The sequence below is a fragment of the Mesoplodon densirostris genome, chromosome 7 (genome assembly GCF_025265405.1).
Source record: "Mesoplodon densirostris isolate mMesDen1 chromosome 7, mMesDen1 primary haplotype, whole genome shotgun sequence".
Lineage (NCBI taxonomy): Eukaryota > Metazoa > Chordata > Mammalia > Artiodactyla > Ziphiidae > Mesoplodon > Mesoplodon densirostris.
In genome coordinates, this window is record NC_082667.1 from 87502168 (window position 1) to 87557694 (window position 55527).

Here is a 55527-nt window from a genome sequence, read left to right on the forward strand (position 1 = left end):
TAGAGAACATCATCCTTCTAGGGAAAAGCCAGGCCAGAGAGGGGTTAGAGTGGGCATGAGGATTTCTAGCCTAAGATCGTAGACCAGGAGTTCAGGTATGGTAGAGGGCTCCAGGGCAAGTCCCCAATGCAGTGACTAATGGTTAAGGACTGGATTACTAAGAGTTCAATCTCTGCAGGAAGGCTGACCCCTGAGCCCTGGTTCACCAGCCACCTTCCCACAGCGGGTGTCTCAAGTGAGACCTTCCTCTGTGTTGGGGCTGATCTAAGGGCAATGCTGAGCCCCTGAGAGCCTGAGAGAAGAGGCTGGAGTGGAGGTCTGGCCTTGGGAAGCAGAATCCTATCTGACAAAGCTCACGTGGGCATTTGGGTCTGAGAATGTGTGTGTTTCTTGATCAGAGGAACAGTGACAGAAGAAATCTATGGTGATTAAAACTTAAAAAATCCTTCTTGGGCTTCCCTGGTGGTGCAGTGGTTGAGAGTCCGCCTGCCAATGCAGGGGACGCGGGTTCGTGCCCCGGTCCGGGAGGATCCCACATGCCGCGGCGCGGCTGGGCCCATGAGCCATGGCCGCTGGGCCTGCGCGTCCGGAGCCTGTGCTCCGCAACGGGAGAGGCCACAACAGTGAGAGGCCCGCTTACCGCAAAAAAAAAAAAAAAAAAAAAAAATCCTTCTTTGCACTCTTCAAAGAAGAAAAACTGAAAATATTTTTATCCACTTTAAAAATAAGTAAAAGGGGAAAAAACCCCACAGAGTTTTAGTTAAATGTAGAAAGTCATGTTGTTCATGAACACAGCTTGCCTAGATAGATGACAGTGAGAGTTGGGTGTTAGCCCCTCATTTCTTTTTCTCTCTCAGCATCAAGTAGAGCTGAAGGGGAGGAGCAGGAGTAGGAAGAAAAGTGGATCTTTGAAAGGTAAGCCTTTGCCTTTCAGCCCTGCGTGCCCCCGAGAGTTAGCTTCCATCTCTCCTAATCCTGAGGGCCCAGCTTCACGGTCTCTGAGGATGCCAGTGGCAGAGCTTATTCTTCAGGAAACAGAGCCTTGGGAAGGCTCGTTGGAAGGAGATCAGAGCCCAGATACTTCCCAGAAATTTGTGCTTAGAATGAAGCCATGAGGACCTAGAAATGGGGTGTGTGGACTGTGGTGGACCATTGGTGCCTGGGTTGGGAAGTGGGACCTCCAAGTCCAACTGTGGACAAGTTGTTTAACTTTGCTCAGATTCCTCTGTGTGATGACCACTGACCTTTCTCCCCTACACGGCAGTTGTAAGGGCTACAGGGGTTAATTAACGTGGAGGCACTTTGCAAAGGACAAACCCTTTTCAAGTGAGACTTACCATCACTGTCAGGGACATGTGGCCTTGGACACTGATACTTGGGCTCCAGAGTCTAATCCTCCAAAGATTTCCCTTAAAGGGCCATTGCACTCAGCCTCCTGAAAGACTCTTAGGCCTCTGCCTTCACCACCATGACCCAGTCTCCTGATTTCCAGCTTGCAGAGATTGCCTGGAAGAACTGGAGGGGACTCACAACCTGGTTTCACTTCTGCAAAGGTAAAGAATCTTTCCCCTTCTCTCCTGGGTCGTCCTTCCTCCCAGAGCCTATAATGTGACCCCAGCCCTGGGAGGGGGAGCCATGGGAGGGCGTGGCTAAAGCCCTAGGGTGAGGGAGAGCAGGAGCATTATGAAGTCAGTGTGGGGACAGAGGAGGGTTCTTGGGCTACAGGTGCCCACCCCTGCCTGTCCTGTCCAGCCATCCTGGCCCCATCTGCTCTCCTACAGCTGCCTGGGGAGGCTTCCTGGCAAGGGCAACTTTCATCAGCTCTCATGTCAAGACCCTCCTGGTGAGATGTGCAAAGCAGTGCCTGCTGGAGCCTGTGGAAGATACTGCTTGAAGGGTTGGGAACCCTGCATGAACACCTCCTGTAGGGTTTCCTTCCTTGATCCAGACACTCGAGAGGTGCTGGAAGCACATATTAGAAGGTTTTGGGTAAAGCACAGGTGGACCCTCCCCCTCAAGGTCCTCAAGCCCATAAATCTCTTGAAGTTGAAAAAGCTCCAACCCTCCACCGTTCTGCAGTTTGCCTCTTCCCCTTCAGCCACCTGTGTGTCTGGGTCCCACTCAACAGTCACGTGTGCTGAGTTCCTGGAGAAACCTCCTCAGGCTCATTCAGGAGAGAAGGTGATAACAGAAGAGTCAGTTCCTACCCTGAAGAGGCCTCTCCTTGTCCCCTCCACTGTGTGTAAGGAAATCCAGAGTGCCCTGGGAGCGATTCCATCTGCTGACGACCATGGGCCCTCAAAGGCTTCTCTGACTGGACAGGAGGGCAGGCCACCTTCTCAGTCCCTCACACTCAGCCTTGTGGGCAGAACCTGGAAGAGTGAGACTGTGGAATGGGTCAAGAGGGACAGCCTAGAGCCAGGTCCAAGTTCAGCAATGGTCAGGAATGAGCCAACAGAGGAGAGTGGTGGTCAGGCCTCAGGAGACCCCTGCCATAGGGTAACAGTGATGGAGGTGAACTTAGGATCCCAATCTTTGAGAGGTGAAGAGGCCAGGGAGGCTGTGGAGGCCAAGGACTCTCCTGCTCTTCAACCACAGTCTAGTGTTATCTTGGAAACCAAAGTGTTGACAAAATCCCAAACCACAAATGTACATATGAGGAGTTTAGAGGTGCCAGGGGCCAGTAAAAGTCTCCTACTACCTAGAATGTCTGTTGTCCAACATCCAGGTGAGCCATGCCTTAACATGGGGGTTGCTAGTGAGTTTAACTCCAAAGTAAAGGTACAGTCAGACAACCAGCTTCAGGACTTTCCCAAACACATGTTCCTTGCTGCAGACAACTTGGCTTCTCAGGTGCCTCAGTGCCACCCCCAGAGAGTCCCCACCAGAGACAGGTTAGCTTCCCAGGAGACAAGTGGCCTTATGGAAGCCCAAAGGAGCAACCCAGGGCAGCAGGAGCCCAAAACGTCAAAACTCCAAGACTCATGGAAGAGCCAGAGCAAGATGATTGCCCCTACTTACAAAAGAGAGGACTGTAGGAGGCATAAACCAAGAGAGCATGAAGAAAGGTTTAAAGAATTAGGGACCTCTCAAGCTGGAAGTATGAGCCACCCTGCCCAGGTCAGGGGAATAACAGACTCTATTGGGAGCAGATGTCTCCAGCTCATGCCAGAGAAGAAACAGAGCCCTCCAGAAAGCCTCTTCAGAAAAAGGATGAGGCTATTTTTAAAGTGGATTTTCCCCAATAAAAAAGTCAATGGTCGAGATGCTCTGCAAAAATTCAAGCCCACATCAGCCACTGCCCGGAGTCACGGATCCGTCAAAAGCAGATCAACCTTGAAGAGTGAGACTGCTGAGGGTCGGGCAGGCATGACAGCTGTTGGACAGATCCCAGAAGAAGAAAGAGCGATTCACCATGGACTTCACGCCACAAAGTTAAATGGACACAGACTGGAGTTCCAAGTCCCAGTATGTGGGCGTTTCTGCTGCCACAGGCTTACCTCCTACCCAGAGCAACGGAGAATGATGGGTTCTACAGCCTGCAGTCATAAAGCCACCTCCAAGGGCCAGAGTTGTTCTATCGGGGAAAGGGAAGTCAGACACCAACATAGTTTGAAAAGTGTAAGGTTCGACGATGAGCAGCTGGGCCTAAGGTGCCTCCCATCCTTGCCCCCCAAGAAGAGTTTGTTTCCAGTTAGTACCTGCCAGTATGGGCCAAGGATTCCAGGTGCCCCAGCCCGCCATCAACACTGTCCAAGGCATTGTCATCTTTGGGGAGGTGTCTTGCCTGGTCGACAGTAAAATCCTTCTTTAGTCTTCCCTTTAGTAGGAAGACATGTCTCCAAGTAAAAATTCAGTCCATGTAGAGAAAATGATTTTCTCATTAGCACATCCAAGATATTTAATGTTCCCCAATACATATATATATATATATATATTTTTTTTTTTCTAATAAAAGCATAGTGTAATGGCTGCTGTCTGTGCTGTGCACTTTGTCTTCTAGAAGGGAGGGGCATGGAGGGAGGTTGACAGTAGCAACACAAGCTTGCTCCTTGTCTCGTGTCCCTTCATTGCACCTTATAATACTGTCATTACACAAACCAAAATTACTCTAACAATGAGATGGGAAAAACCTATGAAACCCACACCCAAGGATCTGGTTCAACCAGTCTTTCTCCTCCTTCTATGCTACTTTGAACTTTATGCAACTGTAGTGGATAGGTTTACACGATAGGGCCGGACATTCCAATTCAGGCTCCAGGAAGTGTCAGAGCCAAGTGGATGGAAGTTTGGGGGGAATAGAGTATGGGCTCTGAGTTCAGAAACAGGAGAAATCTTGCCCCTGGATCTCTTGGTAGGGAATATACAACATCTGCTCTTAAGAGTTCCTTCTCTCTCTGATGAAGGTTGGGATTGAGGTATGCCCTATGAACCCCTTTTAGCTTAGCCATAATAAAATGTACAGCATCACCCTCCCCCACCTCTGTTTTTCCTACACTTTAGAGCAGCAGCAAGGATGGCATTTCCAGCTCTGTGTGTGTAGGTGGGGGGAGTATCAGGGAGGCTGCTGAGGGCCGTGTTGAGTCCAGTCCCATATAAATGAATGGCTGTGTTCATGGGTCACCTACCTTCCACTCTATGTTAACCCCAGAGAAGGAGTTTTGGATGAATGGAATAGGGGTGTGACTGTGGGTAGTAACTATCTGATGGTCAAACACTGTGAATTTAGGGTGGGATGTAGGTGTAGAAAAATCATTGGATCCAAGGAAGGAGGCAAAGTGGTACCAGATTCCCATAAATTGCAGTTCTGAAAGAGCAGCCCCCTGACATACAACCACCATCTAAAGGCCTAAAGGGGAGGAAAAGTTAAGGGTCCAGTAGCTCACCATGGCCCCACGCCAGGGTCTCTACCCTATTCCAACTCTAAGATCACAGACCTAGAGAAACCACCTTTAGGTCAAAACAGAAGGTCAAACTTATAGAAGTAAAGCAAATCAGGGAAGGTTAATCTCTTAATACTATATTTAATAAGCTTACACATCATCACCTCTTTTTTTTTTTTTTTTTTTTTTTTGCGGTACGCGGGCCTCTCACTGTTGTGGCCTCTCCCGTTGCGGAGCGCAGGCTCCGGATGCGCAGGCTCAGTGGCCATGGCTCACGGGCCCAGCCGCTCCGTGGCATGTGGGATCTTCCCAGACCGGGGCACGAACCCGTGTCCCCTGCATCGGCAGGCGGACTCTCAACCACTGCGCCACCAGGGAAGCCCCATCATCACCTCTTGACTTTTAGAAAGGATAACTTAACAATAGGTGTAAAAGCCAGGACTAGGGATCTTGGGATGTGGCTCCTAGTCTGGTGACCTTCACATAAACACATGGCCCAAGGACTGCTCCAGGGGAGAGGTGGGGACTGGCTTGTGATTGTGTAGTAAGCCTTGCCTGTCTCCCAGTCCTTGATCACCCCAGAGCCTGGCAGGTGAAGAAGCAATCAGACAGGATTTGTGGTGGTATGGAGGTGACCTGTGCAAAGTGGATGGGGCAGGGTGCAATCCAGGAGTGTTCCACTGATCTGCTTCTGGCACAGCTTTTCTTGTCTCCTGACCCCCATCCATATGGAAAAGCAGGGAGATGAGGAAGAATTTCTCTAGAGTGATTTGGTGCTTTCTGCCATGTGCAGGGCGCATGGTGGACACAGCTCCAGGTGGTGTCTTTCTCATTGTGGAGATTTCTGTTCCAGCTGATGCCCCTGATCCAGATGACAACAGAAATGGACCCCATCCCCCATACCTGTCAGGCCCCGCAACACGTGGAAATGCTGTGACCTGGGGTGGAGGGGGCAGAGTGAGCACAGGACTGCTCACGCCCCTGGTTTCTCCCTGGAGCCAGGCCCTACCTCTGGGCCCCGATTCCCAAGGCAGCCTCCAGAATGGGCAGAGCAGTGAGAGTGGAGCCAGGACTTGTGGGAGGGGTCGGTACCCAGAGGAAAGAGTTGACAGGGTTGGGACCTGAGCCTGGCTACTGCTGGGTCCTCTCAGAGGCACCCAGAAGTGAGTTCTGGGAATATGGGGAAGCTGGACTTGGACCCCCCTGGCTCCTGTTGGGAGAGTGCCACAGACAGGTGATGCTGATGGAACAGCAAGAAAACAGAAAGAAGCAAGTCCCTTTGCCCTTCTCTTGCTGCTCCGTCTTCCATAAGGTACAGTAAGACAAGAAATTGAGAGACCAAAAGAAAAAAAGAAATGGAGAGACCCAGAGACAATACACAAAGACTTCACGGACACACCTCTCAAGAGAGACTTCTCACGCAAACACCTTTCTCAGAGATCACATACTGAGACCTCACACAGGGACCTCATGTTGCTTCACAGACCCTCAGACAGAAACCTAGCACAGATTTAACAGATTTCCCAGAGATACCTTCCAAAGGGACCTCATACAGAGACTTCACACAGAGATCTCACCCAGAGACAACACACAGAGACCTCACATCTATTCTTCAGTATCCATTGACAAGTCTTTCTTAGTGAATATGAAACCACTTAGCAAACTGGCAGCATGATAAATATATTATCAGTTGTGCCCCTCTGAGATCCACCAGACACTCACCGTCAGCATTACTCTAAATGGGGAAATGTTGGAGAAGTTTTGTTCTTTTGGAATGTCACTGCCTCTGAACAAAAGAATTATACATTACAAATGTAGATTTTCAAATTTCATTCTTAGGTGTTCATTAGCTTGAAAACCACATATTACATTATTTTATTTTTATTTATTTTAGAAGAATGAAGAAAATAATGTTTATTTCTTAGAAATGCATGTAGTACTCTATTTTTTTATTTTAAAAGATTTTTATTGGAGTATAGTTGAGTTACAAATTTGTGTTAGTTTCAGGTGTACAGCAAAGGGAGCCAGTTATACATATACATATGTCCACTTTTTTAAAAGATTCTTTTCCCATAGAGGCCATTACAGAGTATTGAGTAGAGTTCCCCGTGCTATACAGTAGGTTATTATTACCTATTTTGTATATAGTAGTGTGTATATGTCAATCCCAATCTCCCAATTTATCCTTCCCCCCTTATCTCCTGGTAACCATACGTTTTCATTTGTACTCTTTTTTTAGGAGAATCACAAATTTTAAGCACAACTAAAACACTGTCAGTCTCCAGTGAGAGAAAATATTTGTCCAGTTTAGTTATCATCCAGTCAAATGGTATCTGGCACATTTTTTACTTTATTGAGGACAGAACTTAAACTTGAGATGGCTTACTTGTTTCCTTTGGAAACATAAGAAAAACCTGCAACAAAGGTACTCTAGGAATGAAATAAACCAAGAAAGAAGCATCCGGACTCACATTCACTTCCCAGAGGGCTGTGTAACTAGCACATTATTTTGCACATAATAGCTTGCATCAGGTTTGTGGGGTTTGCTTTAGTTTTTAACAGGCCAATAATCATGTGAGGATTTTTCACAAGTCAAATTTCTGGTTTTAAATTTTACATTCTGGCAAAATTATGCTTCTGAATATTATTTTATTTCTTAAAATGTGGTAATGCCCTAAAATGATATTACACAATCATAACATTCAGCTAACATACTTAAAAAGATGGGCTATTAAGGATTCATTCTTCAATAATTCTATGAAATGCACATTTTCTAAGACATGCAGTTAGGATCCATTTTATATTCATTATAGGGTTAACACATTGCTTTAAAAATTTTTGAAAGATTATAAAATATATGACTTAGCCTATGCTTGACATTATACATGTTACCTCATAAAATTACTGAGGGAAGGATATCTTAATATCTGAATTGAAGGTAGTGTACATTTAATCTACATTTGGCTTATAACAATGAATAATGAAAGGCTTTCATTTATTATATATCTCACACTTTCCAAAGGGTACACTTCTAAAAGACTACTGATTTCTCACTGCTAATAAGCAACCTATTGTCCTTGCCTTGGTAAAATCTATTTTAATGACAGCTGGTTCTCTCCCAGATTATCCATTGGTATTACAGCGTCACTGTCTTTTAAGAGGAGCAGGGCTGACACGAGGACTCTTTGGGCTTATTTCTACAAGAAATTTAGTTTTTCTATTCTCCTAATTAAAAAATGTATAATTATTAATTTTTCACTTTACTCCCTTATGTCGTTGAATCAGAAAACAATGGACTATGGTCATGTATGTCATCTAATACTCTATCAGATCACTTTTTTTTAAATAGTGCAGCTTACTCAGGTAAGTTTACTGATCAGAACAAAATGGAATCAATTAGGAAAAAGTTCATACAGGAAAATACCTTTTTCAAAGTTGACTATTTTAACACAGTTAAATAAGCGATTATTTTTTAATCCTTTGAGTTAAAATTGTTCAGGGTGGCCAAGAAAGTCTGGAAACATGAAAAATGTCCATAAAAGCACTTTATTACTATAATACGTTGAATGTGTTGCTCCTCATTATTAATTCACAGTTCATTAAGCTGGGCAAAATTACAATGAACAATGTGCATTAAAGCAAAATTCCCATCAATCATGTTCCATCTGTCATACATTCTGTCAGATGATTGTGTGTCTAATTTTCATGGAAAAACTTGTACCTTTACTCCAGAATAAGAAATCAAGGGGGATCAATCTATTAAAAAGATATTAATATTCCCAGACTCTGTGGCCTTCAGTATTTTCTTTTTAAGAAGATTCACCTAGTGCAAATCTTATAAATATTTTTACCATTTAATATGCCCAGACAAAATGGATACAAAAATTAGATAAAAGAGAAAACAACAAAAACAGATCCCCTTTGTTTTCAAAACATTTGATGTTTACATCAAAATATTTTGTTGAAAATGAAGTGATTTTTAATCTATAGTTAAAAGACATTATAATGATATTTAGAACATATTACAGATCTGGATTTTTACAAATAGATTTTTATTTAAAACAGGTCTCACACTGATATCAATAAACCAGGCACTCTAGAACAAAATGTGGAGAGATGGCAATTATGCGATGACTTCTTAATACTCCAAGGGAAAAAGATTTTTTCCAAAGTAGTCCATCTACAATATTAACCCTTAAGATCTACTCCCCTTGATAGGTTTCAATATTATTTTCTCTTTTATACACATTTACTTTATAATTAACTCCTACAGGAGGACATTTCTGGAAATGTTCCCAGATATCTACAGCCACACTTTCGGTCATGATCACACCATGGAAAAAGTAGGGAACATCCAGATCCTGATGATCCAGGGGTTTCATAATTACCCCTTTGAGGTCAGTCAGAATCATAATCATTCCCAGAACAGGGTCGGTCTTTACATTTGTGCCCCTAGACATGCAGATTGTAACACTACCCACCCAAAGGCAAGTTGTCTTCCTTACTCAGGTTTGCAGGGGCACCACTCACTGTGGTAGCTAGAAGAGTCCGTTGCCCCCAGCCCGGACCTGCATTCTGTACTCTCCACAGACACATTGTACTACAGATATACCAGTGGTGCTGATGAAACTTCCAGAAAGCTATAAAATAATGCATGCCAGGCACGGTAGATGAGGATTTAGAAAATGCTAACATCTTCTCTAGGAAATAAAGGTGACATACCTATGTGGCTTTAAGCATTTTTGTGCATTAGCTGGCCCCCTGGATCTGGGAAAAAGCATCTGATTTTAAAGTTTCTCAGCCTCATTCTCTGCAATGAAATCTGAAGCTCTTCCTTCCTTCTCTGAGTCCAGAAGCTGGAATTGATACAGTCTGCTCTCTGTGATTTGTCTCTACCATTTGTTTCCAGTGACCACTTCAACTCAGATATCTCTCAATTCAGGGATCACTCCTAAACTTCAGGAGGAAGGTCACTGCCCTTTTTATTCCCACCACAATTTTATGCTAGTAACCCTTTACAGTGTCAATAAACTTATTTTGTAGAATGTGCCCCCTGGACTCCACCTGCTAAATCTGTTTTTTGGGCAAATCATTTGTTACTTAGCTAAACAAATTTTATAAAATCATATTTCATAAAATTGTATTTTATAAAATGTTACTTTCTTATTTTATAAAATTGGTAAATCCAGGGATTTAGGCTTAATTATTATTTTTAAAAATGTTAGTACTCATTTTGCCAATTTTTCTCTTTTTACATATATCAGAAAATATGTTAAGAACTCAACTGTGAAGATACCACTATTTTTATTTTTTCTCACTTTTTGTACACAGGAAACAAGAAAGTTTGTTCCTTGGAAAACATCAGTCCTAAGAACGTACTAAGTTAAAGCTTAGCATGTTAGATCTGCGAGTAGCCTTGTCTTTTTTTTTTTTTTTTTTTTTTTCGGTACGCAGGCCTCTCACTGTTGTGGCCTCTCCCGTTGCAGAGCACAGGCTCCGGACACGCAGGCTCAGCGGCCATGGCTCACGGCTCCAGCCGCTCCGCGGCATGTGGGATCTTCCCGGACTGGGGCACGAACCCGTGTCCCCTGCATCGGCAGGCGGACTCTCAACCACTGCGCCACCAGGGAAGCCCAACCTTGTCTTTTTTTTAATGATGCTTTTTTCTGAATTGGTAAAAAAAAAAAAAAAAAAGCCTTAAGGCTTAGGAACAGAAGCAAATTGAGAATTAAAATCCAAATCATTCAAATGAAGTTTGTCAGAACAGTTTGTGTGTGGAGAGGACAGCTTCTAGGCACTTCAGAGAAACCAGCAGGACAGAATTGAGAATAGCCAGCACCTTACAGGGCTTCTCACAGAAATGCTTTAATGCAAAGAGGTGACTGGATTTCACAGGGAGACCAGGGAGAGGATGCAGAGATAATTAAATCACATTCAAGCACCTGTTTACCTGGGAGGTAAGTTCCTTCATATTGTGGTCAGATGCTGTTTAGGGGGACACTGGTGCAGGGGAGGTGTTGGGAGGATGAACTCTTTTCTGAGTGATTTTGCAAGTGTGAAAATTCATCCAACAGAGATGCTAGAAAAATTTGCTCCTAGTAGCGAGCGTCCAACATGATATTTTGGGACAAAAATGTGTATTTGGAAGAATTTTTCACAAAAGAGCAGTGATGGGAGGAAAAGATTCATATGGGCCTGGCTAGTAATATTCTTCCTTCACAATTTTCTTGTGGGTTCCTGAGGCCTGTTGTGACTGCTTGGAGACCTGGTCCCCAAGCAATGGCCCTCTTTGTCATACTCAGGGTAACCCAGGAAGTTGCTTGTCTGAAGCAGAAAAGGTTCTCCCTTCCACTCGTGTCCTCTTGCTGATCAGATGAACACATGGCATCATCTACAGCTGAGAGGTGTTTGTTAACTACCTTTGTTTCATAGGACACAACTCATATATACTCTACAGTAATGTTTACCACTGTCTTTTATAATCTCAAGGTAAGAAGTAATCAGTGTTAAAATCATTCTACTGGAAAACCAAAGCACATGATTTTTTTTCCCTAATAGTGATTGTATTTGTTTGCTAGGGCTGCCATAACAAAAGACCACACTGGCTACTAGGTGGCTTAAACGACAAAAATATATTTTCTCATAGTTCTAGAGGCTAGAAGTCCAAGATCAAAGTATCAAGTTTAGTTTCTTTGAGGTCTCTCTCCTTTGATGGCTACCTTCTCACTGTGTCCTCACATGGTTGCCCCTCAGTCTGTGCATGTCTCTGTTCTAATATTCCCCCCTTATAAAGAGACAAGTCATATTGGATTAGAGTCCATCCATATGATCATTTTACCTTAATTTTCTCTTCCAAAGCAGTATTTCCAAGTAGAAGTTAAGCTTACTGTACAATCAGGTATTTAATAAGAGGCATTGCTATGGAGACAAAAAACAATGGTTAATAATTGAGGCAAATTTCATATCAGTTTTTGAGTTCTGAGGGTAGACAGTTGAGAAGATCTCTAAATGTCAGGGTTAAAGCATCTTTTGTAGTTTGAATGTCCATCAGATGTTCAGGTAAACTTTCTGAGTGGTCCATATAGCAACAGGAACGAAGAAGACTGTCTAAACATGAGCTGCTGTGGAGATTTCTGTGAAGTTTATATTAAGATATCTACCTTCAGTATGCAGGACTTCAGAAAAAAAGGCAGTTTTAGTTACAATTATTCCAAGTCAAAAGGGTGGGAGAAAATTTGGAAACACTAGTTTGGAGAGTTGTAGTCAGGTAGTGGAGGAAACTAGAAAAATTCAGGATACAGTCCAGTTTTCAGGTAATTAACAAAACTTTAAGGAAAATTAATAGCACTAGAATCTAATATCCACAATATGTATTTTGGTTTCTATTGAAAGATAATTTTTCTCTCTAAAATCACCCTCATTTCTATCAAAGATAGCCAAATTAAGACAAATTTGTTTGCAAAATAAGTCTAGATTCAATAAACTTGGTCTTATTTATATAAGTATAGCAAGGATTGTGACTGACCATATAGGCTTATTTTTTATTTTTATTTTTTGCTTTTATTAAGAGAATTTATTGCCTCTCTCTCCTCCCAATAGCTCAAACATGAAGAAGCAACATCAGAGGAAGACAGACAGACAAATGGCTCTTTGAGTTTGTCCTTCTTGGCATTGGTGAAGGAAGAGGCAGCTTTCTCAAAGTTGTTTTTTTTTTTTTTTTTTTTTTTTTTTTTTGCGGTATGCGGGCCTCTCACTGTTGTGGCCTCCCCCGTTGCGGAGCACAGGCTCCGGACGCGCAGGCTCCGGACGCGCAGGCTCAGCGGCCATGGCTCACGGGCCCAGCCGCTCCGCGGCATATGGGATCCTCCCAGACCGGGGCACGAACCCGTATCCCCTGCATCGGCAGGCGGACTCTCAACCACTTGCGCCACCAGGGAGGCCCTTTCTCAAAGTTTTTATCTGCTTAATTGGATGTAGTAGAGAAAGGGAACAAGGAAAGTCAGAGGATAAGTGAACAGGCTCTGCACCTACCAAGGATGTGTTATCCTCCTAATCGTCCCAGTAGGAATATTCCATTCATGTTCTTTGATCTGATCCTTGCATTGGAAGACACTTCTTTTTTTAATCTTTTTAAAATTTAATTTTAATTTTATGTTGAAGTACAGTTGATTTACAATGTTGAATTAGTTTCAGGTGTACAGCAAAATGATTCAGTTATATATATACACATATCCATTCTTTTTCAGATTCTTTTGCCATATAGGTTATTACAGAATATTGAGTAGAGTTCCCTTTGCTATACAGTAGAGTCTTGTTGATTATCTATTTTATATATAGTAGTGTGTATATGTGAATCCAAACTCCTAATTTATCCCTCCCCATACCTTTTCCCTTTAGTAACCATAAGTTTGTTTTTTAAGTCTGTGAGTCTGTTTCTCTTTTGTAATTAAGTTCATTTGTATCATTTTTTTAGATTCCACAGATAAGTGATATCATATGATATTTGTCTTTCTCTGAATTACTTCACTTAGTATGATAATCTCTATGTCAATTCATGTTACTGCAAATGGCATTATTTCATTCATTTTTATGGCTGAGTAATATTCCATTGTATATATGTACCACATCTTCTTTATCCATTCATCTGTCAATGGACATTTAAACTGCTTTCATATCCTGGTTATTGTGAATAGTACTGCACTGAACACTGGGGTGCATGTATCTTTTGGAAGTATAATTTTCTCCAGATACATGCCTAAGAGTAGGATTGCTGGATCATATGGTAGTTCTATTTTTAGTTTTTTAAGGAATCCCATAATATTCTCCATAGTGGTTGAACCAATTTACATTCCCACCAACAGTGTAGGAGGACTCCTTTTCTCCACACCCTCTCCAACATTTTTGTAGTCTACAGTTTGTAGACGTTTTGATGATGGTTACTCTGACTGGTGTGAGGTGATACCTCATTGTAGTTTTGATTTGCATTTCTCTAATAGTTAGCGATGTTGAGCAGATTTTCATGTGCTTTTTGCCCATCAGTATGTCTTCTTTGGAGAAATGTCTGTTTAGATCTTCTGTCCATTTTTTGATTGGGTTGTTTGCTTTTTTGATATTGAGCTGCATGAGCTATTTGTATACTTTGGAGATTATTCCATTGTCAGTCTCATCATTAGCAAATATTTTCTCCCATTCTGTAGGTTGTCTTTTTGTTTTGTTTATGGTTTCCTTTGCTGTGCAAAAGCTTTTAAGTTTTATTAGGTCCCATTTGTTTATTTTAGTTTTTGTTTTCTTTCCTCTAGGAGGTGGATCCAAAAAGATATTGCTGCTGTGAAAGAGTGTTCTGCCTGGATTTTCCTCTAAGAGTTTTATAATATCCAGTCTTACATTTAGGTCTTTAATGCATTTTGAGTTTATTTTTGTCTGTGGTGTTAGAAAATTGTTCTAATTTCATTTTTTTACATGTAGCTGTCCAGTTTTCCCAGTACCACTTATTGAAGAGACTGTCTTTTCTCCATTGTATAGTCCTGCCTCCTTTGTCATAGATTAATTGACCATAGTTGTGTGGGTTTATTTCTGGGCTTTCTATTCTGTTCCATTGATCTATATTTCTGTTTTTGTGCAAGTACCATACTGATTACTGTAGCTTTGTAATACAGTCTGAAGACAGTGAGCCTGATTCCTCCAACTCCATTTTTGCTTTCATAGTATGCTTTGGCTATTTGGGGGTTTGTGTTTCTGTACAAATTTTAAAATTTTCTGTTCTAGTTCTGTGAAAAATGCCATTGGTGGGGGCTTCCCTGGCGGTCCGGTGGTTGGGACTTCACCTTCCAATGAGGAGGATGCAGGTTCGATCCCTGGTCAGGGAGTTGGGATCCCACATGCAATGCAACCGAAAAAACAAAAAACCAAAAAAACAAAAACAAAAACATAAAACAGAAGCAATATTGTAACAAATTCAATAAAGACTTTAAAAATGGTCCACATGAAAAAAATCTTAAAAAAAAATTCCACTGGTAATTTAATAGGGATTGCATTGAATCTGTAGATTGCCTTAAGTAGTATAGTCATTTTGACAGTATTGATTCTTCCAATCCAAGCACATGGTATATCTCTCCATCTGTTTGTGTCACTTTCGATTTCTTTCATCAGCATCTTAGAGTTTTCAGAGTACAGGTCTTTTGTCTCCTTAGGTAGATTTATTCATAGGTATTTTTTCTTTTTGATGTGATGGTAAATGGGATTCCTTCCATAATTTCTCTTTCTGATCTTTTGGTTTTAGTGTATAGGAATGAAAGAGATTTCTGTGTATTAATTTTGTATTCTGTGACTTTACTGAATTCATTGATGTGGTGTATCACACTGATTGATATGAGCCTGTGAGCCATGGCCGCTGAGCCTGCGCGTCCGGAGCCTGTGCTCCGCAACAGGAGAGGCCACAACAGTGAGAGGCCCGTGTACCATGAAAAAAAATCATAAAATGGGGCTTTCCTGGTGGCACAGTGTTTAAGAATCTGCCTGCCAGTGCAGGGGACATGGGTTCAAGCCCTGGTCCAGGAAGATCCCACATGCCGCAGAGCAACTAAGCCCACGCGCCACAACTACTGAGCCTGCGTTCTAGAGCCATTGAGCCACAACTACTAAAGCCCACGAGCCACAACTACTGAAGCCCATGCACCTAGAGCCCATGCTCTACAACAAGAGAAGCCACTGCAATGAGAAGCCCACGCACCACAACGAAGAGTAGCTGCCATTCGCTGCAACTAGAGAAAGCCCACACACAGCAACAAAGACCCAATGCAGCCAAAAATAAATAAAATAAATAAATTTATTTTTAAAATCATAAAATATTATAACCATCTTCTTCAGTTTACTTAGTCCCATGTAATTAATTCTTGTTTTGTTTGATCTTTTGTTAGAAGTTTTATGAAACCATCAATTTCTCCATTAGGGTTTTGTAAATTCTTACTCAGTTCAGTGTAATGATTTGAAATTCATCAGAAACTTGTGTTCTAGAATACTTGTTAGATCCTTTTCCATGAATTTCTCTGAACATGAAACACATTTTCAGGAAGCTTTTGTAAAAGCATCTGAGTAAAACCATTGTCTAAGTAATAAAAGACAAATATCCATTACTAAAAATTTGATTCATTCTAATGGAATTGACAAGAAAATTTATCTCTGTGACACAAAACATTTAAGATAATAACTAGAATTATGACTGATAACATTATACTAGGACATATCCAATTTTAGGAATTTCATATACTTTCTAGAACATTTATATTAATAATATTCACCCTTATGATATAACCTAGGGTTTATGATCATTTATTTAGCAATGCTTCCCATGTAAGTAACATACCAAATAAGCCTAATGAGTTTCATAGCTCTCTTTTCTAATAAGATAAAACAAATCTTTTAAGGTGTTCCAAGGGGCCTCTGGAAAACCTGAACGTTATTTCCAGGTCAATAAGACTTCATTTAGAATTCGACTTGGGGGAAAATCTACTTTTTCAAAAATAAAAATGTTTTAAAACACTTTGTCAAATATGATCATATGTCACTGTGAATTAATATTTAGTTATCAATTTAATCAAAGTGACAAAGATTCACATGTAAATACAGATAGTTAAATAGTGTAAAAAGACTTAGCTCTTTTAATATTGAAAGCACTCAGTTTTTCTTCAAAATTATCAAAGACTCATAAAGACAAAATGTACAATATTTGTTTTGCTAGACAGATTACATTAAATGTAAAAAAAAGTCTTTGTTTACAATTTCTCATTAAGAGCAGACCAACAATTAAGAAAATTTTTCAAAAAGAGAGAAAAAACAAATTTTAATTTTCTACCAGCTTACTTTGGATATTAAAACTCAATCACTTTATTAAATTCATTCCAATCTTAGACCTGACTACACATAAAATTCCTTTCTAAAGATTCCTTTTTAACAAACCTCTTACAACTTTCTCTGTCCATTTTGATTTGTCCCTTGTTCTCTTTCCCATTTAGAAGTTACCAGCTTTAGGACAAAAATCACTTAACAAAGTTTTTACATTAACAAAAACATCTCCATACCTTACACTTTTTCTTACCCCAAAATATATTCTAATTTCCTTATAATTCCTAGTAGCTTTAACCACATCTATTATTTACAATTCTTAATCCTTTGAAGCTTTAATTTTTTTGTAAAGATAAAGTTAAAAATTATGAACTGTGTAAGTATTTTGTGGCTTGGCAAACTTATAAATACATTTCATAATTTCTAGAAACATATTCTACTTCATAGTACAAGCTTTTAATGAAGCACAAGACATGTTTACTAATAGAACCAAACATATTTAGTGTGTAATAAGAGGTCAAAAGTAGGTAAACTTAGACTCGTTCAGCAATTAATATTTCAGTATTTTGTCTTAGTTGGAAATGATCTAGACATTCAATTCATTTAATTTAACTTAGCAAAATTCTAAGGGTACAATTTATCAAAGACATTTAGAAAACTATTTAAGTTGACATAGCAAAAACAATTATTGCTAAAACAAGTTTACCTAAAAGAATTCTTATCTTATGTCTATTTAATTAATTTGTTCTTAACAATCCCTCAGATTACTCATGACAATTTCATAAGATGTTAAAGTAGTGTTAGCCATCATCTTAAATTATTATTATTATTACTTTTTTCTGAGAAAATTTGTAAAAGAGATAACATGAGCTTATTTGACTTTTAGCAAAACTACATAACATAAAGCTATTATACTTAATGCTGATAACTCTTAAGATATGTCTGTATTAATTAAACCATTAAACCTGAACTAGATTTTACTTACCAAAAATTATCCTAGATCATGTGAATTTGAAAAATATTTGTATTCGTTTTTGTTATATTTTTGAGAATTTTTATATTGCTTGTTGGAATAAACTAAGTTTACTCACTCAGATAGCTACAGTCTTTTATTATTTATGGAGAAGACTTTTAAGTCTTCTTGCCCTTTAAGTGTACTTGCCCTTGATAAACAATTTTAAGGAGACTGTGATTTAGAGTTTGAGCAAGAGAGGGTTTTTCTGGTGGTTTTTGTTTAAAAAAAAAACCTCTTTCCTTTTTTTCTTTAAATTTTAGTTTCAGGTTCTAACAATTGAGATAATCTGGGCTCAGTCTCAGGCAATGTGGCTGTGCTTACATTTCAAAGACATGGTAAGATTTATAACTTTAAGGGACAGAGAAAAAAGTGTAAATTTTCTTCTGTGAGTTTTGGAGTGTTTTTTTCTATTATCATAAGTCTCAGGGTAATTATTATTTTAAAAACTTTTTCTTCTTAAGTACAGGGCAATTTTGCTCCAATTATCCTCATCTTTTATAATATCTACAAGAATTTGAGAGGAATAGGTTGCAGGGTTGGTGAAGATAAATGGGCCTTGACTTGTTCCTAAGTTGCATTTCTGGTTTTGTAGAGATTTGGAAGACAAAGATAATTGATTCTATTAGCTCTTGAATATTGGCTTCCAACTGATCTTTTCCTAATTATTTGTAGGAGGGCCTAAGGAATTGCTGAGGAGATGGGTCGATTTTTAAAATTTTTCTTAAAAAGGGGAATTCATGTTGGATCTTTAATTTCTGTTATTTCATCTTAATAACGATTCCCTAAGGCTAGCTGTTATACATTATTTTTCCTTTCAATTTGATCCTTCCATAAATACCAATATGACAGCTGTTTATGATGAGAGCTCTCAAAAAGGTAATCTTTTAAATACAGCAAATTTAAAGGATCCATCATCTGGCCATTGAGGAGTAAGACCTTTCATTAATTTCAAATAGTGACTCAAATCAGTAAGCCTTTTTATGGAACGACCCAGAGGTAACTTTTCAGGCTTAGAATAAATCCTTACCATGGATGAAATAAGCATACTTTCAGATGGAGAGGGCACGGATGATAGCCCCTATAATGTGCAAATTCATTTCCAAGGATAATCTAAGAAAGCAAAGGCCTTCACTGCACAGGCAGTAAGGGTGGTATAATGCAAACTGTGTCCCTGGTCTCTCCTGGGAATTTGAGGCACCTCTGATCCCAAACCTACTAATCTGTGACATCAGGCATAGGCTGCTGGAATGGGACTTTTCCAACACTAACAAGGCAATGAAGGTTGAAACAACAAAGGCCCCTTATGGACTGGGTCCCCTTAGGACAAACTCCTCTGACAGCTGGCACAACAAGACTAGAGCGTGCTGTTTATGACTTTGTGTCTCAGAACCCCAGTCAATTCAACTGGTTACCAGATGCACCCCAGTAAATACACCATCCAGATGGTGGAGACCAGAGAGAATATTCTCACTGGACAAAAAGCCAAACTCTCAGGACACAGAAAAATACAGAAGGAAAAATCTCATCCAGTTTTTATACAGAGGACTGACAGCAAAGTTTGTCTTAATAGGCACTGGACTGGAGAGAACTGGTAACTCACCAGTCTGTGAGGCTGTCTCAGACAGCAGGCTTATAGGGCCTATGCCTGTCTTCTGCCCTATGGTTCTTTCTTCTTATGAAACATGACTCAGGAGACAGAGACAAAGAAAAACAGTGACTGTCTCTGGGAGGAAAGGATTAAGAAAAACTGAGACGAGATTACTCATTTCCAAAAACCAGATTTTCTATGTCACAAGGATCTTGCTCCATAAGTATTTTCTTCTGCTAATCTAAATTTAGAGATAGAGAAAAGGAGACTCTTAAGCACTTTCCCTCCCACCAGATCTTACAGGCCTGGGAAGTTGAGGAGATAAGAAATTTTACCTTCTGCTGGCCTTTGTCATGTGTCCTAGGATCTCTCAGCTGCAGCAGTCTTGTGGTGGGAAGCAGGGTTTAGCCAGCCTCCTGGTTGTCTTGTCAGCTGTTGAGGAGGAAGAAATGTCCCTGCCAACCTTCTTGAGTTAAAGAAGTAACAAGGTTTATACAGCCTTCTTGACCCTGCATTCCCTATCTCTGGTGCTAATGATGTCTTTCTACCTCCTGGTACAGGGAGGGCACCATTCACATGAGATACTAATTTCCTGCTTTCATGGAGACAGATAGGAAGGTCAGTGTGTCTCTCTTGCATCAGTCATTTCTTCAGTAACTTTAATTCAAAGTAATATTCCACTGAGGCATATTTTGGAGCATCCTGCCCTGGGCACCAACAAAGTCAAATGGTTTAGAGAGAAAGCAAGTCCCTTTGTCAGCAGTGACCTGTGCTCATGGTGATTGTTATTCCATCTCCACAATACCATTGGGCTGGGTGCTCAAGAAACAGAGCTGTGAAAACATGGCTCCTGTCTCTTATAATTTATAGTACCAATGTTTCAAAGAAAAAATTTTATTTAGTGCCTCCTTTGTGTTAGACAATAATGCTGGTATATTTTCAAGATATACAAATAATAGAAAGAGACATGTATGGTACTTGAATTGTAGTGAGACATTAAAAATTCCCCCCCCCCACAAAAATCTTTTTCTTTATACTTATAAGGAAAAAAAATGTAGATTCATTTTGGATAAGATAAAGAAAATTTATGAAGTGATAAATCTAACCTGAGAAAGTAGAAAAGAACACAGTACACAGGCTCTGAGCATTCTACTCACAGAAAATATTGTCCTGTTCTTTTGCAATATGGACTTGTTCCCCTGTCCCTATGTCTGTCTCTTCCCCTCTCTGTTTCTGCCCCTCTTCTCTGTCTCCCTCACACATACACACATTCACTCCCCTACAAAAAAACCCATTGACTAAATGCTAATTGGCAGGCACTGTGCTCAAACTGAGGCTACAGTGGTGAGTTAAAAACAGAGATAATTTTTCCATCCTCATCAAACATATATTCCAAGATGGAGAAAGTGAATACTAACCAAAGAGTCACACAACCATAATATTGCAACCACAACGAACAACCATAACCACGGAGTTAAGCTAAGCAAGCCACTATTGTCAGCTTTCTCTCAACCCTCAGTAGAGTGTGTTCCACTTAAAGGCCTTGAGTAAGTCACTATTCTGTTGAGAAAATCCAGGAAATTTCTCAGTCTTCCACATCTGAAATTATGCAGTTTGGAATGTCAGGAACAAGAGTGAGGGGGAAGGTCATTCAGAACTGCAGCTAACCAGTTTCTCTCTTTCTGACTGCTGCAATAACCTCCTGGTCTATCCTGTGTTTACTCCCATTCCTCTGGCCTGTTCACAGAGCTGCCAATGTGGTCCCTTAAAATTTAAGCCCAATTGTGCCACCCTACACTCAAAATCATCCAGTGAATTCAATTTAATTACAATAAATCCAAAGTTCTCACCAACGCCTCAAAGTCCTTTTTGATCTGTTCTCCCCTTCTCCCATGTCTCTCTTGGCCTCATTCCTACCACTCTCCCCCTTGTTTTCTGTAATCCAGCCAAACTTGCTTCTTCTCCAGCTTTTACTAAAACACTACTTAGTAGACAAACAATTTAATTTAAATTGGGCAAAAATTTAATAAGACACTTAACCAAAGAAGATACATGAATGGTAAATAAGCAACATTTTAAAATGTTCAGCATTATTAGTCATCAAAGAAAAATTAAAACCACAATGCAAATAACTTCACATCTACTAGAATGACTAAAATTAAAAAGATTGATAGCATCAAATGTTAGTAAGGATGGAGAACAACCAGAAGTCTCATACATTCCTGAAGAAAATGTGAAATGATGTACTACTTTGGAAAACAGTTCGGCATTAATACAACCCCCTAATTTCACCCCCTAGGAATTTAAATTAGAAAAATATGTCCACACAAAATTTGTACATGAACGTTCATAGAAACAACTTTATTCATGATTGTGAAACTGAGTAGGATCCTGTGGGGCCTTCCCAGTGACAGACTCCCAGTGTTCCCTGCTTCTAGTTGGAAGAACAAAGCTTTAGTCTCCTAGGCCTCCCTTGATTTCCAGAGAGCAGTTAATGATTATAGAACTGACAAAGTTCAGAAACAAAGGAAAAGCAGTCAAGCAAGAAAAGTAACAATAGATTGAAAAACAGTGTTGTCTATATCCCTTTCTCCTCAAGGGATATAGATAACAGTCTGACACATATCCTTGATGTGGTGCTCCAAGGACAATGGTGCTTCAAGGACAAAGGACAACCCTCTCTGAAAAAGTGTCAGCGTTACACCCCTTATCAGACCCTTAATTGCCCTCCCCACCATGTTGTGATGGTTATGAAATTCCTGAGCCCAGCTGGGCGATGAGACCTGTCCCAAATAAGAAAAGGCATATTCCCTGTCCCACTGCCACCCTATAGAAGGAAAGTATATGTGCCCTGACCAATTAGTAAATGAAATTTTCACCTTGGAGCATTCCTTTGTTTTCTGGCTATAAAAACTGATCAATAGCACATGTTTGGGGTCCACTCCCCCAGACTACTAGGAAGTCAGCCTGCTGTTCTGGCAGAGACACTTTCCTCTAATAAATTCTATCTTCTTTACATTCTGCCTTGTGTCTGGAAATTCTTTTCCAACCCACGTATGGACCACGACACTTGAGCGTTTTTTGTAGACACTAAGGCTCTCCACCTGATGGAGGATTTGACTACGTGCTGATCACAAGCATGTAGGTCCCAGACTGGTTGGAACAAGAAGGCTGTTGATTAAGGTTCCCAAAATATCACCCTGTCACCTCTCCACCAACTAATCAAAAGAATGTCCATGAACTGATAATTCACCCTGAGACCCTCACTCCTAATGTTGTCTTTAGAAACACTTGCCCAGAAGTCTTCAGGGAGTTTGGGTCTTTTGAGCATTAGCTGCTTGTTATCCTTGCTTCGCATCCTGCAAATAAACACTGTACTTTCCTTCACCACAGCTGGTATCAGTAGATTGGCTTTGCTCTGCAGTGGGTGAGTGAATCTGTGTTTGGTTTGGCAATAATTTGGGCAACCATGAAGGGGCCACCATCCCTAGTGGGCATCTCAACCATAGCACACTGGCCCCTGACCAGTGGCAGCTCATGGATACTACTCAGCAGCTGCTTGAGCACCTTTGTCTCAGAGATGGCCCTGAACACTTGCCACTGACCAGGCATCATTGGCCCATGGCACTTTTGATTTCTGTGGTAAAGGGAAAAAGACACATGCTTTGCTGGTTGAGATTTCTCTAGTAAGTAGTGGAACTTGTGTGTGATAATACCAGGGTATTCATTCTCTTAGCCATTTGGGGCTGTCAGTGGCTAAACATTCGTTGGGATTTTCCCTTTTGGGCTGAGGAGTTTGAAACCCTGAGAGACTACATTTGTTTGTTTGTTTGAGATTTTAAGATTACCAGCCATAAACAACTGAGAATGGGTAATCAGAGCTCTGTTTCATCTTATATTCCCTACGGTGTATTTTGCAGAATTGGGAAATTCTTAGCTCTTAGTTTCATGGGCTCATACCCATGAAAAGGAGAAGGTGATATTTTTCTAAAATCATGTGGTCACAGTATTCTTCAGGCTCTGGAGAATAATGCCCCAGATGGGGCACTTTTTGACATTCTAAAACTTGTTTTTGCATATGAAAAAGCTGGCTTGTTAAAAGTATCTCTTCACTATTCTGACCAGAAGGAAACAAATCTTACTAGGAGGAACTTTTTTTTCTTGTTTTTCCTTCCTCTAACCTTTCAAAAAGCATCATTTTTAATAGTCACATCAACATTGCTGATTAGATTTGCAGTAATTTGAAAACACAGAAGACATTCCTTTTAAAAATATAAACAAATCTTCTTTCATCTGCTCTCTAGATCTTTTTATTCTTATGCCACATTCTTTACACCAGTTGACCAATTGAGTTAGGCACTCATTTACTTTTTCACAAATCTTTGTTGGGTTTCTGCTAGTTCTGCATTAGGGACTATTAAGGAGGAAAACCGCTGACACAGAATGGTTTCATTTGTGCTGAAGCCCACGATACCACGCATATATTTAATACCTAACCTACTTGCAATTTCGACCTTCACCAGAAATGTTATCTTTTTTTTTTTTTTTTTTGAGGTACGCGGGCCTCTCACTGTTGTGGCCTCTCCCGTTGTGGAGCACAGGCTCCGGATGCACAGGCTCAGTGGCCATGGCTCACGGGCCCAGCCGCTCCACGGCATGTGGGATCTTCCCGGTCCGGGGCACGAACCCGTGTCCCCTGCATCGGCAGGCGGACTCTCAACCACTGCGCCACCAGGGAAGCCCCAGAAATGTTATCTTAATTCTGAAATCTGGAATCTTCTGGTCAGCACCAATGTGGTAATCTATCACAGGGGCCCTCTCCATCTCCCCCAACCCAAGAAGAAGAGGCAATCTGCAAGATAAAACTCAAGGCTTCCCTTCCCTACAAAGAGAAGATAGTACTGGTCCCAAATAACCTTTTTTTCTTTTGCTAATGACTTTCTTGCCCACCCTCCTTTCTATAAAAACCTTCCACTCTGTATAACTTCTCAAAGTGCCCTTCTATTTACTAGATGAGATGCTGCCCAATTCATAAAGCATCAAATAAGGCCAATCAGATTTTCAAATTTACTCAGTTGAATTTTGTTTTTTTTTTTTTTTTTTTTTTTTTTTTGCGGTATGCGGGCCTCTCACTGTCGTGGCCTCTCCCGTTGCGGAGCACAGGCTCCGGATGCGCAGGCCCAGCGGCCATGGCTCACGGGCCCAGCCGCTCCGCGGCATATGGGATCCTCCCAGATCGGGGCACGAACCCGTATCCCCTGCATCGGCAGGCGGACTCTCAACCACTGCGCCACCAGGGAGGCCCTGAATTTTGTTTTTTAACAAGACATGACCTTAAACAAGATAAACATTGCCCCTGTTTTCATCTCAGGTGGCCTCAGCCTGCAGCTGCTTGAAGCAGGATTTTGGTTCCTGGCCAGAGACTGAAGTCAGGCCGGGGCAGTGAAAGCACTAAATCCTAGCCACTAGACCACCAGGGACTAGTGGCCAGTGACAAGGTCCTGGCCTGTCTGTTGTGTAGAAATGAATTTCCACAGAGATGGAAAGTAGTGAAACAAGTAAAGTGTTTATTAGGAGGACAAAGAATACATGTGGATAGACACATGGGCGGGCTCAGAGAGAGAGTTGCGCTCACATGGTAGTTTGAATCACTTTTATGGGGAATTTCTTCCAGGTTTCCTTTGACCAATCATCTTGCTTTGCCTGGTTCTGAGTCCATATTTGGTATACCTCAGGGTCCTCCCGTGTTCATGTGCATCTCTTAGCCAAGATGGATTCTAGCGAAGAGGCCTATGGGTAGTTGACATCACTTACTATGGGGTGGTGCCCTCCCCCTTTTTGACCTCCAAGGAACCCTTCTGCACATGTGTAGCTGGGAAGGTCTCCTTGACTACGAGAATGAGGAACATCTAGTCTTTTCTCTCTTATCTGGGCAGGGCACAGCCTCCTTTCTCGATTGCCCTGTTATTGATATTTTGGAGTTTCTGTCCAGAGGGAATGAACTCCTGCTGCTTACCCTGGGGCTCATCTATCTCCTGCCTCACTTTCACAGAACTCACAATCTGCTGTGAGAGACAGTCAGAATATGAGCACACACACACACAAATAATTTTAAAGCCCGATAGATTTGAAGTCAATAGAAAAGACATTGAGGGCTTCCCTGGTGGCACAGTGGTTAAGAATCCGCCTGCCAGTGCAGGGGACACGGGTTCAAGCCCTGGTCCAGGAAGATCCCACATGTCGTGGAGCAACTAAGTCCGCGAGCCACAACTACTGAGCCCGCATGTTGCAACTACTGAAGCCCATGAGCCTAGAGCCCGAGCTGCGCAACAAGAGGAGCCACCACAATGAGAAGCCCTCACACCGCAATGAAGAGAATCCCCTGCTTGCCGCAACTAGAGAAAGCCCACGCGCAGCAACGAAAACCCAATGCAGCCATAAATAAATAAATAAATAAATAAATAATAAATTAAAAAAAAAAAAGACATTGAAAAAGAAATGGGCCTCCTTTTGATAAGGAAGTCAGAGGTTCCTCTGTAACTTCTTTTGAGAACAATAAGCCATGTCTTTTCCTTCTTCTACATTTTCTCTCCCCACTGCTGACCCCAACAAAATGCTGAAGACAGAATTTGCACTCAATAGATTACCTTTTAAATTGATGTAAAAGTATAAAGTATATTTATGTGCATTAAAGTATGGAAGGGCATACATTTGGAGCATAAAAGCTCAGTACCTGCTGGAAATATCACATAATTGATGAATATAAAACTAATTATATAATAGGGAAATTAAAAAGAAATTTCAGGCTGTGTAGAGACTAAATTAAGAGAACAATATCATATATAATAGCTGAATATTTTGGCATTTGAAATTGGAATTTAAAAAATAGATAAGAGAGGAAGAAATAGGAGTCTTAATTAATAACTGAAGGACAAAGGGGGGATAGGTAGCTTATTTAGCTTATTTCTGCCTTTTTAGTTGCAGAAAATATCAGTTTTGAAACCAGATATGGTTGCAATGTATTAGTTCTGCACAAAGTGCTAGGATGAGTTTCCCCACACCCACAGTTTGGGGATAGTGCTTTACTCATAACTCATCTTTCATGCATTTGCCTAAATTCTTGTGGAATACAGCTGGACTTGCAGCTCATAAATGTGACCTTTGGATGTGTTTTAAACACTACTGAACTCCATTTTAATTTTACATATTAAAGCCTCTGGGCTCTATTTACTCTTTCATTATATAACATTCATTTATCTTATGAAAAACGCTGTGATTCACTGTTGGTCTAGCTTTTTTTTTTCACTTATTTGGATGATTTTTAGAATCCAAACTGTATTGTTATTTATCTTGGAAAACAGAAACACTTTCGGGAGTCAGTTCTCTGAGTCCCAAACCCCTCACCTGACACCCTCTTGTGGTGCTGTGCCCTGGGGGGAGGATACAGCAGGATCTGCAGGTGGAGAGGCCTAGAGAGCTGAGGGTATTATGTGTCTGGTTTATCGCCAAGATTAGTCAAGCCCCAAATTATAGTGTTGAGGGAGAAATTTTTCACGTAATGAGGTATGGGGAAATCATTTAGGCTTATACATGGTTCAGTGTAAACTTTGTGTGAACTGAAAGAGCCTGTCAAGCACACACAGCACATCTGCTTTAACCATTAAGGAAAAGAAATGTCTGATTCAAAAAGAAGGATAAGTGACTCCCTTCTTACGATGCCCATGTTCACACCCTCTCGACGACGAGGTTCCTTTCCCACGTGCCAGGATCCCACTGTCTCACTAGATATGTCCTCAATCTGTCTCTTTTGAAATCTTTAAGGAATAGACCCCTGTCATGTTGGATGTATGTTCTTTGTTCTGATAAAGTATAAGACTACCATGCTTCAGTGGAGAAGTTCCTTAGAGCCTTTTGAGGGGCTGCCTCCCAGATTATAGCCCTCAGCTTGGCTCAAATAAAACTATTTTCTGTTCCTATTATAAATTCTTTATTATTTCCTTATGAAGTCCAGCTGTTCTAGGCTGACACCAAGCCACCCTGAAGCAGCCATCGTGTCTTCATTGCCTCTTTCTCACATCTGGGTCCTTGAAGGTTGCTTGTCTGTGTCCATGGAACCCAGGGCAGAGCCCAGGTCCTCCCACCAGGGCCCTGGATTCTGGTACCAAACCCAGGAGAAGGTGTGCTCTAGTTATATCAGCCTCACCTGGCACCAAGGCCAAGATCGTCATGTGTTTTTTCCCAGACTTCTTCTGTGGGAAAGGGTTTTGGGACGTTTTGTTTTCCCTAGTTCACCCTAGAGAGATGCAAGAGATGCAAGGAGGAAGTCTGATGCAGACTTTCCAGCTTACAAACATCTGAGGGCTGTGTCTCAGGTCAGGATCAATGTTCCCTTTTCCATGGGCATTCAAGTCAGTGAGGCAGCCTGACTTGAGGGCCAGGACTCTGCCTCTGTAGTCCTGGAGGTGATGGCTGAGGGCTGGGGACAGGGGCGCTGCAGTTCTGCCCAAGGGGAATTAAAGGCCAGAAAGCCCTGGTTTCTGCAGGAGTCTGATCATCGCCTGGAATGTATGCCAGTTAACATATAATTTCTTTATCCTATTTATTCATTATTGTTATTTCTCATTGTACTTTGGGACTCAATTTTTTATTGTTATAGAAATCCAATGTTTTCAAAGATTCTCCCTCAAGGATTCTACTGTTAACATTTTTCATTAAGAGAAATGCCTGTCTATTCCAATCTTTCTTTCCCTCCATTATTTACTGTGTCTTTTCTAGGTCTTGTCCTTGTCTCCTGGGCCACAGTCAGTAATGTCTCCACTTATGTATTCTGAGTGTGTGATCATTTGGTCCAAGGGATTCTGCTGAATGAAGTATAAATTCTGATATCTTTCTCTTGCAAACTTTCAAAACCTACAAATAAAATGAAGATATGGGCAATATAAAATGAAAATATGATTTTCCATTCTTATTAATATCTATCTCTATATTTCAATAGAATTCAATTATTGGCCCCTGGTGACTGTATTTTTCAAAAGAATTCCCTAAATAATTACCAGTAATTCACTACTCCAATGTAATGTAGAAGATATTCTTAGTGTATTCTTCAAATTCATGTTGATGGAATGCTCAAGTTCCCTATATCAAATTGAGCTCCTATATTCCCTCTGAATAATAAAACTAAGATATGTTTGCTAAAGATTGTTGAAAAACAACATTTTAGCTTGACATGGACAGTACAAATATAGTATCACTAAGGGTGAAAATTTAGTATATGTCCTGTGGACTACCAATTTCATGTTCCACAATCACAATCGAACCATTTAAATACAGAATTATTTCCTAATTCTCTATTATATAAATCTCATTATAAATAACAAGCATTTTAAAAGCTTTAAATTTTTAACTATAGCTCATTAATTTGTACCTTTTCTCCTCTATCAACAAAAATTGACTTTCATGGTTAACTCAGTTAAAAAATAAAACAGCACAATAGGAAAGAAGTAAAATATCTCCATTGCCTACAATATATAATAATATATATAAATATGCTGATGAAAAAAACGTGGGTCTGCTCTCCCATGTGCAGTAAAGCAAATCTACTGACACCAGGTTATGGCGAAGGAAAGTGCAGCGTTTATTGCAGGTGCCAGGCAGGGAGTTCAGGTCAGCTAGTGCTCAAAACACCTGAACCCCCTTTCCTGATGGGTTTCATGAAAGCATTTTTAAATACCAGGTGAGAGAGGGGAATCACAGGGTATGTGATCAGCTCCTGCACAATTCTTTGGTTGATGTGAGGTAACAGAGCAGTGTCACAGTGGTTAACATTATCAATCCTCAGGCTCCAGTAAAAGATCTCCTACTTAAAACAGTTTTAAAAATTAATAAAAATAAACATTAACTGAGTAGAGGGAAGGTATCCTCAATTTCAGAACAGTGTAAAGTCAGCAAATATCACAACTGGTGCACCCCTTGAAGAGACTGATCTTGACTGGTTGCAATTTTTAAGAAAACACATTTGGGTAAGATTAACTCTGCACTTAAAAAAATTGACTCACAGGTTTTAGGTTTTCTAAATGCTCTAAAAGTACTTATTTTTCCTTTCCAAGAAGGGGCTTTCAACCTCCCCCAAAGTAAAAGGGCAGTGCCTCTTGTATTGCTTTCTCTCACTGAACACACCGAAGAAAAATTGCATCATGTTGGTGTCTATCTGAATAATGTGCTCAGGGCTCTCCCTGAGTCATTGCATGGTTCTCATTTGCACGTGGGAGCCAATGGGTCTAAGTGCAGGCCACCACAAGATGTGCCACTATGGCATGTGGATTATTCTGAGCTGAAAACAATCAGGCCCAAAAGACTCAGGAAGAGCCTTTGAACTTCCCCCTTATTGCCTAAAATAATTTAAGACAGGAGGCCTGTCCCAGGAAGAAGCTATCACTAGAGATAAATGTAGTATAATATTAGGTGTGGTAGAACAACATTGAAAAGCCCATTTGATCAAAATCCTCTCTGTGGGGCTTCCCTGGTGGCACAGTGGTTGAGAGCCCACCTGCCGATGCCGGGGACACAGGTTCATGCCCCGGTCCGGGAAGATCCCACATGCCACGGAGCGGCTGGGCCCATGAGCCATGGCTGCTGGGCCTGTGCGTCCGGAGCCTGTGCTCCGCAAGGGGAGAGGCCACAACAGTGAGAGGCACGCGTACCGCAAAAAAAGAATTCTCTCTGTGTCTCACTGTCTTTGGATGGATCAGCAAACATTTGTTTACCAAACATTAACTCTTTTTAACTTCCTGTGAATTACCTTACTTCCCCTTGAAATTTCAGACCCATACCTCCTTCTGATGCTGAAATTTGGCCTCTGTGCACTGGTATGGAATCGAATTCGGGGGCAGAGTTTGGGTGAAGTAGAAAAGAATAGGTTTATTGTGTTGCCAGGCAAAGGGGGACACAGCAGGCTAATGCCCTCAAAACTGTGTGTCCCAACCTGGAGGGATTTGGTGAGGAGTTTTATAGCAATGGTTCAAGGTCAGGGTTGCTGATAAGGATTATGGTGTGTTCAGGGCCTGCAATCCTTTCATCTGGCCTCAAGTGGTCTCCTGATGAGCTTCTATGCTTCTCAAGGTTATCAAACTGTGACCTTCTCTCTAGAATGAAGGATGCTTCATCAAGTAGTTAACATCTTCCATTTGTTGGGGGTTTTAGTTCTGTAGAAGAGCTCAGTTATTGGTATATGTTTCCCTTGAGGCAGAACTAGGATCTTGTCCCCAAAGCTGCACTATTGTTTCTTGACAGTTCCTCCCTTGTCTCTGCAGCCCCTCCCTTCCCTGATTAGCAACTATTTGACCCTACCCTTTGGAATTCAGGGAAGGTTGTGGAGGCTGAAGCCTAGTCCCTGCAAACAAGAAATGGGGGACACAGAAAGACTTTAGTGCCTAGGAGCCCCACAGGGTCCTGCTCAGTTTCACTTCTCTTTAGTCAAGAATATATATATGTCACCTTGTCTTGCTGTCTTTGGAATTCTTCATACTTATGTGAATTCCCCATGTGCACATAATAATTTAATTTTCTCTTGTTAATCTGCCTTATGTCATTTTCATTGCCAGCCAAAGAGCTAATGTTACCCAAAAACCTGGGTTTGCCTCTTGGTGGGTGTCAAGCTGAAAGGCACAACATAAACAAAGATTGGGAGAAGAAAGGATTTGTTACTTGCAGCAAGTAAAGAGAACACCGGGGGTCTTTCCCAAAGCAGTGTCTTCCTGAACAGCAAAATTGGGGAATTTTTAAGCTAAGGGTATATGCATATTCATGAAGGGGTTTGGGTGGTCCACAGAGTCCAAGCTTTAGTGGACTGAAGTCATGAGGGTCAGAAAAGGTCAATATCATCATTCCTTATGTTCCCAGTTGATCAGGCTAATCTTTACCATTGAAAGAGAACTGGGAGTCTTTACAATTATTTTTGTTAATGTTACTTCTTTTACCTGAAAACAGTCCTTTGATTCTGCATTATTTTGTCCCTTTAAGATCATTAATTACTGAGACCCTTTCAATGGCAAGCATCCTGGCCAGGCTTACATTGCAAAATGGCTTAGGCCAAAAATGACTCCTAGATATACATATTATTAAACTTTTGTTTTATTTTCTCCTTTTAATCAGTCTCACGTCAATTTAATTCTTAGACCAGCTAAAAGTGTTACCTGAAACACTTCTTTTGTTGAGCCAAAAGACACAACCAAGCCAAAGGGCAGGAGAAGGAAGGCTTTATTACTTGCAGCAAGTAAGGAGAACACCAGGGATTTTCCCAAAACGGTGGCTCCTTGAACAGCCAAATTGGGAAAGTTTTAAACTGTCAACTGAAAAAAAAAAAGCACAAACTGAGAGTTGTGAGTTAAGTTTTATTTGGGGCAAAATGAGGACTATAGCCAAGGAAACAGCCTCTCAGATAGCTCTGAGGAACTGCTCGAAAGAGTTAGGGGGAAGGTCAGCATGTATGTGATTTTGGTGAAGGGGGACACATGGAATCAGGGACACATTTTGGCAGAAATTTGCTGCTAGTCACGAAATGGTGGCTGCTAGTCACAAGGAGCAGATGTCTCCATTAATGATTTTAGTGCTTTTCTAGATATGAGAAGATAAAAGAAACTGGGCTCATAAAATCTTCTGAAACTATCTAATTATCTGAAGGCCTGTTCTGCTGTGTTTTCCCAGAGCATAGACTGCCTCATTCCTGATCTCTGTCCTGAATTCCATTCAGGGTGTGTTGAAGGTTGTGAAACAAAATTTATATTTTATGGCAAGACAAGAGAAATTTAAACATAAATTCTTCTCTGCCCTTTGGTCTCCTCTCTCCCCACACTGTGCACTGTGCATCTGCATTATACATTGACCAAACCTCCCCCATAGGCAGGGACACTTGCTCAACCATAAAGAGCAACATTCTCCTAACATCAACAAGACAACTCCCTCCTTAAGAGATAACATTTCTTCTTGACCTTGTAAGGGGTTACATGACCAGCAGGATGGCACTTAGATCTGAATTATGTAAACGTTCAATAACATGTCATTTGATGTACAGCCCTCGGTCTCAAAAAAAACTTATACACCTCCCTGGGTTTCTAATGGGCAGAACAGTTTTCAGAGTTTTCTGAGATGCTCTTCCCAGGTTATAATCCTCAAATTTGGCTCAAAGAAAAATTTCCAGTTCTCTTTTAGATCAAGTGATTACTTTTTTGTCAAGGTCAGAGACTACAGTGGCTAGTGACTTCATTCTTATAGAACCAGATGGTAAGGGACAATTTTATTTCACAAGATCATTAATTACTGAGACCTGTTCAAGAGCAAGCATCATGACCAGGCTGAGATCACAAATGATTTAGGCTTAAAATAGCTTCTCTTATGTCAAAAAGTTATATTTGATTCTTTTTCTTTGGGGACCCCCAACTCCATTTGCCTACAGAAGGGCAGAGGAAAAGTTCTTCCTCTCTGACAGTCTTCATGACTGCCTGGAGAAACAATGATGGACTCAGGAGTTCTTCTCAGCCTCGATGTGCACAGAAATCTTTATGCCTATGGTAAAGGGGCATGGAAAGGAGAGGGTTCTCAATGTGTAGAAGTTCAGATGCTTTCAAAGGCAGGCAATGTGCCCTGCACTATAATGCCTGTTGGGCAGGAAGAAAGTTTCCTGTACCCTTCTAGATTTTTCTGGTTAGTCTAGGAATTAAATTGACATGAGACAGATTAAGATTAACAGGAGAAAATCAAACAAAATTTAATAATATGTATACATGGAAGAGACCCAGGAGAACTCAGTAAATCTCCCAAATGGCTGAAATCCTCACCTTAAATACCACTTTCAACTAAAGACAAACATGTTGGGTGTAGTGGTTTGGGACTTCAAAGGGGAGGAAGGCAATTCTTCCTCGGACCTCATACATGAAGTCACCATACCTCAAGGGGAAATTCAGCTTGCACTGCAACTTCAACTAAAGAACAGTTCTTCGTGTAACACTGCCGGATATTGGAAGATACACAGGCCCCTCGGCCGACCGAAGGCATTCCTTCATTGAGGCCGTTCGCTAGTTGCAGAACACCCTGCTTTAAAAAGTTGATTCAGTTTAGGGCACAGTGGGTAGCTTGTGTCTCTTTTACTTGTTAGAAAACACACGTATTTAGGCTGCGTTTCAATCTAGACATGGCGTCTATAGCGAAAAGCCTGGTTTTCCCATTTTGAAAGCTCCATTCTTGCAGCCGGAAAAAACCTGAAAAACACTGTTGTTGCCGTGTTTCTAGTCCCTGCAGGCATGGCTCTGAGAAAAAAAAGAGTTTTCTCGAAAGAAAGAGGGTGCTTCCAGGTCCTGGGTGGGAGCTCTTCCTGCCCTGCTCTAGAGCTAAGGGGAATCTCAACGGGGGCCCTAGCCTCAATGTAAGGTCTTGATTTGGCATCCAGAAGGGTAGGCGTGAAGCAGGTTCCCTGAGGCCTTAGTCGCAGTTCTGCATTCGTTTAACGGCAGTAAGTGTCTAGAGACTCGTGGCCCCGACGCGTCAGCGCCACTTTCAGGACAAGAACTCTGAGGACCCGCCGGCTCCCCTGGGCTTGCTGGGCCACATTCAGACCCGTAGGCCCTTCAGGGTGCCCCAGGGTAGGCCGAGGGAAGGGTAACACACTGCAGTCTACCTTGGGGGAGCTAGATGTTGATGTTCCAACTACCGTGTTTTTTTTTTTTTTTTTGCAAAGACCCCTAAATATCCTGTGCCTTCCCTTACCTCTTCAGAACAGTCCCTCAGAGTTATCTGAGAGGCTGTCTCCTGACTTGTCCTCAGTATGTCCTCTAAATAAAACATAATTCTCAACTTTTAGGTTCTGCATTTTTTTTCAGTCAACATTTAATTGTATGGCTCATGTAGGTACTATGCCTAAATGTAATGGGATGAGCTGTAAATTATTAAAACTAGATAAATTCTGTCAGCTCTACCACTAGCTGAGATCAGGCTTTCTTCTCTGGATACTTCTGTCATAGACCTTGGCAGATTTGGGGTCTGTGTTAGTCTTAAAATTATTCTTAAAATTGTGGGGACTCATTCATTCTTTCAACAAATTTTACTGCTTATATTCTATGTGTCAGTTACAGTGCTGGGTCTTGAAATGCAGAAGTCAACACACGAAAATACAAGGATAAAACACATTTTCTACCATATTAACTTTTTTCATTCATTAATTCATCCTTAAGTCATTCAACACGCATCTTCTTATTGAATACTGATGAGGGATCAAATGCTATGCTAAACACTGAGTATATAACTGCAAATGAGATGGATAGGCCCTGATTTTGATGTCACTACTATCTTTTGTTGTGTCATATAGTGGGACAGCTTCATTATTCCCTTTACCATAAGTTTTGGTTTTTTTGTGGTACGCGGGCCTCTCACTGTTGTGGCCTCTCCTGTTGCGGAGCACAGGCTCTGGACGCGCAGGATCAGTGGCCATGGCTCATGGGCCCAGCCGCTCCGTGGTATGTGGGATCTTCCCAGACGGGGGCACGGACCCGTGTCCCCTGCATCGGCAGGCAGACTCTCAACCACTGCGCCACCAGGGAAGCCCTACCCTAAGTTTTTATCACAAATTGCTAATGAAAATAAAACTCTTAGTGGAGTTTCAACATGCATAGGTAAATGAGAACACAGAACTCCCCTTTCGCATGCCCCATTCTCCTCCTTCTAACTCCCTATGTGAACTCACTTTGTGCCAAGACCAAGATGTGCCCCAATAAGAACCAAGCTGATTTCCTCACACTGACAGGGGCTATTGCTCACTTAGAAGACTTGATGCTTAATTTTGATAAGCAACAAGACCATGGAGACAACCTATAAAAATGATTTGTCTTGGGAGAAAATACTAAAAAGGGTTAATGTGCTGTTCCACATGTCTAACCTCCTGGGATTAAACCACAGGCACCAAGGTCACCAAGGGTACTTGGCAACAATGAGCTAAAAATGAAAAGAAAAGCATCATACTGTTATTGTATTCATCTTCCCCCAAGGCACTCTCTGATAAACACCACAACCACTAAGGGAATTGAGAACAGCTTCCTTGTGGGGCAGGTTATATATGCATCTTTTTCCAAGAAGTTAAATCATATCCAGCTCTCAGCACACCTTACTTAAGGTGATTGTAATGTATGAGATTAAATGTTCCTACCTGATTGGAAAACTTCTTGTCCTCAATTCATTGGCTATACTGGATTATTTTTCTTGGGTCAGACCTTCAGACTTCTACCAGAAATCGTTCCTTTGGGGAAACCAGGCCTTCCCAGAAACTCAGGAAACTGAAATGGAGACAGAAAGAGAGAAGGAAATTATTTGGACATATAGACCTCAATTGTTTGGTTTTAAGTAAACGTCCCAGCAAACATCTTCTAAATGGTATAATAACTTTAGGGAAATTCACAGTTTATAAGTTTGTGTACTCATAAACTGAACATATTATGATAAGAGTACAGGTTGCATTTTGTGTCTTCCACTCAAGCAAAGACTTCAAAAAAGTCCCAGTTATCCTTTGTTCATTAAGACACAAAGAAAGGGCAAAAAGGGCAAGTTTCTAAGTCTTTTTCTTTAAAATTTACTTCCTTTCTTCAGTCTTCATCAAGATCTTCAGGAAATTAACTTTACTAAAGTTAATTATTCATAAAATAAACATAGGAACCTGCAGAAGACTATTTCACAGAGACCTGTAATGTACAATACCCATTGCATACATGCACCATGAGCTTGTCTTTTCTAGCACTGGCATACACAAAACTCTGTGTGTGTGTGTGCACACATGTGTGTCTTTTTCTGTGATGGAGCCATAGGGAGAAAATAAATCTATTGGCTGCAATTCAGTGATGTAGAAAGATTTAAGGGTAAAGGAAAAGGCTACATCAAGTGAAGCAATAAAGTCATGAGGTTGTGCTTCCATAATAGTAACAATAGCAGTCTTCTGTAACCAAGGGAGCAGGCTCCTCAAATTATAGTCACACCTGTTAGACCATCTGCCCATAAATTTCACACTGTCATTAATGGAAAACAAATGGCACTGTCTCTCCTTCTCTTTATCCATTGGCTATTCTCATATAAATGATTTTTCTCTTCAAGGTCATGCTCTTTCCTATCGGTTTAAAAATATTAGGATTTAGGAGGGGTGATACATAATGTGCCATGCCTTGGTACTTGTACCAGTGATGGCTCTGTAAGGAGCACTGGATTGTTAGGAGGCTATAAATTGAATTCCCCTAGAAGCAGAACCTGAGGCAATAATTTGAATGCAAACTGTTCATCTGGGAGGTGCTTCCAGAAGACTCAGAAGTGGAGTGGGAATTGAGAATGGAGGCATGGAAGGAAGCCAACAGAGGTGCATTACTGAATAAATTACTCCTGCAGGAAACTGCTGCCAGTACTTCAGGGGAGTTCTGTGAAACTCTATAGAACATGTCTCAGAGTTATCCCAAGAATTGGTGAGAAACTTGAAGTACTTATCTTCCAGTCCCCTCTGTCCTTGGTTGAAAGCTACACCCAGATACATTAACTCCTGTACATTTCTGGCCTGCCCTAAGGTGGATAATTGCAGGTGGTAACATGAGTCTATCAGCATATACTGGAATGATGAGTGTTGGGGAGATATGAGTGGAGCATTGAAACCATCTAATACAGTCGGGGCAGGAGGTATTAATTATTGGCTTGCAAGTCCAAATGGGTAACCTTAAATTCCTGGGTTAACGGTTTTACTTTGAGGTATTTAAGCATGATGTATGAGTAAAAATTTCCTCTATTAAATCAAGTTGAAGGGCCTCCCTGGTGGCGCAAGTGGTTGAGAGTCCGCCTGCCGATGCAGGGGATACGGGTTCGTGCCCCGGTCTGGGAGGATCCCATATGCCGCGGAGCGGCTGGGCCCGTGAGCCATGGCCACTGAGCCTGCGCGTCCGGAGCCTGCGCGTCCGGAGCCTGTGCTCCGCAACGGGGGAGGCCACAACAGTGAGAGGCCCGTATACTGCAAAAAAAAAAAAAAAAAAAAAAAAAAAAAAAAATCAAGTTGAAGATCCTAAGTCCCTAATCTTCTGGAAAACTGTGGGTATCTTTTTAACAGATTTTTGAAAAGTAACATGATTAAGATTTCAAACTGACCATCCATTCATTCATTCATTAACTCATTCAACAAGCATTTATTGAACACCTAAAGTATGCCATGGGTTAAACTGGGCACCAGTGTTACTGTTACTAAAATCATTATCGTGCCACCTAGAAGTCAATGTATTGTGACACTCAAATAAGAAAATCCATAGTTACCGTAAAAATTATTACAGAGTGATATAGGAAGACACGGTAAGACCTTAATTCATGCTGTGGACAGTAGTATATGGGGGATATCAGTAGGACTTCCTGTAGAAGGCAATTGAAATGGATATGTAACATGAAGGAAGGGTGAATTTTTGAGGAAAAGAGAAGATAAATTCATGTTTGCCAGAAAATGAATGGTTAAGGATCAGTCCAGAAAGGAGTTCCATTCATAATCAGTATAAGAAATGTCACTGGGGCTTCCCTGGTGGTGCAGTGGTTGAGAGTCCGCCTGCCGATGCTGGGGACACGGGTTCGTGCCCCGGTCCGGGAAGATCCCACATGCCGCGGAGCGGCTGGGCCCGTGAGCCATGGCCGCTGAGCCTGTGCGTCCAGAGCCTGTGCTCCGCAACGGGAGAGGCCACAACAGGGAGAGGCCCGCGTACCGCAAAAAAAAAAAAGAAAGAAATGCTCACTGGAGTGTAAGACCTCCTGAAGCTCTCAAAAGAGGGCCCTCATCTGACCATACTGGCACCCTATTCTTGCACTTGCAGCCTCCAGAACTGTGAGAAAAAAATGCCTGTTGTTTATGAGCCACCCAACCTGCACCATAATCTTACAGCAGCCCAAAAGGACAAAGAGAGTTTGGATGTGAGATTTTACTCCAAGAAAGATGGGAATCCATTGAAGGATTTTAACTGGTAACTTAGAAGAGAGAAAAGTTTCATAACACAATCAGGTATTTTTGTAAGAAAAATTTGTTTCATTTTCAGAAAGATCACTCTGGAAATACTGTGACTAGATTTTTGGAGAAGGGTGATGGCAGTCCCGGATATAGAAAGATGAGTCAGTAGTCCATTAACGTAAGTCAAACAAGAAAGTGGATATAAAAAGTGTGAATTTGTGGCTGAGAGTTCTTTTCTTTTAGCACTTGAAAAATGTTATGTCAATGCTTCTGACTCCAGGGTTTTAGACAAGAAATATGCTGTCATTGGAATTGGTGTTTCTCAATAAGTAATGCATCGTTTCTTCCTGTCCACTTTCAAGATTTTTTTTGTCTCTACTTTTCAGAAGTTTAGTTATGACACGTCTTGGCAAGGATATCTTTGCGTTTTTCCTCTTTGGGTTTGTTCAGATTCTTGAATTTGTGTTTATGTCTTCTAAAAAATTGGGAACTTTTTAGCCATGATTTCTTTGAATACTTTGTCAGTCCTACTTGCTCTCTTTTTTCATTCTGGAACTTTGATGATATGAATGTTAGTGCTTTTGTTACTGTTTACAGGTTCTTGAGATCCTGTTCTTTCTCCCATCTTTACCCCTCAGTCTATTTTTCTCTGTACATTTGGTACATTGTATTGATCTCTTCTAAGTTCATGATTCTATGCTTTGTAATCTCCACTCTATTCTTTTTTTTTTTTTTGCGGTACGCAGGCCTCTCACTGTTGTGGCCTCTCCCATTGCGGAGCACAGGCTCCGGACATGCAGGCTCAGCGGCCATGGCTCACAGGCCCAGCCACTCCGCGGCATGTGGGATCCTCCCGGACCGGGGCACGAACCCGTGTCCCCTGCATCCGCAGGCGGACTCTCAACCACAGCGCCACCAGGGAAGCCCTCCACTCTATTCTTGAGCAAAGTTTTTTGATTGTTGTATTTTTCAGTTCTACTGTTCTCATTTGTTTTTATTGTTATAGCTTCTAGTTCTTTGTTTACATTTTCTATTTTTCCCATTTCTGTCAAGGAACACATAATTGCTAATTGAAGCATTTATGTGACAGCTTACTTAAAATCCTTGTCTGATCATTTCAATAGATGTTTTATCTCAGTGTTGGTGGATGTTTATTGTCTTTTCTCATTTATTCTGTGATTTCCTGGTTCTTGGTGTCATGAGTATTTTTCCATTGTATTATAAACATTGTGAGTTATTATGTGACTCTGTAACCCATTTAATTTTATGATTACTTTTTAGAAGGAAGTCATCCTATTTGAGGCATAGTATGAGGACTGGGGGGTTACGTACAGATTTCCATTGGGCCCTACTGACAATACCCCAGCAAAAGTGGGCACTTACATTGTCTCACTGCAGACAGATCAAGTAGAAGTTCAGCTATCCTATTGGCCCTTCTGACACCTTCCCCCCAAAAGTGGGAACATTAATATCATTGTGTTGCCTTTTAGTAGGAGTGGAAGTTCATCTCCCCAGTAGATTTCTTGACACAGGGGAGGGGAGAAGTGAAGCGTTTGCTGTCCTTCCTCCCACTTCATTCCTTCTTGTTGATGCCGGGTGTGGGTAGAGGGTCAGCTACCTGCTGGCCCCACTGACACCAGGGTAAGAGGCAGAGAACTGACAACTAGCCCTGCTTGTGCCACCTCATTCTGTCTTACTGCCTCAGGATGGTTATGGGGATTCAGCACCCCATTGGGTCTCACTGACATCATGTGTTGGGGGTTAGTGGGGTGCCTACTCCCGCCAACCTGTAACATCCTATTCTTATTGATGAAAGGGAGAGATGGACGCTAAGTCCCACCATTGGACCCCACGACTGTGTGAGGGCAGCCCAGTGTTAACAAGCCTGTCTGGCACCACTTTTTTTTTTTTTTTAATAAGTAAATTTATTTATTTATTTGGCTGTGTTGGGTCTTCCTTTCTGTGCAAGGGCTTTCTCTAGTTGCGGCGAGTGGGTGCCACTCTTCATCGTGGTGCGCGGGCCTCTCACTATTGTGGCCTCTCTTGTTGCGGAGCGCAGGCTCAGTAGCTGTGGCTCACGGGCCCAGCTGCTCCGTGGCATGTGGGATCTTCCCAGACCAGGGCTCGAACCTGTGTCCTCTGCATTGGCAGGCAGATTCTCAACCACTGCGCCACCAGGGAAGCCCAGGCACCACCTTTTAAAGTCTGTTTGCTAATGGAAAGGGGTGGAGGCTCAGCTCACCACTGGACCACACTGAAACAACCCTGGTGGGGAATCAGAGTGCTGGTCTTCTGGAGGGCAGGAGTGGGGTGGTGTGGAAGATCAAATCCTACCTTGGCCCAACTGAAACGACAGGACATAGGGGATGGGTGCAATATTCCACTGGCACTTGGCTCGAGTAGTGTGTGTATTCCACTGGCACTTGGCTCGAGTAGTGTGTATATTATTGCCCAAATGGTCTTCTGTCTTTAGCAACCACTTTCCTCATACTTTGGCTAGGGGGAACAGGGTTTTGTGTTTTTTTCTGAAGCTTTTTTGTCTGTTGTTCTGTTGGTGGTTATTGATTGGGGGTTCCTGTAATACCCTCTCCAGGATGTATGGGAAGCAACAGGAAACACAGGGGACTCATCACCATGTTATTCCTCAAGTCCCAAAGTCCCTAGTTAAGTCTGCCTTCTCATTTCCACCTTTCAGCGTCTTCCTATGTTTGTTTGTTGTTATGTTCAGGGTTTTAGTTTTAAGTGGGAGAACCTGGGAGAAATGGGCTACTTCATCTTCTTGGAAGCAGAGGTCTGGAGGCCTTTTGATGTTAAAAAGTACTGCTGACTGTAAATTAAAATTTGATGATATACACCTTGCCCTTTAAGAATTATTCTACTAGATGATGTGGCTTCCCAAAGTTGCTACAATTTGATTTTCATACCTCTAAAAGCCAAGTGTTTTGCTGGAGTTGAAATTTAAAGATAAGCAAGAGATGAGGCTAAGATGATCTATGTGGTAACAGATTAAAGTTGGAAACATCAATATACATTCATGTTTAGCTTAATATTGCTTCATATTACCTTAATACACATGGCTATGTAGAGAGATACTTATAGGTATGTGCGTATACATGGGTAATGTACACACATATTATCTCTTTGCTCTGTCAGCTGAGAAGACCTAGAAGCAATGACATCCGAGCAGCAATTAGCACACCCCACACCCAGATCCTGCTGTCTAATACCGTTCTCCACTAAAAAGACCTAGTTATCTTTGAAGAAATAGCTGATTCTAGGACTAGGGCAGTAAATATACAAGATTTATATACAAGACCATCTTATAGTGTCAGAAAGTAAGGAAGTTCCAAAAAAAAATACAGGATGGGGATACCTCAGAGTGGCACAAGAGCCAACTGAAGAGCCAACTGAAAAGAGTTCACAAGGGTCAGGACTAGAGCAATTTGAGGAACAAAGTAACTAAAGTAGAATTAGATTATAACCCAAAGTATAAAATAAAAATCCATGAGTTCTTCTGATATAAATAAATAATTGGATACATAAATGCAGGAGAATAGATAAATCTCCAGTGCAAAGGAATTCCAAATAGTTTATGTAGTACTCCATCTTAAGCATAACTCCCTATTCCTTAGTTGTGGGCTGAGCATATTGACTTCCTTCCAAAAAAGTACAGTATGAAAAAAGGAAAACAGTAATCTTACGATGGAGAAACCTGAAAAACACTACCTCAGCCTGGTGATCAAAGTCGACCTCAGCATTCATAATGCATATTCATACTTTGTACACTTGATGTGATCTGACAAAATAACCCTTCTACTCTGTGGTCTTCCTCCCCAAAACACATAATCCCAATATTATCATGAAAAATGCATCAAACAAATTCTAGTAGTGGGCATCCTACAAAACCCTAGCTACTCAAAATTGGCAAGGTCATCCAAGGAAAATCTGAGAAGCTATCAAACCCAAGAGGAGCCTAAGGAAACATGGCAACTAAATGTAATGTGATGTTTTGGATGAAATCCTGGAATAGAAAAAGGACATTAGGTAAAAACTAAGGAACTGGACTAATGTATGGACTATAGTAAATGATAATGTATCAGTATTTGTTAATTGATTGTAACAATGTAACATACTAATATAAGTGGATCATCATAGAGGGAAATGGGTATAGTGTATATGGAAACACTTTATACTATCTTCTCAATTTTTCTGTAAAATTAAAACACTTCTAAAAAATAAAGTCTATAAAAACGCTGTGTTTTCTTGTTTTATGATTATGTGCCTGTATTTCCTAATGAATATGTAAATTTGCTTTACCTTCCTTGATACTGATATTACAGAAAATACTAAGTAACTCTGAATGAATTTGTAACTCCAATTCAACAAGCAATAATTCTTGTATTAACTTTTTGGAAGAACCCACTGAATAAATCAAAGCAAATTGTCCTTAAAGGCTGAATTTCTTTTCAGTGTTTAATCTTTTATATGATTAATGCATACCACAAGCAAGATTCTGTTTCAAAGGGCAGAAAACATTGATTGTAGGCGATGTCTAAAGTACAGTGAAATATTAATGCATGATGCTATAACAACTTTAATGTATTTTATGTTTTCAAAATGATGAATTGTTATTTCAGTCAATAAAGTATTCACTTTTATACATTTCCTACCCACCTTTTCTGAAAACACCCACAAGAAATGAGACTATCATCTGACATTAGGTTCATCAAGTTAAATTAGAGTTTTTGGTAGCTGTGGTTGTCAATGGTACTGGAATGTGTGATACTTTTACAAATCCTCTCCATGGCAAAATCTGATCCTCACAAGGTAAATCACAGTAGGTGCCTAAAGCCAAATGACATATTGCTTTGTAGCTAGATTACCAAGCATTTTACTTAGAGGCACAATAGAATGTAGAAAAGGCCATTTCTCTTTCTGTCTTTTTCTGCTCAAAGGTCACTCACCATCTTACTTTTTACCAGCCATTTCAGAAGTTTTCCATAAATTTAGACTATATAATGTCACTTAATGTGAATGTAGCTCAACATTCTGTTTTAGTACAGCTAATCTCACATTATTTTATTGGTGCTAAATATGTAAATCATCAGCAAATTTTTGTACTTAACTTTTTTTTGGGGGGATGTGGACCACTTTTTAAAGTCTTTATTGAATTTGTTACAATACTGCTTCTGTTTTATGTTTTGGTTTCTTGGCTGTGAGGCATGTGGGACCATAGCTCCCCGACTAGGGATTGAACCCACACCCCCTGCATTGGAAGGTGAAGTCTTAACCACTGGACCGCCAGGGAAGTCCCTGTACTTAACTTTTAAAAATAATTAAAATAAGCTATTCAACACATTTTTCCTTAAAAAAAAAAAAAAAAAAGCTATTCTCCTTAGGCTGGCCCTGGGCACATATGTGACTTTGCCATTTTTTCCATGGACTATTTTCTTATCTGTTCTACTGTGTCACATTTGTTCTACCTTCTCAAAAAGAAGCATTTAAAAATTCATCTACGTGTTCATGCATTCATACATTTATTAAATAAATCTATTGAACACCTACAGACGGCACAGAAAAAAAGGCAGAAAACTAATCTGGGTTGCACAGAAAGTAATGAACTCAGTTAAAATTTTTGGTGAAAATAGGTATTACTCAATCTACTGGAAATTACATTTCATTATGGGGGCTCACAGACTCAAGGAAAACCAAGACCTAAATAATAATAAAGTAATAAAAGCACTAGCCATTTACTGAGTGCCTGCTTGTACCTGACTTTGAAACTCTAAAATCATTACGGATGTTCTGATGATATAATTGTAATCTCCATTTTACAGATGAAAATAACAAGGTTCAGAGACATTAGGTTACTTGCCTAAAGTGAAGTGGCCCAGAAACTACAGAACTGGAAATTGAACCTTAGACTTCATAATGCTAAAGTCTGTGCTTTTAATCACAATATGTGTGTGAGAGAGAGAGATAGAGAGAGAGAGAGAGAGAGAGAGAGAGAGAGAGAGAGAGAGAGAGAAAGAAAGAGAGAGAATGTGTTTAATAGAGAACCTCTGAGAAATGGCAAGAAAACTGCCAGGTATCCATAAAACAATAATTTAGGAGCTTCTTACTATACAAGTAATTGTTAATCATATGGCTGAACTAAGGATCTCTCACTTTTGAACTAAGAAATCAAAAGCTTCCAGAAGTTGAGTCTAAATTTTACACTTACATAAGATACTTCATACAGAATGCTAAAGTATAATAACTAAAGAGCTCTGAAAATACTGGAAGCATTCATATAAGTATGATTTCATAATGTGGATAATAGAGGATTTAAGAAATTGGCAGATGCAACTGCAGACTCATTTGTTATCATTTCTGTGAAGGGCAAGATAAATGAATAAAATGAGAAAAATGAAAAAAGAATGGCTAGCAATTTTAGGTAGTTTGCTGAATCTCCATACTAGGAAAGACTAAGCAAAAAAAAAAAATTCTCGAAATATTATTTTGAAAGCACCTACAAGTGTATATGGTCTTTTTATACCAAATAACTTGGAATTATGAACTGTCAAATAAGTCTAATCTTCTCTGATGATAAAATTGCTGACTTTATTTGAAACTATGGAATGAAAAATGAGGTAATAATCAGAAATTCTTAAGAAAAGGAGTAGAAAAAACAAAATTATAAGAGTTATGTTAAAAAATATTTTGAAACAATCATAAAATCCCCATTACTGGTACAGAGCTTTTAAAACTTTATTTTGGTTTTAAGTTTTAATAAATATTTATATGTTTACATAATTACTGTCATAAGGAAGACACAATTGTAGGTCAACTTTCTTCATTCTTTCTTTATTAAGCATTATTCTATTTTGCTCCATCATCTTGTAATTATAATATAGTAACTGTAAAGTGTAACTTTCTACTAAGTGGATATTCCCTAAACTGTTTTCCTATTGTTAACAATTAAAGGTGTTTCCAATTTTTTGTTATTACAAATGACATGACAATGAGCATCTTTATATGATAATTTTCTGGATTATAAATTATTTATTGGCATAAGCTTCCAGAATTAGAATTAATGTGTAAAAAGCTATTAACATTTTATCTTGCTAGACATTGCCAAATTACTTGTCAAAAGATGGAACCAAATTATATTGCAAAAATCTTTGCCAACGGAAGACATTATATATAATTTTTGATTTTGCTAAATTAATAAGTTGGAAACCTATGTTCCATTTCTTTGAATTCTTTGATAACAGAGTGCTGCTGGAGGCTGGGAGGGCAGCCATGTCCGTGAAGGCTCCCCAGAGTTGGAGCGGGGAAGTGGAAAAAGGTCAAAAAAAAATACTAATTGTATTTTCCCTCCATTGTTATCTCTCACTCTCTTCTGCCTCTGTGTAACTTACATCCAGGTAGCTGGAGAAAAATCATGTGGCAGGGCAAATTGGTATTCCAATAAATTAATAATCACCAGCTTCAAATGGATTTTCAAGACTGGAAATATTGCTCTGACTTACAGTAAGCTCTTTCTAATTCTCCTTAAGGACTATTTTCTTAGAAGCTTTACTTAACCTCCATCCTCTCTACTTCCTTCACTCTGAGCTGGTGAGGTGCTTCATAGCTCATTAAGAACACAGAGGTCAGTAAATAGTCCACTGCCAAATCCATTAATTCATTAGCATTTGCGTTGATCTCTGTATTCCCTTTTACTACAGGAGTTAAAGTTAAAAGGCCATGTGCACTACAGACAGCATTTCATTTTCCCTCATCTTCTCAAGTACTTCACAGCCCTGCATTTTCTACAGCCCATCTACTCCTTATGAATGATTCTTGCCAAAGTTCAACCTCATTCTAGACTAGTAACTCCAACTTAAAATGTTAAAAACTATACGTGTAACATGAAAGCCTCCCTCCTCCCCTAATCCCTGCATATCTTCTTTAGCCAATTCATGTCTGAACTTTTCAAAATTGTTATCTTCATATATTGTTTCCATTTCCTCACGTCCCATTTACTCTATAATTTACATCCATCTGACTTCTCTCACCGTAATCTCACTGCCCACTGTCCTGAAATTTTACTTATGAAGGTCACCAGCGATCCCCATGTCAGTATAGCCAATGAATAGTTTTTGTCCTATTTCTAGGCTCTTTCCTTCTTTAAAAAAGAAAAAGAATAAGAAAAACAAAAACCATTTTTTTCTTCTATGCTTTTACACTCTCATCTTCTGTCTTGGTATATTTTATTGGCTTTCTGTGTTTAATCTGATTTCTAACATTCTATTAGTTTTCTTTATCTTCAGTGGAATAAACCAGTATATGAAGGATTATTCTCAACAGTTAGTTCTCATAATAACAGTACTAGTAGCAGCAGTCAATACTCTGTAATGCTTATCATGTGCCAGACACTATTCTAAGACACTGTTTAAATACATATATATAGAAACACACACACACACATATATATATATGAGGTTTTCCTCATAGGCCTATGAAATAAGCCTATTATTATACCCATGTTACAAATGAGAAAACTGAGGCAATGAGAGGCCAAGGTCACAGGATCAGTACTTGGTGAAGCCCCGCCTGAGTTAATGCTGGAACTTTAGAGTAGACAAGTTCATAATGTCTCACAGATTGGCCTGAAATGTGAGCAACATTTAATTAATGACTTGTGAAGTATCAGAAAATAATGGAACATTTTAAATTGATTGGGAACTACTAAGTCATGTATCAGTAACTAAGAATGACTCTTATCGAATGAAATTATTTTTCATTATTCTTTTGAAAGGAGAATATTCTCGTGTTAGTGTTTCAGTTTTTTTTCATTCACATATTTATTCATTTATTAGATACACATTTCCTACACACCTTCTATGTGCCAGTGTTTGCTGCAAGCCTTGGAAGATTCAGTGGTGAGCAAACAATTACAAAGTCCTTGCTCTTAAGCAAATGTCCAGTGGTGGAGGAAGACAGAGTAAACATGTAAATAAATTTTGTACAGCGACAGAAATACGACTGGAAAATGGGACGGAGAGGCACTGAGGAGGCAGGTCTCTTTGGTCAAGATAGTAGTGGTGGCGTTTGAACCGAGACCTTAATGATCAGAGGGGAATTGGTCTGGGTAGAAGGATTAGCCAATCTAAAGCTGGGAGAGCAAGAAGTAGAGCTTGTTGCATCTGAGGGACTGAAAAAGACAACTGTGCCTTGAACCCCATGAAGGTCAGGGAAAGATGTAGTAAGTGACCAGAGCCCATGGTCCCTGTGAGCCTGGCTAAGTAGTTGAAAATTTAATCTCTTTACAATAGATAGCCTTTAGAGGTTAGAAGCAGTGCAATAATAGCATCTGATTTATGCTTTTTAAAAGACTACTTTGACTGTTGAGTGTCCTACAAAAGCAAAATACTTTTGTCTCTATGAAGTGAAGATAGTAAATTTTAAAAAGCCCAATGAGCTCATAAGCAGTTGGTTTACTAAGTGTAATCATTTATCTTAACTAGACTTCATTAATATAAGCTTGGTGACCTTGGGGCCCTGGGACATATTAGATTACGGAAACCCAACTATTTTCAAATAGTGTGATTTGAAAAATTCTCGAACTTGTTGGGATTCAGGAAGATTATTTTATTGCTGGGCCTGGATGGGAAGTTTAGAATAAGAAAAGAAAGTATGATGGCTGGCTTCCATCTATTCTCCCTTTCTGTGGGAGAAATATTGATGGGGTGACTACTTTGCTGTTGACCCAATGCTTAAATTTCAGAGCTAGTTCAATCCAGTAAATATTTGCTGAACAACTATTATATGTTAGGCACCTAGCTGAAACTGGGAATATAAAGAGAATTAATAATAAAAGGAGGTATTACTAACAAGAGACAGGCACTGTGCTAATGCTTAACATGCACCATCTCAAGTTACATTAATTTACACACTAAAAAAAAAAGAAAAAAAATTCATTCTGAATCTGCTATTCTGTGGTCCCAGTGTTTAAACTTCTTGGACTTCCCCACTGTCTATTACTGCTTTTACAAATACAATCTCGTCGTCTATTCGTGAAGGAAATGAATACACCACATCTAAAATAACAAGGAATGTGGGTTAGATGCTCTAGGGTCTTGTCATACTCTGCCATTTACTAATAAACCACTTACGTTCTACAAATTGTAGGTGCTCATTTATAAAACGAAAGGGAGTAACTCTACATGAACTATAGATTTCTCCTACTCTAACATTTCATAATTTTCTAAGTTCTTTTCTTAAAATTTCTCTATATTATCATTAATTTTAATTAAAAAATAAAAATCTAACTCTTTTGAAAATCAAAGAGTAATTCCCGTAGTCCTACAATAATGGGATAATTAGTTCTGAAACCTGTCAAGTGTCATGTTTCATATGAAGAGAAAGTCATATTAAATAATTTTAAAAAATTAAACATGGACTTTGTAGCACAAAGACAAGGTCCCCCCCAAATGGTGTTGCTTTATTTACTAGAAATGTTCAGCTCTGCATTAAAGTTGAAATAAAATAAATATATTAATTTTGAGGTACAAAAATTTCTTATGAAAATCAATTTTTCTTTTCTGTACATACAAACAAAAGTATGGAATGACCTTAGAGGTCAGGTTTATTTGGTAATAGAATGTAGCTTCTTGATATTTTTGATTTTAGGAAAGGAGAATATCAACATCAAAACTTTTTTCAACTTTACGTTTATTTAAAATGAAGCCATATTTTCCTCTTATAAAAAGAGAGTTCAACTAGAACTGTCCATTTTCTCATCTGTAAAACAAGAGTACTGAATCAGCTGACTGTATTCATTCAGAACTCAATTTCCTTATCTTATGATCACTAAGCTTCTCCCTAAATCTAACATACTAAGGTTCTAAGGAAAGGAAAATATATTACTAACGACATGTTTTGATTTTAGTTTCTTAGAGTTCAAATGTCCACCATTCACCTTGGTCTAAGCTTAAGGAATCATTCAAGGGGATACAATGCAGATGGGAGGAGAAAACAGAACCCTCACACAAGCTGTGCTGTGTTGCGATCAGCCTTCCATTTGAAAAATAATCTTCTCTATAGCTTTAAAGTGATAACTTTGTACCTGCAATGCTTCTTGTTTCAAACGGATTTTCTCTGGCTCTTCCTGAACATGTTCTGAGGAATCATCGACCTCTTCGATTTCTGAGGAGGAAGGACTCTCTACTGTCACAGTCACAGGAAATTCTGATGGACCTGAGTGTCCCAAGAAGAAGATAGGAAACCACAGAGTTGTTAAACTAAAGTGCAAAGAAAGAAGACAAGATTGTATAAAAGACAACACAAGCCAGATACCAAATATCCAAATATTAGAGGACATTTAACAAAAGTGATCTGAGGTATCATTATTTATAAATGTCTCTCACTGCTCTTTAGTGTAAAATAGACAATGACTAAGTAAAAGTACAGTAATTTATTTTTGCTATGTTACTGTACAGACCTCTGTTGTACGTAGTTAGGATTAGTAATGGGAATTGCCCATATTATTTTATTAAGTTTCTTTCACAGAAGCCAAGTTAAGATCCAAGGTAAACATTTCTTCTCAGATCAACTTTATACTGCAAATGAAAAATTTATTCTTCACCATCAGACAAAAACAGTCTGGAAGAAAATGTAGTTTTTCAGAGGAAAATACATCAGTAAAGGGACTGATGAATAATCAGGAAGTCAACATATCTAAACTGTGAATAATAGACATTAGAATTTAAAAAAATAAATCACATACACATACACAGCTAAAACTGACGCATCAAAAATTTCATCTTCTCACCACCCTTAAGCCAAAACTAGGGCAACAATTCTCCCAGCAAGCTTCACTGCCACTGCAATGTTGTTCAATAGGACATTTCCAAACATTTAAAAACTGACCTGGCCACAACCCCATAAAAGTCTACAGATCATAAAGAACTGTGCTGGGATTATATAACCACGCAGAAGACAAGTCACTAGGACATCATTTTGACAACAAGCAGCAAACCCTGCAGCATAGGAAAACCCTAACAGGAGAACGAGGTGCACACCCGTCTCTCTGGGAATGCAAGGCCAGGACTGACACCCAAGATGCTCTTCTCTCAACCTCAGCAGTGGTGCCTTTCACAGAGCAACTATGCAGTCTCCCAAGACCACTGGGAAAGAGAATCTGATACTGACAGTATTAGCTTGCCACGAGGCCATAAGCGAGGGAATGTGTGTGGCCTTGGTGAGAGAGCAGAGGTTTGGGAGATGTTGCTTTATATTGGCTTTCAGATCAGGAATTTGTACATATAGCCCGCAAACAACGTTTCTTGAAAACATGTGAACATTCTTGAGTATGACAGCTCCATGTGAGGGGTCAGAAATGGCAGTCAAGTTCGTCTCACTGGGTAACAGCTGATTTGCGGACTGGAAAACAGGATTCCTTGTTTACAGACATCACCACAAGGCTGCCCGTTGTGTGCCAAATCCACACAACTACACAGTTGCATTGGGAGAGCGACCAAACATGTTTTACATGGATTTATTTCAGAGAGGGAAATGCTTCTTGTAAGGCTCTGTCAGTTTAAAAAGCAAGAAGAATGACCATCCACCTTTCCCAATTCAAGCCCTATATATCATAAATATGATAGCTACAAACCACCAACTGATTACATACATCACGAGCTTTGATGAATGGAAAGCCCCTAAAAAGATATCAACAAAACGAAGTTAGATCTTCATGTAAATACATCACCAGTTAAACCCAGTTAATACAACTATTTAGTAGTATGAACAGTATCCATACAGAATTGTGTATAAAAATAAATAAGCTCAAAACAAGGACCTGGAGGGCTCTGCTACGGAGAAAACACAACAGAATTCAGCCTACTGGCTTGCTAATAACTCTCTGAACTGCTGAGAGGCCCCTTCAGCTCCTACGTACAGGATGGTTGAGATTTCAGTCTCTCTTCTTTAAATGGTGATATTAAGCGTTCTCTAATTTACCACCCTGTGTGACGAGGATGGACCTGCGATGAAGTGTCTCAGGAAGAAGATAGGAAACCACAGAGCTGTGAAACTCAAGTGCAAACACTGGGGATTCAACACTATAGTTTATGCAACAGCAATTCACATTACCATTTGCAAAAAAGTAGTCGGTTGTCCAGTGGGGATTAGAAACATCCATTTAACATGAGCAACTGAACAGATATTTGACACAGTAACTACTTCAAGTACTATTTAAAATCAATTCTCTTTGTTTTCTTAAGCAATTGTTAATCCCCAATTTCCTGATTACTACCAAGTAAGTCACCTGAAGATCATCTAGAGCCATCTATTTCACTTAGCAAGCCTAAAGCTATAATTCAACCATTTTATTTACTGTTCTGTGACAAAAATTACTATGAGCAGCTATCCCCTGGATAAGAAATCAGCTAATGCTAGTTTGACTCACTAAATCGGATTTACTGAGTTAATAAGCCAGTTGATTTAGAATAGGTCTAATGCACATTTTTCATCCATTCTGCATTAAACTATTTCCCATGCCTAAAATGTCTTTTTTCCCATTCGTACGTCTCCAAATTCCTACTTCTGTGCTGTAGGGCTTCGCTCAACTACACCTGCCTTTAATGAAACTTTCCTCACATGCACAATTGGTGATCATTTTAGTCTCCTCAAGACTCCCACGGAGTTACCTCTGTTGTGACACTTGAGAAACAACTTGAAACTCCCAATTACTTTTAATTTTTCTTCCTTAGAGGGCTCATTAGGCAGAAGCCATGTGTGAGTTACCTTTTTTCCTCTACACAAAGCACCAGAGACCACCCACATAATACAAGTTCCAAAATAAAGAACTCTAAATGACTGAAAAAGACAGGGAACGCAAACAGGTTACCTGTTGCTTTTTGCACTTTCTGCAGGACACAATGGCCGGAAACCAGACACTCCAGGTGGTAGCGCTTCAGGAGGGTAACATTCTTTACCAGCAGAGTGTTTCCTTCCATTACTTACAGGCTTCTTTGCGGCCAAGACTACGTTGGACAAAGCATGAAAAGAAGGAATCAAGATGCACCAAAGGTCTACAGAGCAACTGTCACACGTGCACACGTCGAAAGGAATCAAAAAGGCACTTGACAATGATGCCAAGCCCATTAAAAAGCGGATCGTTTTGTACAAAGGTTTTACATAAGCCAGCATTTTTAAAAAATATAAGTCCTCTACAGTAACAAGTTATTTTAACTAAAACAAAAGTATTGACATGTGCAGAAATGCAAAAATAAAGTTTAAAAAAAATCCCAAAGTATGATACATTTCATGTATCATGCAGAAACACTCAAGTTTCCTGAATCTTAGAACACCTTTGGCATTTCTGAATCTCAAGGACACAGAAACACAGATACACCCATGACTTCTGCCAAACAGAATCTTCAGAAGTAGACCAAAAGTTAAATTTAAGATGAATTTTTCTATGTAAAAACAATACAAGTTATAAGGCTGCAAGTTGCTGGGGGGTAGGTGAGTCAGTTTTACCTTCCTATAAGCCTGTCAACCTTCACTGCTCCTTTGATTTCATATAGAAAACACACAAAAAACCAAATGAAACCCACTGGATGAAAGAGTGAAATGTGGAGACTTACCCTATATTTCAGTAGTAAAGAGGCAAGTATCTTTATATGAAACATTTGGTTGCAAAAACTAGACCTACGTGTTAATATTTTACTTAGAACAAGCCATATATTAAAATTCACATTTAAATATTTAATTTGAATTTATTGAAAACAAACATCATAGGTTAAAATGGTTATATTTATCCTTCAAAGCTACTGTATTTTATGTTATTTATTTTAATAGATCTTGATTGGAGTATAATTGCTTCACAATTCTGTGTTAGTTTCTGTTACACAACAAAGCGAATCAGCCATATGCATGCACATGTCCCCATATCCCACCCTCTTGAGACTCCCTCCCACTCTCCCTATCGCACCCCTCTAGGTCATCGCAAAGCACCAAGTTGATCTCCCTGTGCTATGCTGCTGCTTTCTACTATATTTTAGCAGCATTAGGATGCAGGGTAAAATGGAGTGTATGCGGTAATATAGGACAAATATTTCATAGAGTGTAGCTTATTGATAATCACCACACGATCCTGTGTCATTTACATGCCTCTTAAAAATATATAGGAGGGCTTCCATGGTGGCGCAGTGGTTGAGAGTCGACCTGCCGATGCAGGGGACACGGGTTCATGCCCCGGTCCGGGAAGATCCCACATGCCGCGGAGCGACTGGGCCCGTGAGCCATGGCCGCTGAGCCTGCGCGTCCGGAGCCTGTGCTCCGCAATGGGAGAGGCCACAACAGTGAGAGGCCCGTGTACCAAACACACACACACACACACACACACACACACACACATATATATATATATGTGTGTGTGTGTGTATGTATTAAAAATTTTTTAAATTACACTTTTCTTGTTAGGAGATTAAAAAATTTCTAATAAAAGTTCCCATCTTTTATTAGGCATACATAAGTACAATATAAATGTGACACAATTCACACCATTATTTCACCCCTATACTCACCTGGATCTAGGTATATACACAGATACTGATTTGGCTTACCTCTATGTCTCCAAATAACTGAGGCAAATACAAAAAAAAGCCCAAGAAATAAAATTACTCTTAAAAGAGCTCAATGAGCTTGTATACTTCAGTTACATTTCCACTTTGTTTAATCATGCTAACTAAAAAAAAAATGTTTAACTGTTCTCATTCCATGATGCCCTATTATTCTGTACTAATTTTACAGAATTCCTAATATGTTTTACATATACATGTTTTATTTATATAGATTTCCATTTCTAATATCATAGCAAAAGTCAAGGTAGCTATTTTAAGAATGCTTTACATAGGATATAAATTTTAAATAATAATATCTAATTAGTGTGATATCACAAATCTTAACTTCTTTGAATGTACTATTTGATTATTAAAATATCACTCTCTTGAAATAACAATTGGCAGATGATCATAAGCTTTTTTTTGACTTCATAAACACTCTTAACAACTTATTTAATACACTATTGTCCAAGCAAGTTGATTAATAGAGAATCAAAAACATACAACTTTAAGTAGAAAAAAAAAAAGCTGTATTTATGAAGATGTTTACAATACTTTATTTGAGGTTATTGCCAATTTTTCACCAATTTAAAAAATTGACCTACTCAATGAAACCTTGTGAATGCAATGGTAAAAAGTATAACTATGAATCACAGAATTTAAATTTAGTATGAAAAGATAAGAATGGCAAATTATATTGAAGCTATGTGGAATTATGTTTATAGACAGCAGGAAGAGAAAATTAAAATGTAAATATTGCTTGATAGGAGAATGGGATTAGAGGTGGTCTGTTAAATTTTTCATTTTTATGCTAATACCTTTATAAAATCCCAAAATCTTCAAACAACACACTTTTTAAAAATTGTGGTAAACTACACAAAACAGAAAATTTATAATTTTAACCATTTTAAAGTGGACCGTTCAGTGATATGAAGTCAACAAATTTTTAAAACTTTCAGAGGGCACCTGAATAAAACATGTGTTGTCCACTGGTGATTTTAATGTATCTGGTATATAACTAAAATCACCACAAAACTCGTTCTGGGAAATTGGCAGATCATAAACATAAAAAATTTATTTTGCTTTTTATTAAACCTTATTGTTTTGCTGTTTCAAAATTCAAATTTACTCACAAGAAAGAGTCAGTTTCATATTAGATTTGGTTTCTCAAATGCTGCTCCTGCCATTCATTCTTATCACCAAAAAAAAAGACTATTTGTGACTAACGATAATATGTTACAGAAAATAAAAAGTTAAAAGGTTTTCAAGCTGCATATCTGGGAACCTAAATTAAAGCATCACACAACATTTTCAAAAACAGAAAAGCCATTTGATTTGACTAAAATCTTAGTTTTAAGATGGCAGAAAGTACCTTGATAATTTTCTTTTAAGAAAGAAAGAAAACCAAGCCATTAAAGAGAAATTCTTCCAAGAGAACTGAAACATGTTATATACCTCTGACTTGGCACTCCTTCATCTGGAGAACTTTTTTGGTAACTGTTTTCATCACAGAATGATCTAAAGTAAAATGAATTGAAATTAGAGTAATTATTTTCCAATGAGTGGCTATTTCCATTTAAAACCAAAAGCCAACTAATTATTGCTTTTCCCATACA

At 39.8% G+C, this 55527-nt stretch overlaps 1 long non-coding RNA gene across 1 annotated transcript; it reads right to left on the bottom strand.

Moving 5' to 3' along the window:
• Nucleotides 1-8918: 8918 nt before the first annotated feature.
• LOC132493283 (uncharacterized) lies at nucleotides 8919-35644 on the bottom strand. Its single transcript, XR_009532969.1, has 4 exons — nucleotides 35517-35644; nucleotides 19663-19759; nucleotides 11722-11801; nucleotides 8919-10549 (listed from the first exon to the last, which is right to left on the bottom strand). It is a non-coding gene; the product is annotated as an uncharacterized LOC132493283 (long non-coding RNA).
• Between the last annotated feature and the right edge of the window lie 19883 nt (nucleotides 35645-55527).